General features: G+C 44.7%; 1 protein-coding gene across 7 annotated transcripts; it reads left to right on the top strand.

Annotated features, from left to right (window-relative positions):
• Positions 1-3,449: 3,449 nt before the first annotated feature.
• On the top strand, positions 3,450-41,196 carry LOC311132640 (autotaxin-like). Of its 7 annotated transcripts, none has more exons than XM_084165894.1 (27): positions 3,450-3,740; positions 5,220-5,325; positions 5,741-5,896; positions 6,429-6,554; positions 6,934-6,994; positions 7,054-7,137; positions 7,268-7,365; positions 7,726-7,805; positions 8,008-8,127; positions 8,363-8,418; positions 9,184-9,249; positions 9,481-9,553; positions 9,896-10,004; positions 10,293-10,418; positions 10,556-10,587; positions 10,721-10,848; positions 10,982-11,066; positions 11,169-11,256; positions 11,408-11,577; positions 12,195-12,240; positions 12,545-12,601; positions 13,752-13,891; positions 14,600-14,741; positions 14,986-15,063; positions 16,021-16,153; positions 20,220-20,373; positions 39,238-41,196. In XM_084165894.1, exons 1-27 carry the CDS (start codon positions 3,723-3,725, stop codon positions 39,406-39,408), a joined length of 2,703 nt encoding a protein of 900 aa, XP_084022020.1. In that variant the 5' UTR covers positions 3,450-3,722; the 3' UTR covers positions 39,409-41,196. The 7 variants fall into 7 exon arrangements, with proteins under 7 accessions (XP_084022020.1, XP_084022018.1, XP_084022023.1 ...); XM_084165892.1 differs by lacking the exon at positions 39,238-41,196 and adding an exon at positions 31,554-32,646; XM_084165897.1 differs by lacking the exon at positions 7,054-7,137.
• Positions 41,197-62,181: the final 20,985 nt, after the last annotated feature.

Below are 62,181 nucleotides of genomic sequence, written 5' to 3'. Positions count from 1 at the left end.
ACCTTCAGGCTCTGATCAGTCCCTACACCCAAACGAGGGCATTGCGTTCATCCACCTCTGGCCTGCTGGCTCCCCTACCTCTGCGGAAGCACAGTTCCCACTCAGCCCAGTCAAAACTGTTCGCTGCTCTGGCACCCCAATGGTGGAACAAGCTCCCTCACGATGCCAGGACAGCAGAGTCACTCACCACCTTCCGGAGACACTTGAAACCCCACCTCTTTAAGGAATACCTGGGATAGGATAAAGTAATCCTTCTACCCCCCCTTACCCTACCCCCAAAAAAATAAAAAATAAAATAATATAACTATTGTAAAGTGGTTGTCCCACTGGCTATCATAAGGTGAATGCACCAATTTGTAAGTCGCTCTGGATAAGAGCGTCTGCTAAATGACGAAAATGTAAAATGTAAATGTGTGTGTGTGTGTGTGTGTGTGTGTGTGTGTGTGTGTGTGTGTGTGTGTGTGTGTGTGTGTGTGTGTGTGTGTGTGTGGTGGGGCAAATATTTACAAACTTTGTCCAAAGTGCAGTGGTGTGCTCTTTCACATTGCTCTCAACCAATGTCAGCACAAGCTTATTTGAGTATACTCTTGACCTCACTTCCTATAACCATATTACTGTCCATTTGATTCCTGGGCTATTCTTAATTTGTTCAGTTAATCTAGAGTGGCAACAATGTTTCCCTTTAAGGTCTGTCATTGTGGTTGACACTTTTGACTGTACAAAGACTGAGGCAGGTTGGGACCCGAGCAATGGTTACTGCATGTGGAGTAGTGACAAACTCACAAATTCATGATATTCTTTTTTGTCTAATGTATTTTCTTTAATCATTTAAACTTGTGGTGTGTATCTGGAGTTCGAAAAAAAACTCCAAGGCTCTTACATGCAGGATTCTCTGGTCTAAATTCGCAGGATAACATTGTTAGAAACCATATCCAATAAGTGTCCTTATAGTAAAGTTAGCCAACCAGAGCCTGAGGGGGAACAAGACTGTGTCCAATCCAAGACAGTCTGTCATTTTAGTCCGTGTCAGAAGTTGAATGAAGCCCTTTTTCAGAGAGAGAGAGCGAGTGCGAGAGAGAGAGAAAGAAAATGTTTAATTAATCTGGTCCCCAGGTGACATGGAAGTTGAAACCCTATCCAATCCAACTTGCTGTAGGATCAGGGAGGTAAGCATAGCTCCAGGTAGCAGAGGTTCACGGCCCAATCAATTTGCTCCATGGCCATGCCAGGTAATCCGCTCCAGAGGCCAAATAGCCTAATAAGACAGGGCAAGCTTTTAGTCTTAATGCAGTGTCTTTCAACAGCTACCCATGACTCCCTAAGCCTCCAACGGCTGAATAAAAGACCATTGTTTCATAAATATTTCATAACATCGGAGTACATTTTAGGAAGTGGATGCCCTCAAGCAAAGGTTGTCCTGATTAGTTTCAAACAGTAAAGCAGCGACAGAGAGCCTCCTGTAAAGGGTTTGACTCCCAGAATAAAAAAACAGTATTGGTAACATTGTCATCTTTATAATGCTGTGGATTAGAGCCCCTGTGAAATGAATGGAATATAACATTATGTACTGTACTGTATATCAGCATGCACTGAAAGATGCCCCTGTGGGCTGTTTGAACCCTCTATACTTCTGGGACAGCCTTGAGAGAAGCATTGAGTAAATGTTCCCTTTGCATTGTGACATCCCCTTTGACTCAGTAAACAGAACATAATGATTAGTAAACTATACCGAATGGGGCGTATTTGTTGTAGTGAATGAAATCGAGGACTCATACCTCAAATATGTGTTACCCTGTTCAGTATCAAAATACTGTTTTCTTTGCTTTTTGGACTTGATGAATGAAATGCATAAGTACACAGGCAATTATAAAGGGCAAGAGGAGTGCTTTACCATGCATTTCCAAAATATATTTCAATAAGGTGTCAATTTCAAGTCAAATCCCTAGCACCACAAGTAGAGGTCGACAAGGGGGCACATGCCATATCTGACAAACAGTACAGCCCTATCTGTTATCTCAATGTGTCCTCATCCTCGGGATAAACATGGAATCACCCTGTGCGCTCACCCTCCCATGCAATGTTTTTGGTACATTTTAAAACGCATTTCCTGCAATTCTACACAGTTTGACATGACTTATTATGCCTTTCTTGAGGCTTATTTTGAGGGGTATATTGAGGGGTATTTTGAAAGCACAGTATAAGTGGAAGGATAAGTGAAAGGCCCCCCATCAGGAAAACCGCTTACTTCCTGCATTTCAACACATTTTGCCATTGGGCAGAGAGAAACATTTGCAGTTTTATAATGCTATTCTACACATTTTGTCATGCGTCTGAGAGACAATTTGGCAGTTTTAAAGCTACTTTTCTGCAATTATACACATTTTGCCATGGGGCAGTGAGAAAATCCTATACTCATATTTGTTGCCAAAGCATAAATAGGAGAAAAAAACACTTCAAAAACCCCACCTCAAACTTGTATCTCAAACAGACTGTTTAAAAAATGCTTGCTATTTCCTCATAGAGGAGGGTGAGCTGGCCAATCAGCGTTCTACTCGCAGGAATATTTTGTATGACTGGTATACGCTCACACCATTCTGTTGTTGGGGTGCGCCCACACCATTCCAACACAGAAAAGCTGCTGTTTAACATACTTAATTAACATTTTTTGGAAAGAAAACGATTTCACTCATATTGTAATTAATTATAGGTCATATTTCATAGAAATCTGCAAACACTGGCGAGTTTATAACCGCTTTAAACTGTATAACTGATCAATGCACCATCAAACCAGGTCATTTCATGCTTAAAACCCCCCAAAAAGGAATGAATAAGATATTTGGCTACAGAAGTACCATTTCTTACCGATCTCTACAGCTTCCGTCCAAAAACAAATCCAGTGAAATGACATGAACACATACTGGAGGAGTTACTGGCTAGCTACAAGTGGCTAGCTTAGCTAACAAACTAGCTATGTTGGTCGCGGCGCACATGACCAGAATCACACATCGATGAACCACAAAAGGCACACCCCATTTCTTTTTTTCGTGCCCAAAGTTGACCATTAAAGCTAATTTCCTGCAATTCTATACATTTTGACATTGCTTATGACGTGTTCATATACTATCTGGGTTGCCCCGACCCCCAGGGGGCCCACAAACCCCCCAAATAATATATAAATATATACATTTTAATATATACATATATACATTTTAAATAAATTATTGGGGGGGACAGTCGACCTTTTCAGAATATGGGGGGGGGGCCCATCCCCCGCGGCAATTTCGCATATGCTCCCATGGCCTTTTCCAAACAAGTTCTTGGTGTGGTGTTTTCTCAAATTTGGCAGCTACATGATTTTACAGCTGTCATTTCAACATAAGCTGTAGTAGAGAAAGTTTTTATAAAAACCCACCCCCTCTCTCTGAGCGCCTCTCTCTCCCTCTCCCTCTCCCTCAGTCATTGCGCGGGTCGAGTAAACCCACAGTTTAGTGCTGACTATGGTTTACAGAACATCTGCCAGCAGCACCATTGTACCACAGTGCAGCTGTCACCATTACTTAATCCGCATTGGTTTGCAGCAAAAAGAAAATTGAGCAAGACAACTCAACAGCGCTGAACACATACGCCCTAGTCATCGATTCAGAACGGTCAGAGGTGGACTTTGTCCACCATTTTTTGACTCTTTTGGGGAATACTAAAGAGGAGGATACGCAATTTGGAACATGTTACTGGGAAAATTGGTACGGTAAAATTGTTGCATAATTGTTGTATTCTGAAATGTAGTCTTGAAATTCTTGGACTTCTTTTGGACAACCTGACAAAATGCAAAATGCTTCCTTGCAACAGATTGATTCGTGTAGGGAAGAAATTGTTCTTTGAATCGTATAGACAGGCGTCCAGATTTTGCAAGCGAGCTATAACAAAACGTATGTAATTATTCTTCCTAGGCATTAACATATTGTCTTAAACGAAAATAAACAATTGATGAATAGCCTAATTGTCGGTAGGCTATAGTCTGTAAATAGTGGCACACGCACTTGTTTACCCGGGAAAGTAAACATGTTAATTGGCTAATGATTAATATTTTGTCATGTAAGGCTCCATTATGTTCTGTGACTAATTATTTTTCATACATCTTAATTGATGCCAGCTATTTTTTGAATGTTTCAACTGAAACTGAATAGGCAGGCCTATGTGTCAGATGTATCAGTTTAACTGCAACAGTTCAGATGAACTTGAAACAATATTGATGCAAATGAGTGACAGGAATCGTCTGTTCAGATTGATTAGCCAATAATTAATCACATTCATTTAAGTCTTCTCTTAATTGACTTAATTATCAGCATCTAATTGAGATGTTTATTTATTCCCTCCCCCCCCCCCCCCCCCCCCCCCCCCAGAAAATTTCACATATGAAAAGATTGGTTTCAATAGCCGAGCAAACTTGTACAAAAACAAATAAAAAAATCTAATCAAATACACATGATTCAGGGATCAACTTACAAAGATTATTAAAGACAAAGGGCTTGTTTGGATTGAACTAATTTCAAGGATTGTTTATATTACACTACCTCGTTCAAAATACATCGAACATGGGGATAGTTTTTAAAAAGCGATATTTGTGTATGAAATATTTTGCCATGATAATAAAGTTACTATACATAAATTCAGCTTTTCTGTCCTCCATTAGAAAAACAAACCTCTCTTCAAACTGCGTCAATCCGTGGGCTGTTTGTGGAATAACAAAAGGCAACCAACCACTTGTTGTGATGAATTTTAAGGAGTACATCAAGCAAAAAAAAATATTACGTTCCTCTCTTCAAGGATTGTTTAATCATATTTCAAGCTCAACACATACATACACTAGTAACAGAATATTTGTCAATATGAAGGTACTATGGTCAGACCAGAGGCAAATATAGGCTATAGGTCAAATACTTTAAAATAGCCTATTTGAGGTGCTCTTGATTTTGCTGTAAATGTACAGTGTAGGCTAAATCATGCTCAGCTTGAGTATTTGAATGTAGTTGACATCAACCAGTATACAAATATCTAAGTTGTCACGGTACCTACCTATAACTGGTATTTTCGCACTAGTAGAACATTATTTTGGGATTTGTTTGAATTCATCAGGTGGATTACCTGATGTTCTAGTCTTGACTCCTTGATGCTGATGTTGCGTGAACAGCTTTAGGATGATGTCTATCTCTTATTCTCAGGTAGTTGTTCTCGTCGCACTCCTTACGGGATCCAGTGTTAGTGTGGCATATGTCTTTCAAGCAAGTCGACCTGGAGAAGATGCAGGATCTCCGCCACAAACCAAAAGTGAGACATGAATCAATGTGTTGACATCTGGCCTTTCCTGCCCTGACACTCAATTGGATAATAATGGTTTTATTACAGTAGAATAAAATAGAGGATAATATAACTGTCCCTTCGAGGATGGAAATTGTCCTATGGCATCACCACTGTTCATTTTCTTCCATATTTTTCTGGTACAGTAGGCTAATATACTTACAGTAGTAACCCAATATTTAAGATTGACGTTACATTTTCTGCAGCCTGGTCGCCTTAGCCTTCGTCTTGTCATAACGCCAGAGCTTATTATGTGCAACACACAAACTGTGTTTTCTAGTGAATATGGGATCTGTATTAGGACACATCCATGGAAGTTGTGTCAGAGTCACATGGAGTTGGCATGTCTCTTTAGCATTGTGCTAATGGTGTTCTCTTGTCCCAGCTATTTCAGACTCCCTGTGGGTTAGCTCAGCAGGATCATGTACGGGCAGATGTTTTGAATTGGAGGAAGCTTTACCGCCAGGTTGCAGATGTGACAACTTGTGCAAAACCTACTACAGCTGCTGCTCAGATTTCGATGAGCACTGTTTAAAAACAGGTTTGTGTACCAGCTTGTCTTTTAACTATTTTCTCTTACTGTATCTCTTACTGTGGTGCTATGGTATAATTAAGCAATAAGGCCCGAGGGGGTGTAGTATATGGCCAATATACCACGACTAAGGGCTGTTCTTATGCACGACGCAACACGGAGTGCCTGGATACAGCCCTTAGCCGCTGTATAATTGCTGTATACCACAAACACCCGAGGTGCCTTATTGCTATTATAAACTGGTTACCAACATAATTACAGCAGTAAAAATAAATGTTTTGTCATACTCTTGGTATACGGTCTGATATACCATGGCTTTCAGCCAATCAGCAATCAGGGCTCGAACTGCCCATTTTACAATCCCCAATATGCACAGATTATAACCATCCACTACTGTTGAAAATAATGTACACCAAATTACACAATGGCTGATATTGAATTTGCTTTCTGATTGATTTGTGTGCATGAGTCATGACTATGGTCCTGTTGTAGCTAGTTGTTGGTGCTGAATACAGGCTGTTATGTCCCTTCCCTGGTGCAGCGGGTGGCTTTGAGTGCAGTGAAGATCGCTGTGGGGAGACCAGGAATGATGAGCATGCATGCCACTGCTCAGAAGACTGTCTGGAGAAAGGAGACTGCTGCACCAACTACAAAGCCCTCTGCAACGGTACACACTCAAACTAGGGATGTATGAAGATGTATTCACTGTTGAAGAAAGTGAATTTAGGTCAGTTCATTCCGTATTGGGACCCAAATGGGAAGGCAGTTGGTTAGAAGGTGACGTAGGATGTGGGCTTTGGGTTCTTGTCTTGCATTTTCCTTTGGACAGAAGTGCATTAGCTTCACATATGTTGTTTGCTCTACAATGAACCGCTAAAAAGTGCAAGCTGTGAGTCGCATATACAATGTTACTTTTGCATTCTACATGGTATCGAAAGGAAATTTGAGGAGAATTCTTCTTTTGAATCAAATTCCGATGCACCGGCAACAGACAATTTTACTAGATCATGTGCTAAACTTTTAATTTTCAAATTCTCCTATTGCAGAAGACACTAAATGGGTGGACGATGAGTGTGAGGAGATCACAGGCCCTGAATGCCCTGCAGGGTAAGTTTGAATCAAAAACCCAATAAATGTTTTCTTATTATTTATGATTTTATCCTTAGAAACAGTGACAATGGCTTTATGGTCTGGGGAAAGGGGCAGCAGTTGAGCAGACACCTCCAACTTGGACTGGAACCAGTAGCCCTGTGGGTACCTTTTGACCTAACACTACTAGGCCATATGGTTCCCATAGAATTTGTGTAAAATAAAGAAGTGACATCACGTCAACAGTTAATTTTCCATGACAGCTTTACAGTATTTGATCGTTATTCACAGTTTTATCCGCCCTCCTCTGATCATGCTGTCGGTGGATGGGTTCCGGGCCTCCTACATGAAAAAGGGCAAAGCGGTGATCCCCAACATGGAGAAACTACGTAATTCACTCCCACTCACATCCTGACACTAGATAGGCCATACTGTAGCTAATGGTGTTGAAGGCAGAAAAGGTGAAGTACCCAGGCAATTTGCATGGCAATCACATTTATTTTATAAAGTCGTTTTTTACATTAGCAGTTGTCACAAAGTGCCTTACAGATACCCAGCCTAAAACCCCAAAGTGCAAGCAATGCAGAGGCAGAAGCACAGTGGCTAGGAAAAACTCTCTAGAAGGCATAGGGGTCTACTCTACTCTACTCTACTATTATGTTTAAGATCAGAATGGATGTGTTTAGATTTCAAGCAGTGTGATGAAAGTTTCTAGGCTACTGATCATTGGCTCATTTATTTCCATATAGGAACATGTGGCACTCATGCACCCTACATGCGACCGGTGTACCCCTCCAAAACTTTCCCCAATTTGTATACTCTTGCCACGGTATGTTTACTTATTCTGATGCCATATGAATATACCACTGTTTTATTGAAACTTGAAATAAAATATGTTTTTAATTAGATGGTTTCCAATACATTTCTATATACATTGTAACAACTTTACAATAACATTGTAACAACTTTTAAACAGATCATTGTTTCAATTATGTTTCTCTGGTAACTCTGTGAGTTGTGATGTTTTTAAGGGGCTTTACCCAGAGTCTCATGGAATAGTGGGCAACTCCATGCATGACCCCGTGTTTGACGCCAATTTCAACCTGAGAGGGAGGGAGAAACTGAACCACCGCTGGTGGGGTGGCCAACCTGTGAGTGTATAGATACTGTCAAATTCTTCACAGTTACACAGTTTTTAAACTTAGGGAAATACACCAATATTTGTGCAGAATCACAATTACATTTGTAGTGTAAGATAACAACTTGGAGCAGTATCAAGTGGTTAGGAATGGATAAGATAATAAGTGAATGGATTTTTTGCATACTGTATGCCTCATGTTTTATATCTGAGCTTGGAACATTGCCTGTTTCCCTGTATGTCTGTAGATCTGGATCACTGCGGAGAAGCAAGGGGTGAAGGCAGGCACCTTCTTCTGGCCATGGTGAGTTAACTTGGTCACTTTGTCAATGACTATTTCGACCTTCAACTACAGTGGCCTGTTAGAGCAAAATGAAACCTGTCGATTGAGGAACCCGTGCGTCAATTAATAAACATTAAAAAAAATTCCCCATCAAAATCTGTCTGTTTAGGCTAGAGATATCAGTTTATAACTGTAGCTTATATCTTTGTATGGGCTGCGTCTCAATCCACCGCATCCGCCTATGTCTGCCTTCCGCATCTGCGGTGGAAAGTGCCAGCGCCACAGCACTGTTTGTCAGACCAGGAGACATCCCAAAAATCTAATATTGAAAGGGGAGACTCTCACGAACATGATGGTGTCACAGGACTCATCTGAAGGTAACCCGGTACCAGTTAAAAAAATGACTGGAAGTATGGAAGTTGTTATTTTACTTGTGAAATAATGCAAATCATTTGCATATCTATGACCTAATAAGCACGAGGGAGGTGGTCCTTCCTACACCACATCTTTACAAACAATACCCCCCATACAAGCAGACACATTGTCCATTGAGCTTTCAAAGCATGGTAGCGTAGAGCCCAGCTTGTTTTGCTAGCTAGTTTTGCTAATTAGTATATACACATGAGAGCCACGTGTTAGACTGCCAGACGAACACTTTGGTGGATATTTCTACGTTTTGACACCCTTTTGGGTTTTTGCGAAAATGTTTTACCCCATAACATGTAGTTATTCTAAACCATGAGATACCGGCAAGTATACTTGACTGACATGTCTGTGTTGTTGCAGGGTGATTCCACTGGAGAGGAGAATCCTGACCATCTTACGTTGGCTAAGTCTTCCTGACGATGAGAGGTTAGATATTCATCCCCAATGCTCATTTAATATTAACATCAACTTGTGCCAAACTCACTTCCACCAATTTTCCCAACCAAATTTCCCCAAAACACTCAGAGATGGACTAATTTGGGGGGGGGGGGGGGCATTAATATATATAAGAGCATTAATAGATACTGAATAGAGAAGCAAGCTACTGTACTGTACTGAGGTCAGTGGTTGAGATGTGTGTCTGTGTGCTGTCTTTAGGCCCTATGTATATGCTGTCCACTCAGAGCAGCCCGACACGTTCGGACACAGACTGGGGCCCTTCAGCAACGAGGTGAGCGCCTCTGATTGGGCCAGAGATAACTTCATCCCCAGGCTCGAATTGGTTCGACAGAGAGAGCGAGCGAGAGCCGGCTGGTGGACGAAATTAGGCCAGAGATGGTTCATGGTTGCTATGGGGCGGGGTGGGTGTTGGGGAGGATGTGTCACGTAAGAGCCTCATCTTAATGGGCTAAAGAGCTAAATCATGTTGCGCTCTCTAACTTTAGTGATATTTAAACATTGATACTGTAAATACAGGTAAAATGTTATCATGAACCACAATTGACAAAGTCCAGAGCTTGTTCTTGAAGGCATTACTTACTGTAGTAACCATTGTGTGTTTTGTGTGCTGTAGTTGGACAACCCCCTGAGGGAGATTGATAATGTCATTGGTCAGCTGATGAACGGCCTGAAGCAGATGAACCTACACCGCTGTGTCAACATCATCGTTGTTGGAGACCATGGTATGGAAGAACGGACCACAAGGACCACCATTTTGAATTGTATCTGCACTAGCCTATGTCTACTCTGGTTAACTGACTTAACACCAAAACCTGATGTCTTTCCCTGATGTCTTGATAACATTGTGAAAATATCCATATTTACCTTGTTGTAATCTGATGTCTCTGCAACCAGAAAACCATTTTACAAGCATAAAATGATGTTATTTTGATGTCCCATGTCAACTTTTGTTCCATGGGAAATATTTACTAACCTTGGCTTATGCGTAACTTATCTCTTTCTCCCCCTAGGAATGGAGGAGGCCCACTGTGATAGGACTGAGTTCCTCAGTACCTATCCTGTGAACGTGGATGAGATCAATCTGATCCCTGGATCTCTTGGGAGAATCCGGGCCCGGGATCCCAAATCAACCACCTGTGAGTTACACAGTACTGTAAGAGAATGGACATAGCAGGCTAGATTCATGAACTAGAATGTGTTCACACATATTTATTTCGTTCTAGTTAATTTTTTCCTATGTATCTGTTTGACTTTTTATGTTTACTTTTTTCAGATGACCCAAAAGTAGTTGTGGCAAATCTTACAGTAAGTGCACATGAAAAATGAACAAAACTAAACAATTATTATGTTTTTGTTAGATATTTTGCTGGCTGTGTAGAACTTACAGTAAGTAATCTACGTGTGGTCACAGAGTCCATGTAATGACCTTGTTTTTCAGTGTAAAATGCCAAACCAGCACTTTAAGCCTTACTTGAAACAACATCTCCCGAAACGGCTTCACTACGCCAACAACCGCAGAATTGAGGCTGTCCACTTACTCATGGAGAGAAAGTGGCACATTGCCAAGTACTGTATTTTTCTACACTACTAGTACTATCAACTCAACTAGATTAAGTTAAAAAGCGTTATATGGAATTTGGGGACGAATTGGTATTTGTGTAATGCTTTTTATTTTGTATATTCTTTCTATGTGATGCAGGAAAGTGCCTGAAAACAGGAGGCATCCTGGGAGATGTGGTTTCTTTGGTGACCACGGATTTGACAATAAGATCACCAGTATGCGGGTAAACCCCTTAAATTAACATTCTGTCAGTGCAACATTTTTCACATATTGTATTCTTAGCTGCTTGTGCTTACATTGTTTCCAATGTTTGTTCCCTGTATAGACAATCTTTTTGGGCTATGGACCAAGCTTTATGTTCCAGACAAAAGTGGCAGAATTTGAAAATATCGAGTTGTACAATGTCATGTGTGGTACGATTTCTTTCTGTACTTATTAAGTGCTATTATGAGCTTATTTGTTGGCACCACTGATTACTCTGAAACCAATATTTACAAGAGATATTTAATAACTAGGAAATATAAAGTTTCTGTGGAAATGTCCATCTCATATGCCCTTTCTCAGACCTCCTGGGCTTGACCCCTGCCCCTAACAATGGAACCCATGGCAGTCTGAATGACATGCTGAAAGCCCCTCCTTTCACACCCATCATGCCAAAAGAAGTGACCGCACCCACCACCTCTGACATCACCTCTGCCATAACCTACGACCTGCGATGTAGCTGTGACAATGAGGTCAGTGGTGAGGTCATGAGTGGAAACCTGAGGTCAGTGGTGAGGTCATGAGTGGAAACCAACTCAAAGTGTTTTATAATATAATAATATAATATGCAATTCAGCAGACGCTTTTATCCAAAGCGACTTACAGTCATGTGTGCATACATTTTTACGTATGGTTGGTCCCGGGGATCGAACCCACTACCCTGGCGTTACAAGCGCCATGCTGTACCAATTGAGCTACAGAGGACCAGGGTTGGGATCCATTCCAAATAGCAATTTCTCAAGCAAGAATTTAGCTAGGACTGTCTGGGACTGGTCTGAGTAAGGGAAAACTGAAAACGAGCTGTTATTGGCAGAGAGGTTTGGAACTCTCTTTCTTATTGGTCTAATAACTAATTTATCGCCTGGTGATGCCACCGGGCATGCCAAAACTCCATCCCACTAAAACAGGCTGAAATTTCAGGAAGTCTTTTCAAACAGCTCTTACACTAAAAGGGCATTATCATAATTGTCACAATTTCACAGTATTATTCCATCCTCATAGTGTGGAAATATATATATATATATAAAACAAAGGAAAATCACATTTTTGACTGCACTGGGCATTTAAGGTCTCTGTTCCTCTGTTTCAGAACAAAGTAGAGGAGAACAATCAGAGATTCAGCCCAGCAGCAGATGGTAAGTGTCTATCTTTTAGAGTGTGTTCCGTTATAGTTTACTTAAAGTGATAGTTAACTTTTTTGACGTTTTAGCTTATTTTCCACTTACCTAGGGTGTTGTGGAGACATCCAAACCATTTTTAAGTTTGTTAGCTGGTAATTTATCAACCTCCAGAATCTTCTGGCTAACAGTTTATGTGAAAGATTGTATCAGTTAGCAGTGCATTCAAAAGTATTATAACTGGCCTAGTCTGACATGAAACGCGAAAAATGCTAATATTGGGGATATTGACATGCATTGGTTTTTGGACACAAATGGCCAGGGAAACAAAACCAAAGCATGGATTGCTGTCTTACCTTGTCCATAAACTGCTCACTGGGTAAGGAAACTATGTTATTTTGTAATTTGGGTGAACTATCCCTTTAACTATTCTTAAACTCATACCCTGACTTTCCCGCTTACTGAGTGACTAAGAGCTTAGCAACTGCCTGATGTGTAACCGGTGGCACTGTGTGACTTAACAGCTTTGCTTCCTCGCTCACACGTCCGCTACTGGGATTGATCTTGTGTCTTCTGTTTCCCATACACATGTGACCACCCTCTCGTATCACGTCCATGACGCTGGTGGGGGTATTTCAAGCTGAGTTGTGAGCTTTATCAACTAAACTCGGTTACACTCGCCCCTCTCAGTCCATTGCAACCCCAGCCGTTGAGCTGAGTGCAACTGCAGATCCGGGGGCACGGCACCACTGTAACCGGCGGCATGCTACTTGCTTAACAGCTTTGCTTGTCAGCTTTGCTTCCTCGCTCACAAGCCCACTCTGTCTCGCAAATACACGTGACTGTCCTCTTAAAACACCTTAGCCAGCTTAGCCACCGAAAAGCAATTAAATGGCACAGGTGGTAGTATTTCAAGCTGAAGCTTTATCAACTCAACTCGGTTACAGACGCACCATGACAATGTGAATGTGATTGGTTGAGAACCCGTAGTGCAGAGCGTTTACACTTTGTACACACGTTCATTTTCCACTCCTGAGTGTCTCCAGCCAGCTCCAACACATTTCCCCCATGCTTTTGAATGCACTAACTAATGCAAATGCTAATGCTAATACTAATGCTAGTGTGCTAACTGACACAATCCGTTTCCACTAGCATTGCTACATGCTCCAAAAACACTAGCCAGGGGATTCTGGACGTTAGTATTGAACCAGCTAACGAACTTAGAACTTTGGATGAAACAATAACACTCAGGTAAGTCGAAAGCTAAAACAAAAACAAAAAACTATCCAGTTTGTTAACCAGCACTTGACCAGCATCATATCAGTGTCTACATGTGAAAACATATTTTTTACATTCTGTAATTAAAAAGATGAGAAGAACCAGAAAATTGCAATATGCATGCAACATGCAATATTCAGACAATATAAAATAAAAATAGTACTATACTGTAGAATTAAAATACAAAGTGACTGATTTCGAGCCCAGGTTAACTACTGCCCTCCTTGCTTGATGAATTGGTGTTTTCACAGACGCCACACACCTCCCCTTCGGTCGACCAGCGGTTCTTTTCCAAACGACGTATAGCCTCCTCCTCCACAGTGACTTCATCAGTGGATACAGCCAGGAACTCTCCATGCCCCTATGGACGTCATTCACAGTGCCCAAACAAGTAGGCTATTCATCACATGGAACACAAGAAATGAAACTGACCTCGAGTCATTTAATGACTCGATCCATATGATTTGAGAGCTTATCCTCAGACCTGGGGCATGTTGATTCGTTGATCAGTGGTTGCAGAATGGTTTTTGAATTGTGACCCACATAAGGCTTGTTACCCACAGAATAGACACACAAAAAAATAGCATAGCCACAGCCCAATATTTTTCATAATTTCATCATTAATAACGTTTGGTCAGGGACTGGCTATGACCTACCAGTCTGTCCGGAGCCACCATTTGGGAAACATTGCATTAGGTCATATCTTTTCAAAGCTCTTTTGAAATGTCTCTGTTTACTTGAATGGTTGCAGTGAGTAGCAAGTGTGAAAACAATTAGTATGTGTGAAAACAATTAGTAGTCCTGTTGGGAGATCGTAAATGTTATTTTGGTATTTGACTCAACTGGTTAATTGCATTTTGTATTAGAATGAGCGTGGTTTTGCTTTATTGGGGGGAGAGAGCCTGGATAGGGACTTGCGTAACACTAACCTAACAGAACCCTATACAGATCTAGACACGATCCAGCACACAAATATCAAATAATGACATGGCCCCAATCACATACAGCAACACTGTATTGGGTGTTTGTATACCACTTCTCTCTCATTTTACGATGGGATTTCACAATGTGTTACTAATGACAACGTGTTCCCTTCCAGGATGAAGTCACACCCATCCCTGAGCCTGAGCCAGTGAGTAAGTGTGTGAGAGCAGACATGCGGGTCCCTCCTGAACACAGCCTGGCCTGCACCACCTACAGCCAGGACACCGACATCTCCTATGGCTTCCTCTATCCACCAGGTGGGTCGCACACTAGCCCACCCTGGGTCATGTTCATTAAGGCACACTGAAGCAAAACATTTTGCAATGCAAAACGAAAACAAGCGTATCTTATTGGACAAGTTCAGACAGTATCTCTCGTTTCACTTATTTTCATACCTAATGAAGATGACCCTGGTCTTGGGGAGCTACAGGGTGTGCAGGCTTTTGTTCCAGGCCTAAATGGGAGGTAAATTAAAGTATATGTTTGTATTTTTTATGCTAGAGCTGGCCATGTCTCCTGAATCAAAATATGATGCATCACTGATCACGAACACCGTTCCCATGTACCCTGCATTCAAAAGTGAGTATTCATTTATTTTTATACAACAGGTGGTTTCTCGTGGCTATGACCACTTCACAGCCATGATAAAAATGTCATAACACATGGCCTCTCATGTATTATTGCTTGAATGTATACTTATAATAATTTATTTATCTTTTTTATTTGTATATCCAACCCCTTTGAAAATGCTGGTTCAAATGCTTTATAAATCTGGCACTGCGTTTTGTTAAGCAGTTTGTAGTTATAGGTTCTCTAAGGAGATCCTTGTTGCTCACTTTCTGTTTTTCTCTGGTTGATGCTTCCCTGCAAAGCTATTACAGTTACCAATCACATAGTATATAGTACATGTGGCCCTCTGTGACTCTTGTGCTGCATCTTTGCTTGGACTGGCCATGCTAATGTGTGGAGGGAGAAGTAGGAGGGTGAGTGAGGAGGGAGGCTAGTCTGATGACCTCAGGTCTGGGAGAGAAGGGACAGGCTGACACCCATTGTCCTCTCACTGGAGAGAGATGTCCAGTACCCGCACACACACGCACGCACACACGCACGCACACACGCACACACATACACACAAAGAGAGAGCCTCAGTGAAGCCTGGTGGTGAATGATTATAGAGAAGGATGTGAAGGGGAGTTCCCTTGTCTGGGGAGTTTTAGTGCAGGGCATGACTTGTACTTCTTCTTGAAGGAATGTGCATCAAGATCAGACCAGCCTTTGGCTTTTGAGATGCATACAAGGTGCCCTGCTATAATTCACAAGGTGTAATAGCACATTAATAACATGTATTCACAAAATGCTATACACAGATGCAGTATAGAGAGTATTTTTCAAGGCTGGCTATAAGCATTAATTTCAGTTCATGATTTCTTATAACCTCCTAAATGCATTCATGCAACAGGGGATTTACAGACAATGTTAGCTAACATTTGTTTTGGTTCTTCAACTAACATTTGTCGTTGTCCTTCAACTCTGCAGAAGTATGGAGCTACCTCCAGGGGACTCTTCTCAAGCGCTACGCAGAGGAGAATAACGGCATCAATGTGGTCACCGGTCCCATCTTTGACAACAACTACGATGGCCTCCGGGACACCACCGTGATGATCAAAGAGTAAGGACTCAGACCAATAGCGTTTGCACTTAGCACCTCTGAACGTAATTTGCGAACCGAGTGTGCACCGATTTTACATGGAGAATCCCATGAAAAATGTAGGCAGTCAGATATCCCTAAAACATAGCTCGCTGAACGATCGGTAGACGAATGCTAGATTCACATTACTGCAGTGGGCTAAATCAGGGTCACACAGAGTGATTCTTTGAAACAAAAGTATACACTTCACATACATACTGTAGCTAGGGGCTTAAAAAAAGAAGACACCAGTACCATGTCAGATATAGAGTAGAAATGTATTCAATTTTGATTTTGTATCCCAAAATTACACTTTATATACTGTACATCACAGGAGACTGAAATATAACAAAACTATTTGACATAGAAACACCGGATTTGATTTGTTAAAAAAACGTTATTAATTATGAAATTATGAAAAATATTAATAACATTCCACCCATGAGGCCAAAGAGGGCGCATTTGGTAATTGACTGCAGAAAAAAGGGCTACAGGTGACAGGTAGTGATGGGGGAAAAATACTGTTACATATCACAATTCTATTTTTGGAAGATATTATATCTATATTTGACTCCCAAGTATCCATTTTGCTACTATAGGCAGTGGTAGGTAGCTGTAGGTATTGTTAGCTAGTGCTAGTCGGCTATACCTGCACCAAAACGCCGGTATTTTTCATCCTATAGCTTGTTCTCCGGCTTTAAAAAAAATAGTGAGCCAACATGTTTTCAGCACTTTTATTTCCATGACTGATCAAAACTTGTTTTCTCATGCTCTCTCTTGTCTCTCTGCAGCAGACATATGGTGAGCAATGTTATGTCGTGAGAATTGCAATACAAATTGTATTGGCACCTAAGTATCGTGATAATATCGTGAGGTCCCTGGCAATTCCCAGCCCTAGTGACAGGCCAAGGTGTTGCCCTTTGACCTGTGTTTGTAAGATGTTACAATCAAAGGGGATCATGTTTTGTGTTATTGTATTTTTATGTTCATATGGTTATGGCTGTTCAACTGGAGTGATCTGGATTCATTTGGGGTTTTACATAATTAATCAAGGGTCTCCAACAGGTCGATTGAGAGCTACCAGTAGCTTGCAGACCACCTATGAGTAGCCGCCAAACAATCATGAAACTACATGCAATTTTCACGTGTTCCACCGCAAACTGTCGTAAACAAATCTGACAAGTATCAGACACAGCAAGCTCCCAGCTACTATCTAACCAATGCAACATTGACATTATCCCACCCCTGGTTTGCCACTATCGGCTTAAAAAGCAAACCTAACACAATATCTGCCTATTAATTTACAGCGATATTGCCCCTTTCTGTCTGTGTGGTGCGGGCGTTTGTCTATCACACCGTTTGTAGCCAGGAGTGATGGGTCTTTCGTGAACAAACAGCTCTTTTTAAACGTCTCTTTTAGGTAAGAGAATCGCATATGTGAACGAGCCGTTCATTTGGCTCCCTGATTTGCATACTTTTACTATTGCTTTTTGAGCTCCAGACATCGATTATCTGCAGATAAATTATACAAACATTGTCTGAAGATGGTAATTCCTCAGTGCAGTAACAATATAGTGAAGAGAGAGCCTCATTCTGGTTCACGCACATTTTTTTCAGTGCGTTGTAACTGGCATGCTGTTTTTATACAGTAATACCGTTTTTTTTTTCGCTTTGGTGCAATTTTCACAAGTATGTGGTACATTTTCCCAACTCTTAGTACAAAACTATGAATGATCATCAAAAAGGCAGTTGTTTCAAAACTCTAAACAAACGTTCAATTGACTAAGTACAACACACAAAATCATAGTCACTTTTTCACCAAATGTAATCAGTGTTTCATCTAGAAATACATGTTTCAGATTGCAATGTTCATATAAAGTAATTACCTTTCACAATTCAAAGCTCACTTTACTTTTGATATGATTCTCTTCTCTTTTGTTAAAATACATTTTACTATTACTTAATCCGACTGCTTTTAATTGAAATCCAAGCCCTTTAATTGAAATCCAAGCCATGGTATATTGGCCATATATCACACCTCCTCTGGCCTTATTGCTTAAATGCACTACTATGATGATGACTATTTAGATTTTATTTTAAATCTGATATTGACAAGATCAGAAATGCTTGTGTTTGTACAGTGGGGGAAAAAAGTATTTAGTCAGCCACCAATTGTGCAAGTTCTCCCACTTAAAAAGATGAGAGAGGCCTGTAATTTTCATCATAGGTACACATCAACTATGACAGACAAAATGAGAAAACAAAATCCAGAAAATCACAGGCTCCTCTGTCCTCCACTCGTTACCTGTATTAATGGCACCTGTTTGAACTTGTTATCAGTATAAAAGACACCTGTCCACAACCTCAAACAGTCACACTACAAACTCCACTATGGCCAAGACCAAAGAGCTGTCAAAGGACACCAGAAACAAAATTGTAGACCTGCACCAGGCTGGGAAGACTGAATCTGCAATAGGTAAGCAGCTTGGTTTAAAGTAATCAACTGTGGGAGCAATTATTAGGAAATGGAAGACATAAAAGACCACTGATAATCTTCCTCGATCTGGGGCTCCACGCAAGATCTCACCCTGTGGGGTCAAAATGATCACAAGAACGGTGAGCAAAAATCCCAGAAGTGTACATACACTCAATTAGTATTTGCTAAATGATGTAAATGTAAATGTTAATATTTGGTAGCATTGCCTTTAAATTGTTTAACTTGGGTCAAACGTTTCGGGTAGCCTTCCACAAGCTTCCCACAATAAGTTGGGTGAATTTTGGCCCATTCCTCCTGACAGAGCTGGTGTAACTGAGTCAGGTTTGTAGGCCTCCTTGCTTGCACACGCTTTTTCAGTTCTGCCCACAAATGTTCTATAGGATTGAGGTCAGGGCTTTGTGATGGCCACTCCAAGTTTGATGTCTTCACTATCTACAATGTAGAAAATAGTAAAAATAAAGAAAAACCCTTGAACGAGTAGGTGTGTCCAATCTTTTGACTGGTACTGTATGTCAGACTTGGATTCGCCGGGTTTTTCCACATGTGCATGAACAATGAGGATATTTACTGCGATTTGGATGAGAACCAATGGCCAAATGCTCAAGACAGGCTTGATGCAAACTAGTGCCTGGAAAACCTTTATTTTTTCATTTCTTTACTTTGATTACATTGTGAAAGATGTCTTCAATGATCCCACCTTTGATCACACATGGGATAGAAATTATGGACATTTGATGTTCAGTAAATTTTTATGGGTAGTGCAAGTGTATTGCCTAATGTGAAAACAGTGTAATGTACTGTAATGTACAGTACTGTAGCATACTACATTAAAAGGGCAATTTTGAAACATGTATCTTACATGTTTTGCTATTGGATTAACTGGTTGTTAAAATAACTAAATTGAGAAGATATCATTATGCTGTGTTTTGGTGATTAGACCAATGTACTCATTATATTTCACAGTAAACATTTTGGATCAATGGCTGTGTGGTGAAAGATGTCTACAAACAAAATGAATGCACAATAAAACGTTTTGAATGTAAGACTGGCTCCGTAACAAGTGTTACCAGTTTGGAGTTTTGTACTAAGAGTTTAGAACATTCACCACACAATTGTGAAAATAGTAGCAAAGCGATTAAAAAAACTAACACCAACCAGGTCAGGTTTGTTTTTGTGCCTGCAACAGTGCGTCTTTCTGTGTAAATGGAAAGGGGGATACGTAGTCAGTTGTACAACTCAATGCATTCAACCAAAATGTGTCTTCTGCATTTAACCCAACCCCTCTGAATCAGAGAGGTGCAGGGGGCTACCTTAATTGACACTATCAGCACTCAGGGAGCAGTTCTTGTTGGGGGTTAACTGCTTTGCTCAAGAACGGCAGAATTTTCACCTTGCCTGCTCTGGGAATTGAACCAGCGACCATTTGGTTACTGGCCCAACGCTCTTAACAGCAAGGCTACCTACCGCCCTTCCGGGTGTGGTGTTTGTGTGGGTGTTTGTGTGCTTGCCTGTATCTTCATAAAAGTGACTGCTAATGACTGTGACCCCCAGGTACGCCGCAGTCTCGGCTCCGGTCCCTACCCACTACTATGTAGTGATCACCAGCTGTCAGGATGTCAACCAGACGGTCGAGGTGTGTGACGGCCCCCTCAATGTCTTCTCGTTCCTCCTACCCCACCGCATGGACAACGACGAGAGCTGCAAGGTAATTCTCTCACCACATGGGGGTACTATGTCTATGACTATCTATCTGCTTGAAGAAGCCTATGTAAGAAATTGTCATTAACCACAGATCTAGAATCAGGTTATCCTACCGCAAACCACAGTGCACAACCAATGGAAATATAATCTAAAAAAATGAGGGCAGAGTGTGTGTTTATTTCACAGTACAATACCACACCATTTACAAGGTATTTACTTAGAAATTACATGGCAAAGGTTGGTGTTTATGTGAACTGATTCAACTGATGTTATTCCCTTGACAACTTCTTGGCACCACATGGTACTTTATATTTTGTAATTTTTTTAGGGGATAGTGTTATGTATGAGATGACGTGCTGTACGTCGTACTGTACGTTGTTATGGCTTACAACAGTGTGCTGCTTTACGGATGAATGGGTTGTGAGAATGAGTGGCACATGTCATTAAACGACAGAGTGATGTACAATGTGAAACTGTGCAGATGTGCGTTCTTCTACAGCTAGGCTAGATATAACATTGGCGACGAAGATGGCTGAATTCAGCTTACCACCGCCAGCACCATTCCTCGCCATGCCTGATGAACCTCCAGTCCCGTGGAATAACTGGCTTGAAAGTTTTAACACTTATCTCGAAGCTATGGACGTTTTCTACAATCTCCGACAAGCGGAGGACAGCACTGCTCCGTCACTGCCTCGGTACAGAGGATTTTCAGAGCGCTTGCATCGGCTCCTACATTCACTGCTGCAGTCAGCCTCCTACGGAACCACTTCGCCGGGAAAGAGCGAGTGCTCCTCCGGAAAAGACACCAACGGCCGGGTGAGTCCATTCAAAGCTACGTGGCTAATCGGAGGGATTTGGCTAGCTCTTGTAACTATGGGACACTTCAGGACGAGATCATCAGGGATCAGTTGATAGAGGGGACATTATGTGAACAGACAAGGGAGAAACTGCTTTTGGAATCGGATAATTTACAACTAGATGGAGCTATTAAAATAGCACTCCAGGTTGAAGCGGCGTTGGAATGCTCTACTATGCTAACAGACAGCTCTGCAGCATACACTCGGCCATTCTCACACAGCAACTTCAGCCCGAGCAGGCGCACTACAACGATCACGTGCTGCGCACGTCGATAGCTGCATGAACACAGACACCGGTATGCCCGTGCAGCAGGCACACAGACAAACAAACAGAAGTAGCTGTGGCAACTGTGGGGCTAGCTCTCACAATTCAAGGGCTTCAAACTGCCCAAAAATATGCAAGAACTGTTCAAAATACAATCACTTTGCGAAAGTGTGTTGTTCTGGCCCAGCTACTAGCTCCACCCAGAACAGGCCCTTATTTTCATCTCACTCTCAACATGAACACACGGAAATCTTCAGGTACTCCTCCATGCAGCTGGCAGAGACCTCACAGCCTTTGTTCAGATATACACGCATGCCTTTTGGACTTAGCTCCGCCCCCAGCTGCTTCCAGAAGGTGATGAGGACCATCCTCGCTGGAATACCTGGGGTGGCAGTTTATCTTGATGACATCGTGGTCCACGGCCCTGACCTCCACATCCATGATTATCGACTCCACAGAGTATTCAGTGCTCTACTGCGGAACAACCTGACCCTTAACAGTGGAAAGTGCACCTTTGCAGCTCCAGTCATCAAGTTTGTGGGGTTCCGCCTGTCGGCCAAAGGCATTGCCCCACTCATGTCGAACATTGAAGTCGTCCACCAGATCCCGGTGGCCTCATTCTTGGGCATGACAGCCTACTACCTCCGGTTTCTGCCCCACTACTCTCAGACCACAGCGCCCCTTTGCCAGCTCCTCAAGAAGGACGAGCCATGGTCCTGGACGGCAGCCTGCTCAGATGCGGTCCGCTCACTGAAGAGCCAGCTCACCACAGCCCCAGTCTTGGCTCACTTTGACCCCGTCTGCCCCACCATTGTCAAATGTGACGCCTCTGCTGGAGCACTAGGAGCTGTCCTCTCACAGCTGCAGAATGGCATTGAGAGGCCCGTAGCATTCGCCTCAAGGGCCCTGAGCCCCACAGAACAACGGTACTCTGTGGGCGAACGAGAGGCACTGGCCTGTGTCGGGGCGTGCGAAAGGTGGCACCTCTACCTATATGGCTTGCTGTTCACGCTCCGAACCGACCACCAGTCCCTCACGACGCTACTGTCGGCGTCAGGAACTGGCCACAAGCCACTTCGGCTGCACAGATGGGCCGACCGCCTCAGACAGTATGACTATCAGCTGAAGTTCACTCCGGGGAGGGATAACGTGGTGGCAGACCTCCTCTCACGCTCCTTTGACGCTCCTACTCCGACCGTCTTGCCAGACGACAACGAAACAGAGCTCGTACAAATGCTCTATGCTCCCCTTCAGTCAGTCGTCTCACTGGGGGAGCTGAAGCAAGCATCGGAACAGGATCCCTCACTGTCTACCCTGCGCACCTACATACGCACTGGATGGCCAGCACATGTGCTGGAAGAGCTGGTGACTTTCGCCAGGTTGAAGCACAAACTTTCTTGCTGGGAAGAAGTCTGTGTCTCTCGAGGGTTTTGCACTGTGGTCCCGAGTGGCCTGCGTGCGCGTGTTCTATCCATGGCGCACGAGGTTCACTTGGGCATAGTGAAGGTCAAACAGCGATGTTGAGACCTTGTGTGGTGGCCAGGCATTGACCACGACATTGAAGCCCTGGTCAGGGATTGTGCTGCATGCCTCCTCAGTGGGATAACAGGACAGTCCGCCCCACCCCCCCCCCCCTGCAGCCTCTCGCAAGGCCGTCCCGCCCCTGGGAGCACATCCAACTGGACATCTGTGGCGAGATCCATGGACACGCAGTCCCTCACCATCAGCGCTTCCTGGTGGTGGTGTATGACCTCCACTCTAAATGGCCAGAAGTGGTTCCTGTCGGAACTGTCACAGCACAGGCCATCGTGGACATCTTAGACAGCCTGTTCACAAGGTGGGACCTACCCCTCACCCTTACCACGGACAATGGGCCCCAGCTAACCTCTGCCGAGTTCTCCTCATATCTCAGCAACAAGGGACTCAAACACATCCGCACAGCCTACTACAACCCACAAGGTAACGGAGGGGTGGAACGCTTCAACCAAACGCTGAAGAACGGCATCAGAGCGAACCTGGTCCAGGCGTGCACGTTCCAAACTGCTTTGAATCAAACGCTAATGCAATACAGAGCAAGCAAACACACAACAACACAGGTCTCCCCGGCATCCCTCATGCTAGGTCGTGAGATGGAAATGCCACTGGACAGACTTAGAACACAGAGAGTAGCATAACCGGCGACTAGGCGCACCCAAGAAAAGCAGGCAGTGACCAGGCACCAAAGAGCAATGAAACAGCGTTTCGACAAGGCACACAGGGTGAAGAAGTTGATCATCCAAGTGTCAGACTGGGTCCGAGCCCAAAGGCCTCAGCGGTGCAATAAAATGGCCTCATTCTGGTTGGACCCCTTGCAGGTCAGTCGACAACTGGGGCCCGCCACATTCATGATGGGCAACGGATCACGCTGGCACGCCAGCCGCCTCAGAAAAGTCCAGATGACACAGTGCAGATGACACAGATTTTGACATTTCTTTGGAGTTTCATTAGAATGTATTTAACTTTGCATTGTCAGCAGAAACTGGCCTTTATTGCAGCCTTCTGTATCAGTTCAAATTTCTGTGGATTTCAAAATGGAGTGCTGTGATTAATATAACTTGTTCACTGCGTAAGCATCATACTGGAATGAACAATAATTTCTGCTATGACCCTCTGGTCTCATGATGATAGCGATAATGACCTTCATTGTATACTCTTGAGAGTGTATCTCTTAAAGCTGTATAGGCCTACTGTTTTAACAATTGGTCTTTCATTAGTGCTACTGTTTATGAGCATGACCACTTATCTGTCTGTGACCTTTACTGAACTTAGTGTATTTGCTCGTCTGAGGCTACATGACCATGACCACTTATCCCACGATGTCAGTTTATGACTGTGACATCTGTGTAGAACCATGACCTTGTCTTGTGACTAGGGTTGTGGTGGTCACGAAATTCCGTCAGGCGGTGATTGTCAAGCAAATAACTGTCGGTCTCACGGTAATTGACCATTAATTATCATAAACACGTTTAGCATTGTGGTGGAAATTCAACACCAGTTCAATTATTAAGAATTGTACATCGTTTCAGAGTAACGAGACATCGTCAACAGAATGTAATCTAGCAGTCTCGCAGGCGTCAAATGAGCCGTTTTTGCCTGTGTAATAATTGCGTGCACAGCATGGGGCACATGGATGGCTAGGGTAGACATAATATCAGAACATGCCAAAACAGCTTCAGTAGCAGCCGCTACCGATGTCAAACAAGAAACCATTCCCCTGATCACACTATCTAATCGTTTAGAATAATAACCAACAGGATACTGTGTCAAAACTGCTGACTTAAACCCACTCGTCTCCGAAACAAAGAGATGGAAGGGTTTATTATGGTCTGCCAACCCCAAGCAAGGGGTAGACATTCATGTTTGTTTCAATTTTACCAATGCAACCTCAGCCTCATCAGTCCAGACCACAACTTCACTCGCATCCATCTTTCTCTCATAAATACAATCCTGCAGCGGTTGAATTATCTCTGCATAGTCTTTCAACCACGGACGACAGTAACCAGCCACACCCAACAAAGACATCATGTGCTGCTTGGTGACAGGTTTAGGCAAAGCTTTAATTGCCTCTAATCTGTCTTTGGAGAGGGCGCGACCCTCAGAAGTAATGTCATGAGCCAAATATTTAACGGAGCTCCGGCATAATTGCATTTTACTCAGGGAAACTTTATGGCCATTTTCTGCCAAAAAATCCACAATGCCCTAGTGTCCTCGTGACATATCTCCTCTGATTGTGAGCAAACCAACAAACCGTCAACATACTGTCACGACCCGGTGCGAGAAACAGTCACTAATAATTGTCAGAACCCAGAAGATGAGGCAGACACAGCAGTACTAGAGATGGTGGTTTAATAAAGAACAAAATCTTCAGGCAAAGAAACTAAATCCACAATGTCCAAAAATAAAGCCAAGAGGCACAAAGAGGAAAACCTCCAAAAAACAAAGAAACTCCACAAAGTGGTAAAAAACAGCAGGGAAAAACAAACCTCAAAAGACTACTCAAACAAAACACAAGAACTAAACCAGAGAACCTCTGGAAAAATCCCACCAGAGAAATATCAATATAACACAAGGCTTGGGCTGGGGCTGGGTGCTAACTTACAAACACTGAGCAAGGAACTGAGGAACACACAGGGTTTAAATACTAACAAGGGAATGACCTACAGGTGCAAACAATAATTAGATCAAGAAAAAACAAAAAGGTACAAAAAAGGTGCAATGGGGACATCTAGTGACCAAAACCCGAACAGTCATGGCCAAAACCTGACAGAATCCCCCTCCTAGGAACGGCTCCTGACGTTCCTACCAGCCTTCTCAGGGTGGAGGGCCCTGAACTGACGAATGAGGTCAGGGTCCAGTATGTCCTTGGCAGGAACCCAGGAGCGCTCCTCGGGACCGTAGCCTTCCCAGTCCACCAGATACTGCCAGGACCGCTGCACCCGGCGGGAATCCAGTATCCGGTGGACGGTATAAGCCGACTGGCCACCGATGACACGGGGCGGAGGGGGAGGTCTGCCTGCCGGAATAAGGGGAGAAAAAACAACAGGTTTTAATAAAGAAATGTGAAATGTTGGATTGATCTTAAGGGATCTGGGTAAGTGCAGGCGAAAAGTAACGGGATTGACTCTCCTGGCAATCTTAAAGGGACCGATGAACCTCTGGGACAGCTTGCGAGACTCCACCCGTAGCGGTAGGTTCTTAGTTGAGAGCCATACTCTCTGGCCGGGGTACAGGGTAGGACCGGGACGGCGACCTCTGTTGGCTTGTCGTTGGTACTGCTGAGAGGAACGCAGAAGATTAAGACGTGCCTTCTTCCACGTAAGCCGACAGCGTCTGATGAACCTCGAGGCTGAAGGCACTCTGACTTCTGCCTCCTGGTCCGGGAACAATAGAGGCGCATAGCCAAACTGACACTCATGCGGGGACATACCAGTGGAGGAGGAGCACAAGGTGTTGTGCGCGTACTCGGCCCAAACAATGAAGGATGACCAAGTGGACGGGTTGTTGGAAACCATGCATCTGAGGGTGGTTTCCAGCTCCTGATTCATCCTCTCAGTTTGGCCATTGGACTCCGGATGGTACCCGGAAGATAAACTGGCCGTGGCCCCTATGAGTTGGCAGAAGGCCTTCCAAAACCTTGAGGCGAACTGGGGACCTCTGTCGGAAACCATATCTTGCGGGATCCCAAAGACTCGGAACACATGGTTAAATCACCAACTCAGCTGTTTCCTTGGCAGAAGGTAATTTGGTCAAAGGAACAAACCTGGCCGCCTTAGAAAACCTGTCGATGATGACTAGGATCATAGTATTACCATGGGATGGAGGAAGGCCAGTAATAAAGTCCAATGAGATATGGGACCAGGGTCGGTGGGGAATAGATAGAGGGTGAAGGAGTCCTTGAGGGCGAAGGTGAGAAGATTTGCCCTGGCAGCACACGGAACAGGCCTTGATGAAAGTGGCAACGTCTTCCTTCATGGTGGGCCACCAGAACTTACGCTGGATGAACTCCAAGGTGCGGCCTACGCCCGGGTGACAGGTGAGGCGAGAGGAGTGCCCCCACCGAAGGACTTGGGACCTTGCTGCCTTGGGAACAAACAACCGATTAGCAGGACCTCCACCAGGGCCCGGTTCGATGGCTTGAGCTTGTTTCACGGTATCCTCCACTTGCCACGAGATCGGAGCCACGATCTTAGCGGCCGGAAGGACAGTCATGTCAGTATCTTCTCGAATGGCAGGAGAGTAGATTCGTGACAAGGCGTCCGGTTTGAGATTCTTCGACCCGGGTCTATAGGTGAGGATAAACTGAAATCGGCTGAAGAAAAGAGACCATCGAGCTTGTCTGGCGTTCAACCGCTTTGCCTGCTGGATATACTCCAGATTCTTGTGGTCCGTAAGCACTTGAAACGGTTGAGAAGCCCCCTCGAGCCAGTGTCTCCATTCCTTCAATGCCATCATAACCGCTAGGAGTTCACGATCCCCCACATCGTAATTCCTCTCGGCCGGGGTAAGCCGGTGAGAGAAGAAGGCGCAAGGATGAAGCTTCTTGTCTTCACCCCTCTGAGACAGGACAGCTCCAACCCCAACCTCTGATGCGTCTACCTCCACCACAAAAGGTTCCTCCGCCGTTGGTAGTGTCAGGATGGGAGCAGAGAGGATGCGCTGCTTGAGTCCTTGGAAGGCCGTCTCAGCTTCTCTTCCCCACAGAAACCTTGTGTTGCCACCCTTGGTTACCGCCGAGAGAGGGGCTGCCACCGAGCTGAAGTTCTTGATGAACTTGCGGTAAAAGTTGGTGAAGCCCAGGAAACGTTGAACTTCCTTAACGGACTTGGGGGTGGGCCAATCCGCTACCGCCTCTACCTTCTTGGGGTCCATCTGGACTCGTCCGGGTTCCACTATAAATCCCAGGAATTGTACTCGAGAGGAATGGAATTGACACTTCTCCGGCTTAACGTACAAATGGCTGTCTAGGAGGTGTTTGAGCACTTGTCTGACATGCTTAGTGTGTTCTTGAAGGGAGCTCGAAAAGATGAGGATGTCATCCAAGTACACAAACACGAAGATGTTAAGCATATCCCTAAGCACATCGTTTATGAGCGCTTGGAACACAGCCGGAGCGTTGGTCAGGCCGAAGGGCATCACCGAGTATTCGTAGTGACCAGTAGGCGTGTTGAAAGCGGTCTTCCACTCGTCCCCGGGTTTGATCCGCACAAGATGGTATGCGTTCCGCAGGTCAAGCTTAGTGAAGACAACTGCTTCCTGGAGCAGCTCAAAGGCTGTGGCCATAAGAGGTAGCGGGTAGCGGTTACGGACGGTTATGGCATTGAGTCCCCGGTAGTCGATGCAAGATCGTAATCCACCGTCTTTCTTGGCCACAAAGAAAAACCCTGCTCCCGCCGGCGAGGTAGATGGACGCATGAGGCCTGCTGTCAGAGCGTCCTTGATGTAGGTATCCATAGCAGCTCGTTCGGGAGGAGAAAGGGAAAAGATCCGACCCCTGGGAGGGCAGGTCCCCGGCAACAGGTCGATGGTGCAATCGTAAGGTCTATGGGGTGGTAGTTTGGTGGCCCTCTGTTTGCTAAATACCAGTTTGAGGTCATGGTAACACTCGGGAACTCGGGACAAGTCGATGGATTCTAGAGACTCGGAAGGAGAACTCTGGGAACTCGGGAAGATACAAGTGGCTTGGCACGTGGGACCCCACTGCTTGATAGTGCCCACAGACCAGTCGATGTGAGGGTTATGGCTGTGAAGCCAGGGATAGCCAAGGACGAGAGGAAACTCGGAACAGGCGATCAGATGAAAGTTCATCACTTCCTTGTGTTGGGAAACTGAAATTTGTAAGGGGGTAGTGGCACGAGTGACAAGTCCAGATCCCAAAGGACTTCTATCCAACGTAGTAACCCTTATGGGGTCACTTAGAGGTTCAGAAGGAACGCCATTCTCCTTCGCCCAGATCCCATCCATGAAGTTACCTGCGGCTCCAGAGTCTACCAAGGCTTGAAGAGAAACCTCGTGGTCGTCCCAGGAAAGGGTAACAGGAATGAGCAGGCGGGAGTTGGATGGATGGGAGGAGGTTATGTTTCCCGTTACAGTCCTCCCAGGCCTGCACGGGAGAGTGCGTTTCCCTGGAGCCCGGGACACGTGGAGCGGAAATGGCCCGGTTTGCCGCAATATAGACAGCATCGCTCCCTCATCCGGCGGTCTCTCTCAGCCTGGGAGATGCGTCCAACCTGCATGGGTTCTGGTGGAGCCAGCGAGGATAAAGGTGGAGACTCGGAGTTGGAACCGATAGGAACTAGGGTGAGCGGTCTATGGTTTTGTTCTCTCTCTCTCAGACGCTGGTCTATGCGTGAAGCCAACTTGATAAGGGACTCGAGGTTGTCCGGGGGTTCCCGAGTGGCCAGTTCATCTTGGATGGTGTCAGAAAGACCCTTCAAAAAACACACTGTGAGCGCCTCGTCGTTCCAGCCACTTGCTGCTGCCACAGTGCGGAACTGGATGGCATAGTCCGTCACGCTGCGCCGACCTTGGCGGAGAGTCAGGAGCTGTTTGGCTGAGTCAGGGCCGTTGGTAGGACCTTGAAACACTCGCTTGAATTCTTCAGCAAAGGTAGAGTAGCTGGCACAGCAGGGACTTTGGGCATCCCACACAGCAGTAGCCCAGGCTAGAGCCTTTTCCGACAGCAGGGTGATGATATATGCTATCTTGGACCGGTCGGTGGGAAACGACGATGGTTGCAGCTCAAAGGAGAGAGAACATTGGGTGAAAAACCCCTTACAAACACTCGGGTCCCCTGAGAACCGTTGGGGAGGCGGCAGACGAGGTTCCGCCAGGGGATTAACTGCCAGGGGCCCTTGAATCGGATGAACTGGAGCAGAAGCGGTTGCCGGGGAAAGTCGATCCGAAATCTGCTTTATGGAAGTCAGCATCTCTGACAGAAGTTGAGAATGTCTAGCCATTAAGGCCTCTTGCTGAACCAGAGCAGCTTCGTGGCGTTGGACAGTCCCCTCATGGTGGGACAGCATGGAAAAAAATTCCTGGGTACTGGCTGCCTCTGGGTTCATAATAATGGCTCAGTGTTTCTGTCACGACCCGGTGCGAGAAACAGTCACTAATAATTGTCAGAACCCAGAAGATGAGGCAGACACAGCAGTACTAGAGATGGTGGTTTAATAAAGAACAAAATCTTCAGGCAAAGAAACTAAATCCACAATGTCCAAAAATAAAGCCAAGAGGCACAAAGAGGAAAACCTCCAAAAAACAAAGAAACTCCACAAAGTGGTAAAAAACAGCAGGGAAAAACAAACCTCAAAAGACTACTCAAACAAAACACAAGAACTAAACCAGAGCACCTCTGGAAAAATCCCACCAGAGAAATATCAATATAACACAAGGCTTGGGCTGGGGCTGGGTGCTAACTAACAAACACTGAGCAAGGAACTGAGGAACACACAGGGTTTAAATACTAACAAGGGAATGACCTACAGGTGCAAACAATAATTAGATCAAGAAAAAACAAAAGGTACAAAAAAGGTGCAATGGGGACATCTAGTGACCAAAACCCGAACAGTCATGGCCAAAACCTGACACATACTGAACCAAAGTACTCCACCCGGAGCAAAAATAACCTCTAGGTTTCGAGACATTTCTTGGGCAAAGATCGCCGGTGATTCCACGTAGCCTTGTGGCATCACCGTCCATTTCCATTTAGCCCCAAAAAACGTAGACGATAACCAATCCTGTAACTCTTCAGCTACAGGGATGCTAAAGAAAGCATTAGCTAAATCAAATATTGAAAGACAACAACTACCTGGAGGCACCTGGGATAAAAGGGTAACAGTGTTAGGCACCAGGGGCATTGTTTACTATTCTAAGGTCTCGCACAAAACGATAATCACCAGATGATTTCCTAACAGGTAAAATTGGTGTGTTACAAGGCAAATTCGGGGAGGGAACCAGAGCGCCTCTTTCAACTAACGCACTATGAATGGGAATTATACTCTTTTTGGCTTCTTTGCTAAGAGGGTACTGAGCTTTGTAAGGTCTGTGGGTGCTTTTTGGAATTACTACAACTGGTGCAGCTCCTTTCATGTGTCCAATGTCATTCTTTGATTTAGCCCACAACTCTTCAGGGATATCTTTTAGCCAATCAATGTGTGAATTATCTTGTAATACCTCAGGCATGGTTTCAACGGGAATTTGTTATTTTCTTGGTGTTGTCATTGCAGTAGCCCAGTATGGGGAATAGAACGTTGCTGTAGAAGCTGACCACTGTTCTTCTCCTTCCCAGGCCACCCCAATCAGTTGCTTCCATCCCTTTCTTCATCCAAATACCCACATCTTTCCATTGTTTTCCAGGAGCTTTTGATAAGCTACAATGGGGAACAGAGCCAGGGACTTCATACAAACTCATCTTAGTATCCGTCAACAACACTCCAGCTGCTACGAAGTCTTCTCCTCTGTAAATCCCATTCATGGTTATCTCAACTTTCTCTTTTTGTTTTGACCATCTCTGTTGGTATTCAGGGTCCTCTTCGCATGAGGGAACAGCAGCAGTACAATGTAGGTGTTCAGACACTTCCCAGTTACCATGCAACGAGAGAGATTGCTCTCTCAGCTCCCCCTCAACATGTTGATCATTCAGGTGCCAAGCATTGTAACAGTTCATCAGGCATGAGAAGATTCAATTTTCTCTCGATCCCAATGACAATCTTTCTTCAGTACAGGCAACAGATTAATTCATTTTACACATAAAATCTCTTCCTAATAAATGTACTGGGCAGGCAGAGGAGTACAGGAATCGGTGTCTCCATTTGCCCTCTCCCCACTCCACGTCCAGGGGAAAGGTCAAACATTCTTCAGAGGGAATTCCAGACGCTCCAACTGTGTGCATTGTTTTCATTGAGGGGGAGAGAGACAGGGCAGACATTTTCAACACTGAGACCACGGCCCCAGTGTCCACCAAAAATTGAATTTTATGTTTATTAACTAAAATATCAATAAGCGGGTTTTGGGTTGACAAGGTGGTCAATTCTAGCATTTGACAGGTCTCTTCTGGTTCTTCATCATTGTTTTCTTCATTAGTTTCATCTTCTGTTTCCACCGCATCCTTTGTTTGGTAGCCCCTTGTCCACCTCCTCTTCCAAATGGGTTGTCCACCTGCACGCCAACAGGTGGGGACGGCCACTCTCCTTGGCTTTCTCCTGCTGGGCAGTGTGTTGAAAGATGCCCTACCTTCCCACAGTTGTAGCAGCTCCAGTCTCTCCCTCCTTCAGCTCCAGGGCCCACTCCAGGACAATGTCTTGAAAAATGCCCTAACTTCCCACAGTTGTAGCAAGTCCAGTCTCGCCCTCCGTCAGCTCCAGCAGGGGCCCCTCGGCCTCTACCTCTTCCTCCTCCAGAGTAGTACATCAGCTGTGCCTTCTTCAGTGTCTTTCCGTCCTTAGTTTCATTTTCCTTCAACTGTCTTTCCGCATAGGTGATATATGGCTTTACGTCAAACAGTGGTTTTGTTTCCCATGCAATACAAGTTGTACAGTGAGGGAAAAAAGTATTTGATCCACTGCTGATTTTGTACGTTTGCCCACTGACAAAGAAATGATCCGTCTATAATTTTAATGGTAGGTTTATTTGAACAGTGAGAGACAGAATAACAACGAAAAAATTCAGAAAAACGCATGTCAAAAATGTTATAAATTGATTTACATTTTAATTAATGAAATAAGTATTTTACCCCCTCTCAATCAGAAAGATTTCTGGCTCCCACCCAGGTGTCTTTTATACAGGTAACGAGCTGAGATTAATCTCAGCTTGATACCTGTATAAAAGACACCTTTCCACAGAAGCAATCAATCAATCAGATTCCAAACTCTCCACCATGGCCAAGACCAAAGAGCTCTCCAAGGATGTCAGGGACAAGATTGTAGACCTACACAAGGCTGGAATGGGCTACAAGACCATCGCCAAGCAGCTTGGTGAGAAGGTGACAACAGTTGGTGCGATTATTCGCAAATGGAAGAAACACAAAAGAACTGTCAATCTCCCTCGGCCTGGGGCTCCATGCAAGATCTCACCTTGTGGAGTTGCAATGATCATGAGAACGGTGAGGAATCAGCCCAGAACTACACGGGAGGATCTTGTCAATCATCTCAAGGCAGCTGGGACCATAGTCACCAAGAAAACAATTGGTAACACATTACGCCGTGAAGGACTGAAATCCTGCAGCGCCCGCAAGGTCCCCCTGCTCAAGAAAGCACATATACATGCCCGTCTGAAGTTTGCCAGTGAACATCTGAATGATTCAGAGGAGAACTGGGTGAAAGTGTTGTGGTCAGATGAGACCAAAATGGAGCTCATTGAATGAATGCTGCCTATGACCCCAAGAACACCATCCCCATCGTCAAACATGGAGGTGGAAACATTATGCTTTGGGGGTATTTTTCTGCTAAGGGGACAGGACAACTTCACTGCATCAAAGGGACGATGGACGGGGCCATGTACCGTCAAATCTTGGGTGAGAACCTCCTTCCCTCAGCCAGAGCATTGAAATGGGTCGTGGATGGGTATTCCAGCATGACAATGACCCAAAACACACGGCCAAGGCAACAAAGGAGTGGCTCAAGAAGAAGCACATGAAGGTCCTGGAGTGGCCTAGCCAGTCTCCAGACCTTAATCCCATAGGAAATCTGTGGAGGGAGCTGAAGGATTGAGTTGCCAAACGTCAGCCTAGAAACCTTAATGACTTGGAGAAGATCTGCAAAGAGGAGTGGGACAAAATCCCTCCTGAGATGTGTGCAAATCTGGTGGCCAACTACAAGAAATGTCTGACCTCTGTGATTGCCAACAAGGGTTTTGCCACGAAGTACTAAGTCATGTTTTGCAGAGGGGTAAAATACTTATTTCCCTCATTAAAATGCAAATCAATTTATAACATTTTTGATGTGCGTTTTTCTGGATTTTTTTGCTGTTATTCTGTCTCTCACTGTAGTTACAGCTGTCTTCAGCTCTTGTCTCAGTTCTGTCACCACAGCATTGCACAATAGGCTGCTGTATGAGTCTTGGTCAGGCGTCAGGCCTGAGTGTTGGAAGAAGACTGTCTCCATTCTTTCCGTGTAGTCACTCAATTTTTCATCAGTTCTCTGTTTGGTGGAATGGATTTTCTGCCAGTCTGTGCATTTGGGGAAAACAGCCTTTATTGCGGTAAAAACTGCATCCAGCTGGTCACCACGATCATCAACTGGTACATTGCGGTCCCACATGTGTTTATAGTCCTTCCATTTACATTTCAAGCAGTGGCGGAGTATTTCTTCCATTTCTCTGGTGGTGGGGTTGTTCATGGAGATGATTGCTTTTACCCCTTCATCAAACCTCACAGCATCCTTTGCTGGGTCAATGGCATCGCCCATTATTGCTTTTGTTTCGTCAACATCCCATGGTTTCTCCATTTCGAACATCCCACCTCCATTGGGGATGGGGTAGAGTATTATTGGAAACATTCCCTCAAGCTTCTTTTTGGAGGTTTTCTTTCTATCCTTCTGCTGTTTTTTTCTGCTTTGTCCTTCGTTGCTGCTCCTTTTATCTTTGTCTTGGCTACTTTCATCTTCATTCCTCCTGCTTGCGCTCCTTCTTGTTTCTCTGCTTTCTTCTTTTCTCTTAAGTTTATCCAGTTCTTTTCTGAGCTCTTCTAGCTCATCTTCTTCACTCTCCCTCTCCTCTGTTCCTCTCTGCTCGTTCGCTCTGGTCCTTGTTTTTGCTGTTAGCCTTCTGTCTTCAGCTCCAGCACCTGCAGCTCCTCCAACAGCTCCTAATCCCACGGCTCCTCCACCTGGCACAGGCCCAACCCCAACTGGGTTAGGAGGGGGTGGGAGGCCACCATCTCCGTCTGCTGGTGGAGGATTTGGCAGTGGCGGGTACAAGTGGGGCCCCATGCAAGGGTTCCCCTCAGAGAAAGGCCAGCCAGCCAGGCTTCTTTTTTTTTTTTTTATCTTCCTCTTTCTTCTCCGGTTCCACTTGCTTTACTATCAGTCCTCTTACAGCTTTATCTTTTGCATTTTCTGCTTCTCTCTCCCACTTTCTGAAATCGTCCCACTTCACTTAAACTTTCTTGTGTTTTCTTTCTTTACTTTCAAGTTGGCCTCTCACTGACTCCATTCTTTCTGTACTCGGTGTCCCATCAACAGGGAAATATCCATCTGTCCATTTTGTCCAGTCTTCTGTTTGGTTCAGTACCCCCCTACCATTTTTTTTTGCCATTACACTACACAGCCCTTTTGGTTCCCAGCACGGATCCTCCATCCTACTCTTACTAGTTCCCTTTCCCATACTCAAACCCTTTGTTGAACTCTTTAGAAAAAAATTCCAGCTTAACACGTCATCCCACACCAGGGCCAAACCCCTGTTCAGTTAATTAGTCAAGCACACAATACTCTCATCCACATTCACTTAGTACTATTCCTAAACACACTCAGTAATCTCCCTTATTACTCGTCGTTACCTCCTATGCATACATATGTATCTTCTGCAGTTCCTCTATAGTCCCCATAGTTGCCATAGTCTCTACAGCAGGGCACACCAACCCTGTTTCTGGAGAGCTACCGTCCTGTACGTTTTCACTCCAACCGAACCAGGGGGTCTGTAGTGACGCCTCAAACACTGAGATGCAGTGTCTTAGACCGCTGCGCCACTAGGGAGCCCATAGTCCCTGAGCATCTATAGTCCTAATAGCATCCATAGTCGCTATAGGCGTAGCATCTATAGTCCCTCAGCATCTACAGTCCCTCAGCATCCATAGTATCAATAGTTTATATAGTCATAAATGCTATGGTCTCTATAGACTCTATAGTCTTGCCACTTCCCATACATGTAGAATAGCACATTGTGTACCTAATTCTCAGTGGTTCCCCGACCACATAGACACTTCTCATCAATGCCTAAAATAATACCTTGTGCTATTATCAGTGGTTCTCAGACCATGTAGACACTTCTCATATAAATGCCTACAAACAATTGTCAGTGGGGCCTCTCCTGCCCTCACTCTTGCCTTCTCTTTAAGACTATGGACAATTGTCAGTGGGGCCTCTCCTGCCCTCACTGTAGAATTATCCTAAGACTAGTTCTAGCCTTATTCTAAGACTAGTGGTACCCTTCTTCTACATCTTTATGTTCAATTTTATTGGTTTTATAATTTGTATTTTATTTTTATACAAATTCATTTAAATTGACTTACTGAAATTCAGTAGACGTGTCCTTCAGAGGTTCGCGGATCAGGTATCTTCCCTCGGGCAGCTCACAGTAAAAGTCTGGTCTGGTCGGGTCCACGTCATCTTTGGTCAGATGGGAATTTCTCTTGCACGCCTTGACACGGAACGCGCCACTGGTGTTCCCTCACAGACCTTCACTGGGATCGGTTTGTGACGCCAGATTGTGGTGGAAATTCAACACCAGGGGCACCTGAAGTCAATCGTAAATGAATCACTCTTTATTATCAGCAAGCTGGAGAGGTTACAACAAACTCTGCACACTGTACAGGTCTATCAGAAACTCAGCTGAAGCGGTCCCAGCAGTTGTCTTATATACGGCTATACACAGACAAGTTAGATTTGCATGATTTAGCATAATTCATTCATCATTACCAGTGGCTCGCACATGTGACTGACCAATACCTCACGAGGCTCTCTCTTTCTCCAAGTTGAGACCTTGAAACTGAGATACCTTGGTTGTTCCCGTAGCAATATTCTGGGCGTACTGCCAAGTCGAGGATCAGTGATAGCGAGGATTCCTCCATATAGGATCAGTCAGTTACCTGCATGAACCCATCTAATTGGTTACAAGAAGTAGCATTGATTTTGATACACAAACATACAATTTCCCTTACAGCATCTCCTGGCTTCCACACATAGCCTACAAGCCATTTAAAAAAGTATAATAAATCCATGCAATAGCCTACACCTTCGCAATAAATCCATTATTTAATTTAGACAGGTCTAAAGAAGCATGATATGAAGAAAATGTAGTCTATTTCAGAAGAAAATAATAGCATACTCTAAGTTGTCGTTATGTTAGGTCCTGATGTGGCTATGCCAAATGGCTGTGGGCTAAACTAGTTCATTAAGCAGACAAGATTTGCTTATAATTCCGTGGCATTATTTTATAGTATGACGAATACAATTGAACAAAGCTGAATAAAATATTAATATTTTCTCCAACTGATTTGAGGGAGTGTGCATATGCGGCTATTCTGTGTTGAGCGGTTAACAAAGAAATAGGGACTCCTATATGCTTAATTTAGAGTTATTAATGTAACTTCAGTTGTTCTACAAACGTTGGGCTATATGTTTTGATTTGTAATACATTGTAAGGCTGCATGATGATACTCTAATGATGATTTGAAAAAGTTGCTTGAAAGGCATGAGCTCTGCTTTGTTTTTTGCGCAGGCTGTACACACTCCAATAGTCTCTCATTCACAATTTGACAAGCACTGGATAATGCCTCAACTTTCACAGCGGCATCCCCTTTGTGGCCGTCATGCACCCTAAACAAATCCATGCCTTTTGCGGCCCGGAGTGCTGCGTTGTGCTCTTCTCCCTGAGTGTGCTGCGCAATCCGAAGCGTCTCTCACTCCCATTGCTCTCCGTCACATGATCGGGTCTTTCTCACAGGCTACAAGTGAAGACAGACACATCGGGGACGCAACTGTGCGCGTCCTTATCCAATTCCGAGGTGCATATTGAAGATATTGGAAGAACTGTCCATTTACTTTTCGTCAGCCAACAAGATGAGTAGGCCCTGCGAACAGCAAAACCACTAGCCTATGTCAATCTACTATCCCCCAAAGTACAAAAGTCGACCTATTCTATTCTGTTCGAGAATACGATAGATCCCAAATTAATACAACCACTAGCAAAAATCATTTTTTATGCAATGTGGCTAACGCAACAGATCAGAACGTTTAGCTTAAATTGATGATAAACCAAACGCACATGTAAGCTATAAGCGCAAATGTTCCATTAGCGGAAAACACCATTATCAAAAGTGACCGCAAATGGAATTTTGCATGTAATGCTTTTATTAAAAAGGTGCATTTTTGTGGTGAAAATGATCTTCCCTAAACTTGAAACTCACGCGCTGCTTTTATATGCCAGTTAGGCTCTACACCCCTTGTAAACCCGATTAATGTGCTTAATTTTAAAAAGTTATTTGGCCACTTTAGTTGTGATACAAACCTTATCAAAACATATAGGCCTATGGGCTAGACTACAAGAGGTGTGCCACTATGATTAGAAAAAGTTGCAAAAAAAAGGCATTGTTTCTTATGCTGGGCATCATTCACAAGTGATAGGCTAATATTGTCACCTATCAGACTATTCTTGATTTAATCTTTCCATATACTAAATAATATATGTGTAACATTTGTTTTGATTTAGAATGGACCATTATCATGCACCTGCATTGAAACAGGGGCAGGTGGAAAAAATACATGTAATCTATCCACTTAAGACACTTTTCCCCGTGGTTTATTTTCATGCCAGCCAGGAAAGCTATAGTCATTTTGTAAATATAAGCAATGTGCTTAATATTAGGAAAGTTGAGAAATAAATATAGTAGGCCTAGCCTATAGAAAGCTGATGGGATCCTCCTCTTTTTAATAGCAGCCATCACTCTGTTTTCTCCCGCAATTCAATAGCCTATAGAAATGTTGCACAACATGAGCTCATGGGCTCTCATTAAGTGTTTGATTAGATTTCCGAACACGTTTGCATTGATGTCAGAGTGATTAGAGGGACAATAGGAGTGCTGAGTACCAGGCAGTTAGCAAGTTTGGTAGGCTACTAATGACCAGCAGCAGCATCAGAGCTTGGAGAAGACTAATTACCGTTAGTAAACGGTCATGTGGAATTTGACTGCCTTCATGACTAGTGACCGCCGGTGTGGCGGTAATACAGTCACCGCAACAGCCCTACTTGTGACGGTCATATAGTGGGTTTCCTATGAATGCAGCTATGGTTGTTTCTGGTAATGTCATTGTAATTTCCGCGCTATCAAAATTGATGACCTTGTAACTCTGTGTGTAGTCTTTTGAAATGCTTTCTATAAATAATAAAAAGAGATTGAATGAGCCAGCTGATGATCATAACAATGTCAGAATTACATATGATTTATATTTAACACACATACAAAAATGTTTCATCTTGTCTTGTGGTGGTCCTGCAGAGCTCAGAGGATGAGTCGCAGTGGGTGGAGGAGCTGCTGAAGCTGCACACAGCGCGGGTCAGAGACGTGGAGATCCTCACAGGCCTGGACTTGTACCGCTCCACCACCCTGAACTACACCCAGACCCTCTCCCTCAAGACCTACCTGCACACCTTCGAGAGTGACACCTAAAACAGACACAAACAAACTCACTCTCACTGTATCAATTTCCCTCTCTTCTCAATCTTCATACTGTGTTTCACTTCCCCTCTTTGTCTCCCCCCTCTCTGTCCCACTGGGCACAGATATCAATTCAACGTCTGTTACACGTTGGTTCAAAGTAATTTCATTGAAATGACGTGAAAAACAACGTTGATTCAACCAGTGTGTGCCCAGTGGGGGAGGGGGGGGGGGACTCTCCCCCCCAGTACATCTCTGATCCTTAGGTGTATATTTTTATAGATTTTGTCATATTTATTATGTAGAGGATAATAATGCAGCCACTTCGTCACACTAATCCAGAGAGCTCTGGTGTTCGAAATAGGAGTGGAATTAGACTTTTGTTGTGTGTTGTTTGAGAGAAAGTGTTATGTCGTGAATGGAGTGTTGGTTTGGGGAAGTGGAGGAATGGGTTGGATTAGGTTAATGGATGCTTTTGGTTGCAGGAAGATGTCGTATCCAGTGGTGGAAAAAGTACCCAAATTTCATACTTGAGTAAAAGTAAAGATACCTTAATAGAAAATGACTCAAGTAAAAGTGAAAGTCACCCAGTAAAATACTACTTTAGTAAAAGTCTAAAAGTATTTGGTTTTAAATATACTTAAGTATCAAAAGTAAAAGTATAAATCATTTCAAATTCTTTATATTAAGCAAACCAGGCGGCACCATTTTCTTGTTTTGAAAATGTACGGACACCAACATTCAGACATAATTTACAAATGAAGCATGTGTGATTATTGAGTACGCCAGATCAGAGGCAGTAGGGATGACCAGGGATGTTCTCTTGATAAGTGCGTGAATTGGACAATTTTCCTGTCCTGCTAAGTATTCAAAATGTAACCAGTACTTTTGGGTGTCAGGGAAAATGTATGGAGTAAAAAATGACATTATTTTCTTTAGGAATGTAAAAGTAAAAGTTGTCAAAAATATAAATAGTGAGGTAAAGTACAGATACCCCAAAAAACTACTTAAGTAGTACTTTAAAGTATTTTTACTTAAGTACTTTACACCACTGGTCATATCTATTAATACTGCACAGTGATGATTTGCTATAGCCTGAAGTGTCTTTGTAATTGGTGTGAAGACTTTATTTCCACCTCCTACACTTACATAAGGTTTACATAAAGATGATATAACAAATGTTATAATCAGTCAAGATACCAATGACAACTTTCTGTAATACTTTATTGGTGTCACAAAGTGTTGTTCAGGTTAGCTAACAGGCTAGTGGTGTGCATTGGTGTTATGGGTGTTATAAGGGCTAAGTCAGTTGTTATAAGCTCTTATAACTGTGTTATAACATAACTTTAACAACTGGTATATGATGTTTATGACAGTGGAGTCAAGTGCAGTGTTTGGCTTTGCGCGTACTGTACTAAATCTACTACTGATGGTGGCCCTGCCTGCAGCACAAAGTCCTACAGATGCAGCACAATTAACAAACATTTTCATGTCACTTAATACAACCTCCATTGATGGCCTCAGATGGTTGACATACTGTATGTTGATGGTATCTGGTTATGTTTTTCCCTTCTAAATTGTGTATTATTAACATGTGGTCCCATGTAGCTCAGTTGGTAGAGCATGGCGTTTGCAACGCCAGGGTTGTGGGTTCGTTTCCCACAGGGGACCAGTATATAAAAAAAAGAAGAAATGTATGCACTCACTAACTGTAAGTCGCTCTGGATAAGAGCGTCTGCTAAATGACTAAAATGTAAAGATGTGGCAAGGTTCTGATCAGAATAAATTCTTATAATGTTGCAGATGAGCATTTGAGTAATTTTTGCTTCAATAACTATTAAATCAAAATAACTGGTTATACAGAAGGAAGCCTGGCGTGCCAAAAATAGTTCCAAATTGATGTTTTGTATAGAGAAATTGGAGAGCACCATCTTGTCAATAATTGAACCTTGGCTGTAGTATTTGGAGTTAGACAAATGTTTAAGAAGTGTGTTTTCTTATCCTATACTTAAGCAATAAGGCACGAGGGGGGGGGGGGGGGGGGGGGGGGGGTATATGGCTAACATACCATTGCTAAGGGCTGTTCTTAGGCACGACGCATCCCCAGCTCAATGTAACATCGATAGCTTTAGGCTACTACATAAGACTCAAATTCTCCCTGTACCCATCATGACGTTTCTACAACCTAGCCTATGAATGAAAGTTTACAACGTAGGTGCACAGGTCGAGAGAATTTTGAGTAATCAAGGTGACAGACAGTGACACATTGAATACTTCCTTGCACATTCTTGCCTACGTCTAGCGTATCTAGGGTGTAATCATTAGATCAACAGTTGCAAACAAGAGTTTCTATTGGACAAATTCAGGTATGTTTATCCCAGTTTCGTTCATTTGCTTCCGTTTAAGAAATGTTTTTCAACAGAATCGGCGCGTTGGATACGCCCCTGATCACACGCAAACACAGTTCACTTTCATAGCAGCCACATACAAACAGGTCGTTGTATACAGTGAGGGAAAAAGGTATTTGATCCCCTGCTGATTTTGTGCGTTTGCCCACTGACAAAGAAATGATCAGTCTATAATTTTAATGGTAGGTTTATTTGAACAGTGAGAGACAGAATAACAACAAAAAAATCCAGAAAAACGCATGTCAAAAATGTTATATATTGATTTGCATTTTAATGAGGGAAATAAGTATTTCACCCCTCTGCAAAACATGACTTAGTACTTGGTGGCAAAACCCTTGTTGGCAATCACAGAGGTCAGACGTTTCTTGTAGTTGGCCACCAGGTTTGCACACATCTCAGGAGGGATTTTGTCCCACTCCTCTTTGCAGATCTTCTCCAAGTCATTAAGGTTTTGAGGCTGACGTTTGGCAACTCGAACCTTCAGCTCCCTCCACAGATTTTCTATGGGATTAAGGTCTGGAGACTGGCTAGGCCACTCCAGGACTTGATTACTCAAAATTATCTCGACCTGTGCACCTACGTTGTAAACTTTCATTCAAATACTTTCTTTCAAATACTTTTTTTTCACCATCATTCAAAAGTTTGGGTCACTTAGACATTTCCTTGTTTTCAAAATAAAATAAAAAAAAGTCCATTAAAATAACATCAAATTGATCAGAAATACAATGTAGACATAGTTAATGTTGTAAATGGCTATTGTAGCTGGAAACGGCTGATTTTTTATGGAAAATCTACATAGTCGTACAGAGGACCATTATCAGCAACCATCAGGCCTGTGTTCCAATGGCATGTTGTGTTTGCTAATCCAAGTTTATCATTTAAAAAAGCTAATTGATCATTAGAAAACCCTTTTGCAATTATGTTAGCACAGCTGAAAACTGTTGTGCTGATTAAAAAATCAATAAAACTGGCCTTCTTGAGACTAGTTGAGTATCTGGAGCATCAGCAATTGTGGGTTCGATTACAGGCTCAAAATGGCCAGAAACAAATAACTTTCTTCTGAAACTCGTCAGTCTATTCTTGTTCTGAGAAATGAAGGCTATTCTATGTTAGAAATTGCCAAGAAACTGAAGATCTCGTACAACGCTGTGTACTACTCCCTTCACAGAACAGCGCAAACTGTCTCTAACCAGAATAGAAAGAGGAGAGGGAGGCCCCGGTGCACAACTGAGCAAGAGGACAAATACATTTGAGTGTCTAGTTTGAGAAACAGGTGCCTCACAGGTCCTCAACTGGCAGCTTCATTAAATAGTACCCGCAAAACACCAGTCTCAACATCAACAGTGAAGAGGTGACTCCGGGATGCTGACCTTCTAGGCAGAGTTGCAAAGAAAAATACATATCTCAGACATCTTTTCTTTTTATTGGCCAGTCTGAGATATGGCTTTTTCTTTGCAACTCTGCCTAGAAGGTCAGCATATTTTTCTCCCCAATTTCGTGGTATCCAATTGGTAGTTACAGTCTTGTCCCATTGCTGAAACTCCCGTATGGACACGGGAGAGGCGAAGGTCGAGAGTCGTGCGTCCTCCGAAACACAACCCAACCGAGCCGCACTGCTTCTTGACACAGTGCCCGCTTAACCCGGAAGCCAGCCACACCAATGTGTCAGAGGAAACACTGTACACCTGGCGACCGAGTCAGCGTGCATTGCACCCGGCCCACAACAGGAGTTGCTAGTGCGAGATGGGACAAGAACATCCCTGCCGGCCAAACCCTCCCCTACCCTGGACGACGCTGGGCCAATTGTGCCAAGTGCCTTAGACCACCGCACCACTCGGGAGGCAAAAGGGTTTTCTAATGATCAATTAGCCTTTAAAATGATAAACTTGGATTAGCAAACACAACGTGCCATTGGAACACAGGACTGATGGTTGCTGATAATGGGCCTCTGTACGCCTATGTTGTCACGCTCGTCATAAGAACCGGACCAAGGCGCAGCGTGATAGGCGTACATCTTTTAATGAGTACTTAACAATGCAACAAAACAACAAAACGATACGTGAAGTCAAAAGGTTCACCAACACAAACCTATACAGAACAAGATCTCACAATCAACTGTGCAAAACAGGCTGCCTAAGTATGGTTCCCAATCAGAGACAACGAGCTACAGCTGCCTCTGATTGGGAACCACCCTGGCCAACATAGATCTAAACGATCTAGAATAAACACATAGAACAACTAAACATAGGAACTAACACCCTGGCTCAACATTAAAGAGTCCCCAGAGCCAGGGCGTGACAGTACCCCCCCCCAAAGGCGCGGACTGCGACCGCGCCAACCAAACACCACAGGGGAGGGGCCGGGTGGGCATTCCGCCTCGGAGGCGGATCCGGCTCCGGGCGTGACCACCACTCTCTCTCTCGCCCTCGTGGTCTGGCCCTGCTGACCGGAGCTGGACTGAACACCGGTGGAGCGGATTGCTCTGGCTCTGGCGTGGAGCAGCTGACCGGTGCCGGACCAGGCACCGGTGGAACAGGCACGGACCGTGCCGGACTGACGACGCGCACCACTGGCTTGGTGCGGGGAACGGGCCGGACCGGGCTGACGCGCACCACTGGCTTGGTGCGGGGAGCAGGGACGGGCCGGACTGGGCTGACGACACGCACCACTGGCTTGGTGCGGGAAGCAGGAACAGTCCGAACCGGGCTGGCGACGCGCACCACTGGCTTGGTGCGGGGAGCAGGAACAGGCCGGACCGGGCTGGCAACGCGCACCACAGGCTTGGTGCGGGGAGCAGGAACGGGCCGGACCGGGCTGACGACGCGCACCACTGGCTTGGTGCGGGGAGCAGGAACGGGCCGGGCTGGCGACGCGCACCACAGGCTTGGTGCGGGGAGCAGGAACAGGCCAGACCGGGCTGGCGACGCGCACCACAGGCTTGGTGCGGGGAGCAGGAACGGGCCGGACCGGGCTGACGACGCGCACCACTGGCTTGGTGCGGGGAGCAGGAATGGGCCGGGCCGGGCTGGCGACGCGCACCACAGGCTTGGTGCGGGGAGCAGGAACAGGCCGGATCGGGCTGGCGACGCGCACCACAGGCTTGGTGCGGGGAGCAGGAACAGGCCGGACCGGGCTGGCGACGCGCACCACAGTCTTGGTGCGGGGAGCAGGAACAGGCCGGACCGGGCTGGCGACGCGCACCACTGGCCTGGTGCGGGGAGCAGGAACAGGCCGGACCGGGCTGACGACGCGCACCAATGGCTTGGTGCGGGGAGCAGGAACGGGCCGGGCCGGGCTGGCGACGCGCACCACAGGCTTGGTGCGGGGAGCAGGAACAGGCCAGACCGGGCTGGCGACGCGCACCACTGGCTTGGTGCGGGGAGCAGGAACGGGCCGGATCGGGCTGACGACACGCACCACTGGCTTGGTGCGGGGAGCAGGAACGGGCCGGGCCGGGCTGGCGACGCGCACCACAGGCTTGGTGCGGGGAGCAGGCACAGGCCGGACCGGGCTGGCGACGCGCACCACAGGCTTGGTGCGGGGAGCAGGAACTGGCCGGACCGGGCTGGCGACGCGCACCACAGTCTTGGTGCGGGGAGGAGGAACGGGCCGGACCGGGCTGGCGACGCGCACCTCTGGCCTGGTGCTGGGAGCAGGAACAGGCTGGACCGGGCTGACGACGCGCACCACAGGCTTGGTGCGGGGAGCAGGAACAGGCTGGACCGGGCTGGCGACGCGCACCACTGGCTTGGTGCGGGGAGCAGGAACAGGCCGGGCCGGGCTGGCGACGCAGGAACAGGCCGGGCCGGGCTGGCGACGCGCACCACAGTCTTGGTGCGAGGGGCAGGAACAGGCCGGGCCGGGCTGGCGACGCGCACCACTGGCTTGGTGCGAGGGGCAGGAACAGGCCGGGCCGGGCTGGCGACGCGCACCACTGGCTTGGTGCGAGGGGCAGGAACAGGCCGGGCCGGGCTGGCGACACGCACCACAGGCTTGGTGCGAGGGGCAGGAACAGGCCGGGCCGGACTGGGAACACGCACCACTAACTTAGTGTGGGGAGCATGAACAGGTTGGGCCGTACTGGGAACACGCACCACTAACTTAGTGCGGGGTTGGAACGGGTTGGGCCGTACTGGGAACACGCACCACTAACTTAGTGCGGGGAGCAGGAACGGGTTGGGCCGGACTGGGAACACGCACCACTAACTTAGTGCGGGGAGCAGGAACGGGTTGGGCCGTACTGGGAACACGCACCACTAACTTAGTCCGGGGAGCAGGAACGGGTTGGGCAATTTGATGTTATTTTAATGGACAAAGAAAGTGCTTTTCTTTCGAAAACAAGGACATTTCTAAGTGACCCCAAACTTTTCAATGGTAGTGTAATTCCTTCTCGCATCTATCTACGCGCTCTCCTCCTCACCATTTCCCTTCATTTGTGGACTTCAGCGCACAACACATCAGCTGTCTGTGACCAGGCGAAAAATCCTTTCCAAGCCAAACCTTCATATCATGACCGCTAAACGCTACACACAGCCTACATCATTGTCACGTCATAGTCAACATAGCTACTAGAAATAACACATTAGTAAACCCGCTACAATCATGCAGTACAGTGTACAGTAAACAGTTTTACAGTTTCACCGGTGGGCCCTGGTGGCAATATATTAATAAATCCTAAAGCTTACCTTGACTTGGAAGAGTTGCAGTGTTGGATAGCCATAGCCAGCTAGCTAACATATCAACCTTTTCTGGGTGTTTGAGTAGGCTAAACTAGCTAGCTGCATTCTACACTAGCTAAATAAGTGAAAGTAAAAAAAGCTCGCTCTCTCTCTCTATACCATGGTGCTACCCTACAGAGTGCTGCTGAGGCTACTGTAGACATTCATTGCAAAACAGTGTGTTTTAATCAATTATTTGGTGATGTGAATATATTTAGTATAGTTTTATCTAAAAAGGATAACTTTTTTTATGTTTCACTATTTGAATATTTATGAAATTCACTGAGGAGTATGGTCCTCCCCTTCCTCCTCTGAGGCACCTCCACTGATACATACACAAACATATACAGGTTTTTGGAGAGGCGTGGGGAGCTGCCACACTGGGCGCCTGAGGAGCTGTTGTTGTGAGGGGTTAAGTGTCTTGCTCAAGGGCATAACGGCAGGCAATGGCATCTAGGATTTGATTATAGCAACCCTCCGGTTGCCAGCTCAGTTCCCGGCAGATTCTTCCCGTCGGACCCGAGATTCGAACTGGCAACCCACGGTTATTGGCTTGCCTCTCTAACCGCTAGCCCTCTGCAATCAGATCTGAACAATGTAAAATCAGAGTTGTAAAATGTTTGTCCAGTCTTCCCTGTTAATCGTTAGCTTTTCCTGTAAAGCTTCATATCAGGTGAGTTCTGGACAGGTTCCCAAAGCTGTCAATTGATCTCTTGCATTTTACCGGGGCAGAAAGAGGTCCCCTCTTCTGACAATAAGTTACTTCCCCACACTCATGGCGTTCCAGAGTTCACCGTTGTGGTGATTCCTCCGGTTCTCTCTGTGTGTGTAGTAGAACCCTGTGTTGACTGTGTTTAGAACTGGACAGCTCTCAAGTATGGGGATAAGCAAGGAGTTGGAGAGAAGGAAGACTATTGTCATAAGTGCATCCAACATCCAGCTTCTTTTGAATGTTTCACTAATGGAAATGTTGTATAATGAGACATGGGTAACACTAAACCTAAAGCCTGCAGGAGATATGTATCATGATGCAGTCATAATGTATTGTAAGACTTATGTCTTATGATCATCTCATAGTAATCTTAACTATACTGAACTCAAATATAAATGCAACATGTAAAGTGTTGGTCCCATGTTTCATGAGCTGAAATAAAAGATCCCATAAATGTCCCATACGTACAAAAAGTGTATTTCTTTCAAATGCACAAATTTGTTTACATCCCTGTTAGTGAGCATTTCTCCTTTGCTAAGATAATCCATCCACCTGACTGGTGTGGCATATCAAGAAGCTGATAAAAAGCAGGATCATTACACAGGTGCACCTTGTGCTGAGGACAATGAAAGGCCACTCTAAAATGTGCAGTTTTGTCACACAACACAATGCTACAGATGTCTCAAGTTTTGAGGGAGCATGCAATTGGCATGTCCACCAGAGCTGTTGCCAGAGAATTTAATGTTCATTTCTCTGCCGTAAGTCGCCTCCAACGTTGTTTCAGAGAATTTGGCAGTACGTCCAACAGCCGCAGTCCACATGTAACCATGCCACCCCAGGACCTCCACATCCGGGTTCTTCACCTGCGGGATCGTCTGAGGGGGGAGGGGGTGCTGAGGAATATTTATGTCTGTAATAAAGTCATTTTGTGAGGAAAAACTCATTCTGATTGGCCTGGCTTGGCACCCCAGTGTGTGGGCCTGGCTCCCAAGCGGGTAGGCCTATGCCCTTCCATGGCTGCACCCCTGCTCAGTCATGTGAAATCCATAGATTAGGGCCTAATGAATTTATTTATATTGACTGATTTCCTTATATGAACTGTAACTCAGTAAAATCTTTGAAATTGTTGCATGTTGCGTTTATATTTTTGTTCAGTGTAAATATTTTTTTATTGTGTCTAGTGCATTTACATGTGTTACTGTAGTTCACAAAAGAACACAACTCTCTGCTCAACAGAATGCTTCTATCAGGTTTGAGTAGAACAGTAATTAGAGAATATTCTCACCCAGAACCTTGTCATTGTAGATTTCGCTCACTGCCAGTTACCAGGGCCTGAGAGCAGGAACCTACAGTATTTCTGGCCTGGCTCAAATGTCAAAATCAATGTCCGTTTTCTGGACATCAATGGGTAATATAGTCACAAATGAATGATCATGTTTCTCATATAAGCTTTATTTCCCTTGGATGATAAGAACTGTCCTTATATATCTGCATGTCCTTCACTTAATTTCAACAAAATACCTTTTGATGAGAGGGTCTTCACGCTCCTGAAGTGGCTTCAGTTGCCAGATAATGAGAGGGAACTGCCCCATTTAACTTGCACTTTAAAGATAGAGGCATCCCAGCTACTAGCATGCATTTATCAGCTTGCTTATCAGAGATTTCTCTGTAACCTTCAAGCCTAAAGTGCATCGTGTATAATGTCATGGTGTATAACAATTGTTGTCCCTGCAGGCCCGATTTCTTCACGTTGTACCTCAAGGAGCCGGTCAAGTCGGGGCACAGCTTTGGTCCCGTCAGTGGAGGGGTAACGTCAATAGGAAAACAACTAGGATGCATCTCAATAGTCTGAAATTACTTCATCTGGAATAAACTGAAATAACTTGACAAGAGAAGGCAAACTACCGGTTGCCATCCACCATATTGCTTTCCCATGCCCTGTGTTCTCAGATCAGTGCATATGAAGGGAAGGAGAAGAGGTGAGGAAGCGACATCAGACCATTGAGATAGCTCTGGTGCAACAACCTTACAACAACCTGCAGGTCAAAGCAGGTTCAGGATTGTTACGCTTATTATCTGAAACAATAGTTTTATCTACCATTCGAGAGTTTGGTACAATAAGGTTCTATCTGCATTTAGTTATTGACATAGCCTTGTTCTGTTCAATGTTCTCTACCTAAATAGTACTCTAAATGCCCCAATTCATGTTGTTAAGTTCAAAAGAATACAATATAAAAATCGCTGACACCATTCAAACCAATGAGGGTTCGGAATTTTAAAGCCAATTATCTCAGAATCATATTTTTTCAGATATAATCTTATAGTTCCAAGCTCTCACATTGATAAGATACAATTCAGATGCTCTAACGTACTTTGATGGAATGGTCCATAAATCTTTATTAATAAAATAACCAGTGCTTGACTTGGGCAGGAGTTCACCGTAGCTTGAGCTCCTGCACCTCTTACAGAATATAAGCTTAAAACTATTGCTGAGTTCCTGCACCTAAATATAAACAGTACCGATACACAAAATGAGTACTGGCACCTAAGACTGCCGCCTCAAAGGTGTTGTTTGATTCCCTTCAAGAACTAAACAGCAAGAGGTCATGATATACTGCTTTGTTGTAATGTAATCCAAAAAGGTTCACTTCTTGTGTTTAGGTCAGGCATGTTTCGAAACGACCATCTGTTTGTTCTCGTAACTGCTTTTAACGTGCTTTTATAGCACCCCCATCAACCTCTGACACAACTCTCATTTACACAACATATAACGTGCTGTATACAACACACAGCTTAGATTTCATGGTGTATGCCGTATTATATACACATCTTTGTATTTTTAGTTTTGAGATGCCTGAAAACATACTGCATGCTCACTGAATGTCATCCTGTGCAAAATATACTGGGCGTACAAAACATTGGAACATATCTTTTTGTGCTGTCATGACAACTCCTATGGTCTTTGTTTGGCAAGACAATGACCAAAGGAGTTGTCATGACAACACAGACAGGTCTGGTGCAAGGCTACCTACTAGCTGAATCTGTTCCTCTGATACAACTCCAGTACATTTAATCACCAGTCACATCAACCCAGCATGTCCCTTCACCAACCTCCACTCCAGACAACACCAGAACCTTGTCGTCCTCATATCGTGATTGGCAGTTGTGTATGTGTTCTAGAAAATGGTCCCCGGTGGTCAGAACAGCCTCCTACTGCAGCCACTGCTGTCTGACACAGAGTTTAAGGTGACGGTCACCCCGGTCTATGCCGACGGACGCACCTGTAAGTCTGTCTGCATGACCTTCTCTCCATGGTGACACGGACTCTGAGATATATGTCCTGTTCTGTTTGGGACAATGAAAGCTCTGTGCTTCTGTATTCTTCTTTCAGGTGGAATATGAACTTTAAATATATACACTGAGTGTACAAAACATTAAGAACACCTGCTCTTTCCATGACATAGACTGAATAGGTGAATCCAGGTGAAAGCTATGATCCCTTATTGATGTCACTTGTTAATCCACTTCAATCAGTGTAGTTGAAGGGGAGGAGACAGGTTAAAGAAGGATTGTTAAGCCTTGAGACAATTGAGACATGGATTGTGTATGTGTGTCATTCACAGGGTGAATGGACAAGGCAAAATAATTATTTAAGTGCCATTGAATGGGGTATGAAGGAAAAATTAAGCTTAAGGACAATTTTGTTAGACAACTGTACTGTGTGCTTTAAAGCTTGAGGAAGGAGAGTATGGGGGAGGATCACTTGGATGCTAATATATACAGTATGTCTTATATAATAGAGAAGCTTGCCAAGAAAACTCAGTAGAGAGGAGCATGCTGATCTGAACCAGATGCTCCTATATAAGCTAAAATGTATTTATGTCTTAGAGAGTCCAATGCTGGCTATGTCCAGAAAAGGTCTCCCCTGTGCAGGTCACTATTGAATAAACCCTGGGTGAATGCTTAACAGTTTTCTCGAATACAAGAGCTGATTTTTCCGCAACAGTACTAGGTGCCAGGCACACTGGTTTTAGGGTGTCAAGAACTGCAATGCTGCTGGGTTTTTCACACTCACTAGTTTCCCATGCGTATCAAGAATGGTCCACCACCCAAAGGACATACAGCTAACTTGACTCAACTGTGGAAGGCATTGGAGTCAACATGGCAAACAACGCTTTCGACACCTTGTAGAGTTCTGTTTTACACCTGTTATATCCTGTACATGCGACAAATCAACTTTAATTCGATTTTATCTCAAACATATATAGTATGTGGTGTGCATAGTAACATTGTCCATGTGAAACCCTTACAGACGTGTTGGAGATCTCCCCATCTCAGAACAATGGAAGTCATGGCAGTATGAACCATCTCCTGAGGACTCCCTGGCACACTCCCATATACCCCGTGGAGCAGACAACCCCCGGGCAGTGCCCTCTGGTGATCCTTGATCCTATAGATACCCTGGGCTGCACATTGTTTATTAATTTGTGAACATTTCTAAATACATAATTCCACTTTGACATCATGGGATATTGTGTGTAGGCCAGTGACAAAAAAAATCTTTATTTAACTCATTTTAAATTCAGGCAGTAACATCACAAAAATCTGAAGGTCAAGGGGTGTGAATACTTTCTGAAGGCACTGTAGTATAATTAATCCTAGCAGTCTTGTGCAATATCGAAAACAAACTTTTAACTGTCAACTCACTTTCAGTGGCCACTGTTGAGCAGAAGCACACGTTGTTTGGGAGACTAAAAATGCTGCAACCCAATGATGACTACTATATCATCCAGACTTTGTCAATGCCTCTAGCAAGAGATCCCTCATGCCAGTCTGGAACTCATTCACTGTGGACAAACCTGTAAGAGTTCCATGTCATTTCATCTAAAGTCCATCATTTTTACAAATCAAGTGTAACTGATCAAGTGTAATTTGTTAGCCACATTCATTTGAACTCTCAGTTAGGTCTAACTGTGATATGTGAATGTCATGACAGTGTGTTCACATGATCTATTCTTTAGTCAAACATGAGCTATGATGAGTAAACAAACTTCTCAGAGATCATCCCCAGAAGCTAACTTTACTTGAAGTCTCTCAAGGGGAACTGCACCCGCTGATTTGGCCTCGTTTTTTGGCTTGCTCCTCAAGAAATTGTGGTGGCCATGACAGAAGCCAAACGTGAGTTGGCTTGGGGGTGCGGTTTAATGTGGGTGTTTCTTGGGTGTCCCCTCTAGCTCAGTTGGTAGAGCATGGTGTTTGCACCGCCAGGGTTGTGGGTTCGTTTCCCACGGGGGGCCAGTATGAAAATGAATTCACTCACTAACTGTAAGTCGCTCTGGATAAGAGCGTCTGCTAAAATGTAAATGTGTTTCCTTGCCACTACCAAGACACACCCATCTGTCAGAATGTTGCCTGCAGCGGTTTCCCCCCATTCAATTACAACATTTACATTTACATTACATTTTAGTCATTTAGCAGACGCTCTTATCCAGAGCGACTTACAGTTAGCGCATACATTATTTTATCGAACCCACAACCCTGGCGTTGCAAACGCCATGCTCTACCAACTGAGCTACATCCCCTGCCGGTCATTCCCTCCCCTACCCTGGACGACGCTGGGCCAATTGTGCGCCGCCCCATGGGTCTCCCGGTCGCGGCCGGCTACGACAGAGCCTGGATTCGAACCAGGATCTCTAGTGGCACAGCTAGCACTGCGATGCAGTGCCTTAGACCACTGCGCCACTCGGGAGACACAAAGAAACCTCCCACAGGTTGCTGAATTTATGTAGATATTCTAAACTAAGTGTTTTGTTAACTTTCACATGTAGTAACCGGCCCATGTAGAATAAACAACCCTTTACATAATACCATTGAAGCAGTGTTCTGCTAATATAACAATGTGCACCTTTCACCTTTCATTGTCATTCTCAGCCGATACAGATACTGTGCCTATCGACATGTGGTCTGGTGGTAATGGAGCAACCTTGGCAAACACGTCAGAGTGGTCATACCTTCCTGTGTGGTGTCTCGTATACAACAGTTCCCTGATCCTGGTGCAGAATGTACCGGGTTTCTCCCTCCCAATATTGACTGATACCATTCAATAACATAAAATAAATACATTACAAGTAAAAGTTGTGTCTAGTAACATCTTAATGCCGAGTGGCACGTCTCTCTCCATTTAGAGACATTAGTATCAAGCCTCTGTTGTTCAGGTCTCCATCACATCATCTTGCAAGTCTCCAAGTGCTGGCTCCATAGATGCATCTGTGAACACATACACAGTCACTGTTCCACTGTTCTATTACTTTTCTATTGCCAATGGCAGTTAGAATAGGTTTTACAGTATCTGACAAAGAAACATATACTATGTTGAAGTTTGAACAGGTCAGACTAAACCTACTTAATTCTGGTCTCCCCATCAACGACTGTTGGTGGGCAGGCAAGAGGTGAGGCTGGAGGTGAGGTTTTGATGGACAAGGTCAAATGTCACCAAACTGATTCAAGTGTCCTCCCTCTTCCATTTATAGAAATGCTCACAGCGAGGGCATGTCTGCGTGATGCTGAGGGTCCCCTTGCTGGTCTATGTTGCATGTTTAGCTTCAAACTGGAATCTCTCGAACAACTGCAGCAGGCAATCCTCATAAATAATGTACTTCCTCATCTTATGAGGTGGTGTTGACTGGAAGGGCCTGTGACAGGGTGATAAAATGGACAGCCAAATGGTAAATTGCATTTTGTTATAAAGGACAAAGCTTTTTAATAATGCACTTCACAACCAAAATGACCCTACTACTTGTATCTGCTTGGCTGGGTAATTAACCTACTAGTTTATCAAAGCAGGTATTTTTTTATACAACTTTTCACATACCACACATTACAGTAGTCGATGAAGCCGTCTGTGTCATTAGGGCAGTAACTAGGGTCAAGCTAATTCTAGGTCGTCACTAGTTTCCACAGCCACAAAGTCATAAAGGCCGCCTAGTTGTACAATTACTCTTCTTAAAATGTGATTTCAAACATAACCCGAACCTTAACCACACTGATAACCCTAACCTTAAATTAAGACCAAAAAGCTAATTTTAGTTATTTACCAATTTGTGGCTGTGGTAACTAGTGGAAACGCTAATTCTATGTTTTACAGAAGTAGACAGACCGTGGCTCCGGATTGGATTAGATTTAGGCCGATAATGTTACATTTGGTTGCTTCTAGTTCACTGTATTAATCAGACTCAGACATAATAACAATAATATGCCATTTAGCAGACGCTTTTATCCAAAGCGACTTACAGTCATGCGTGCATACATTTTTATGTATGGGTGGTCCCGGGGATCGAACACACTACCCTGGCGTTACAAGCGCCATGCTCTACCAATTGAGCTACAGAGGACCACATGAGTTAGCTACCACCATAGCTGCATCCATTATTTAGTTTTGCCATAGACAATACAGAATACACTTGTATGATCTACGAACTAACTTGCAAAAGACTTGTAAGCTAAAGTTAGCTAGCCTGTAGCTAAAGCATTATAAAATGATAGCTAATTTTCCCCAAACATCAGACACCCCCTGACCTCGGACACTCTCTAGCGGTTGGAGGACTGAATCACCTCGAGCTCAACATTTAAATGGACTGAAAAATAACGGTAAGTTTTGTGACTAACGACACCCTTTTAGCTAGCTGACCACCTGAGGTGAGCAACGGGAGGAGACGTGACAGGTACACATCCGGAGGATAGGGAGACTTTTATTATGTTCAACATAGGAGGGCCAAGCGCAGGAAGTAGCTCTTTCAGTAGTTTAGTTGGAATAGGGTCCAGTATGCAGCTGGAAGGTTTAGAGGCCATGGCCCATGACTATTTTCGTGAATGTGTCAAGAGATATAGGATTTAAAAACTCCATTGATCCTAGGTCCTGTAAGTTATGTGCAGACTCAGGACAACTGACCTTTGGAGAAATACACAGATTCAAAGAGGAGTCTGTAATTTGTTCTCTAATGATTATGATCTTTCATCGAATAAATTAATGAAATCATCACTGCTGAAGTGAAAGCATCCTCTCTTGGGGAATGCTGCTTTTTAGTTAGCTTTCCGACACTATCAAAAATCAATGTTGTATTGTTATTTTTCTCCTCAATTAGGTTGGAAAATAGGCTGATCGAGCTGCAGTGAGGGCTCTTTGATATTGCACGGTACTGTCTTTCCAAGTTAGTCGGAAGACTTCCAGTTTGGTGGAATGCCATTTCCGTTCCAATTTTTTGAAAGCTTGCTTCAGGGCTCTGGTATTTTCTGTATACCAGTGTGTCACGCCCTGACTCAGAGGACGTTTATTTGTTGAGTCAGGGTGTGTATATTCCGTGTTGTGTTTGTTCATTGTTGTAGAATCTAGTATGTCTAGATCTATGTTGGCCGGTGTGGTTCTCAATCAGAGGCAGCTGTCGCTCGTTGTCTCTGATTGGGGACCATACTTAGGCAGCCTATTGGCACTAGTGGGTTGTGGGATCTTGTTCCATGTAAGGTATGTTGTTTGTGTGCTACCTTGGACTTCACGTTTCGTTTGTTTATTGTTTTGTCAGTTGTTTATTCATTAAAAATAAACATGTACGCATATCACGCTGCGCCTTGGTCCGTCCCGTCTATAAACGAACGTGACAGAAGATCCCACCAAACGAGGACGGGAATTCAACGGGAGGTTACATTAGTAGATGTCCTCCTCGGTTGGGGGAGAATTACGGAGGAGGAGGCCGTCCGTTACCGGAGGGCGATGAAGGAGGATGCCCAGGTAGGAGAGGAGAAACGGTGCCAACAGTGCCGACGATGGAGACCCGAGAGGCAACCCCAAGAAGAAAAAAATAATTTGGGGGGGGGGGGGGGGGGGGGGGGGGGGCACACGGTGTGGACGATGAGGCAGCAGGAGGCAGCGACAGGGCGGATCTGCAGGTTAGGAGAGGAGGCCACCATGTTATGGGGGCTATTGGTTCAGAGGGAGCAGGAGTTATTCGGTCAGAGGGAGGAGCTACAGGAGGCAAAAAGGGAGAAGGAAGGTGTAGAGGCACGGCGAGAAGAGCTGGTTAGGCAGCAGAAGGACCGGGGGTTTATAAAGGAACCCAGTCCCGCTCCTCGCACCAAGCAAGTGGTGCGTGTCGCCAGTCCGGTCCGGCCCGTTCCTGCTCCCCGCACTAAGTCAGTGGTGCGTGTTCCCAGTACGACCCGACCCGTTCCTGCTCCCCGCACTAAGCCAGTGGTGTGTGTTCCCAGTACGGTCCGGCCCGTTCCTGATCCTCGCATCAAGCCAGTGGTGCGCATCGCCAGCCCGGTCCGGCCTGTTCCTGTCCCTCGCACCAAGCCAGTGGTGCGCGTCGCCAGCCCGGTCCGGCCTGTTCCTGCCCCTCGCACCAAGCCAGTGGTGCGCGTCACCAGCCTGATCCGGCCTGTTCCTGTCCCTCGCACCAAGCCAGTGGTGCGCATCGCCAGCCCGGTCCGGCCTGTTCCTGTCCCTCGCACCAAGCCAGTGGTGCGCGTCGCCAGCCCGGTCCGGCCTGTTCCTGCTCCTCGCACCAAGCCAGTGGTGCGTGTGTCCGGCACAGCCCGTGCCTGTCCCACCGGTGCCTGGTCCGGCACCGGTCAGCTGCTCCACTCCGGAGCCAGAGCAGTCCGCTCCACCGGTGCCCAGTTCAGCTCCGGTCAGCTGCTCCACTCCGGAGCCAGAGCAGTCCGATCCACCGTCGTCGGGTCCAGCTCCAGTCAGCGGTTCCAGTCCAGACCCAGACGTCAGCCCCTCTCCAGGTTCGGGGTCTCCCACACCAGGGTCCAGACAGGGCTTGGTACTTCGTGGGAGGAAGGAGAGGAGAAGCAGCGCGCCGAGGTCCAGACCAGACCAGGGGCGCAACAGGGAGGTGGAGAGTAAGTGGTGGTCACGCCCGGAGCCGGATCCGCCTCCGAGGCGGAATGCCCACCCGGCCCCTACCCTGTTATGTGTATGTGGCGCGGTCGGAGTCCGCACCTTTGGGGGGGGGGAGGGTACTGTCACGCCCTGACTCAGGGGACGTTTATTTGTTGAGTCAGGGTGTGTATATTCCGTGTTGTGTTTGTTCATTGCTGTAGAATCTAGTATGTCTAGATCTATGTTGGCCAGTGTGGTTCTCAATCAGAGGCAGCTGTCGCTCGTTGTCTCTGATTGGGGACCATACTTAGGCAGCCTATTGGCACTAGTGGGTTGTGGGATCTTGTTCCATGTAAGGTATGTTGTTTGTGTGCTACCTTGGACTTCACGTTTCGTTTGTTTATTGTTTTGTCAGTTGTTTATTCATTAAAAATAAACATGTACGCATATCACGCTGCGCCTTGGTCCGTCCCGTCTTTAAGCGAACGTGACACAGTGTTATGATGAGTTTCTAAGATATCAAGTAATCAAGGATGTAAGAATATACTTAGACACTTAGCTGGGAAGTTCATCAAAGTATTTAATATGGTACCATGGTTCGACATACCAAATACAGACAGAGCTTTGCCTCTTACTATGTCGAACTCCAGAACAAAGATCCACTCTCTCTATATATACACTCTGTTACAAGTCTCTCCACGAACATCTGGTAATCATCATGGGCACTCCCATTCTTTGATGTTATTACTCTTTACCCCAAGTCAGTATATCCTGTCTATTAATCATGCTATCATAAACATCAGTAATCTCCTTTGACATAACGGAATATAGACTCCATGGCACCAAGCCACTTATCTAGTAACTATAACCTGGTCCCCACGATACTATGACATGACATCATTACAACCAAGGAGATAATTTCTTGTGACAAATGTTTTTTGTTTTTAGGGGTGCGACTGCATCTAGGGTATTACGCAAGGTTACATTTAGTTTTTTGTACTCCGATGTCCTAGGGTAGGTGGAGGGAGTCTGGAAGGGCATCTAGGAATCTTTGGGTTGTCCGAGAATTTATAGCGCGGCAATCGATAATCCTTGGTTGGGGTCTGGGCAGATTATTTGTTGCGATTGCAAACGTAATAAAAGGGTGGTCCGATAGTCCAGGATTATGATGAAAAACATTTAGATCCACAATATTTATTCCACGGGACAAAACTAGATCCAGGGTATGACTGTGGCAATGCGTAGGTCCGGAGAAATGTTGGACAAAACCCACTGAGTCGATGATGGCTCCGAAAGCCTTTTGGAGTGGGTCTGTGGACTTTTCCATGTGAATATTGAATAAGGCTTGAAATTATGCGTTCTAAATATAGTATAATCAAATTATAAAACAACTAACTATAAGATTATACCTTCCTTATAAATGTAAAATCCATATTTGTATGACCCTTTGAACGCATTGGGGGCGATGAAGCCTCATTCAATAAAGGGAAGCAAAGTGGGCGGAGCTTGGCAAAAGGGAGCATGCTTTGTAGACATAATTGTCATCCAAACCCAACCTTCATTTACTCGTTGTGACACACTGAAGTTCTGAACAGTCAGAAACCGGTACCAGAACCACGCAGGTCCCCTAAACAGGGGTCTTTACATATTTTTGTAAGCCCATAACCATATGTGTGAGGTGTATACTTTTGTTTCAAAGCAGATCTGTTTAAGACTACCAAGAAACACACTGTGTAACCCTGATTTAGCCCATTGCATGTAGAGTGGATCACAGGATTGGATTTCTATCAAGGTAGCACCAGACCTATCCCGGAACTTCTACGAACAAAGACTTGCGCAACTGCTGCCATTCAAAATATACTACGTTGTCTGTGGGAACCAGGGCTATCTGTTTAAGACTACCAAGAAACACACTGTGTAACCCTGATTTAGCTTATTAATAACCAGGCACTTATTTCCAGAAGGATTTACTCTATGGGATGTAACAATAGAATGTAGGTGAAAAAGAAACTGTTGCTCATCTACACGCCCCCTCACTGAAATAACAATCTACTTCTCCCCACAGGCATCCAACTGTCAAAATAATGAGGAATATAGTCTTACTGAAGAACCTCGTTGTTTGTGCTATTTCTTATTTGACGTCCAGATCTCATCAACACAGCAGAGGAGGAGTTAGATGGCCTGTTGATGAGCAATGTTTTAACCATGTATCCTGAGTTTAAGAGTGCATACATACTTCACAGTCTGAGACAGCTCTCTGTAGCTTCCTTTTAACCAATTTGGAGCTTGGCAAAAGGGAGCATGATTTGTTGACATAATTGTCATCCAAACCTAACCTTCATTTACTCGTTGTGACGCAATGGAGTTCTGAACTCTATTTTAGACGAGACTGACTTCATGCCCAAAATTATCCTATTTTTCTCTTTATCCTACCACTAACAAACACGTAGGGAACTGCAAAAAAAAAGTGGTATAACGTTGAGAAAACACGTATACTTTCATGTGTTTTGAAGACAGAGTCACCTTTTGCATGACCCTTTCCCATTACCTGTCAACTATCATGATGTTTTGGTGGAAAACCCCTGGTTCGTAACTTGATGTGGATTGTTTTTGTCTGAACCGGTCTTGTTGTGTCAACACCTCTATAGTCATAATTAGGTCTGTGTCACTGATCTGCTTGTTCTTATACTTCCACAGAATGGTGACACGGCATCTCTATGGGTTGAAGACCACCTGTGGTTCCACCAATCACATGTCAGAGATGTAGAGTGGATCACAGGATTGGATTTCTATCAAGGTAGCACCAAACCTATCCCGGAACTTCTACGAATAAAGACTCGCTCAACTGCTGCCATTCAAAATATACTACGGTGTCTGTGGGAACCAGGGCTATCGCTCAATGCAAGCTATTAAGCGGAAATGTCAGTCGGAAAAACCGGTACCAAAACCACGCAAGTCCCCTAAACAGGGGTCTTTACATCTAGAAAACTTAACCATGGATTACAGTTTCTCCTGGCCCATAGATTACTTTCAGGGTAAGGAACCATCTAACATCAAGTTATGAAATAGTGAACTACTCCTTTAACTTTGCATTTGCTTTTCTACACTTCAGTCATATAGCCCTTTCCTGCAGTCAAATGACCTAGTGGCCTCATGGGTTGAATATTCATAATATTTTTCATTATTCATAATTAATAAACAGCTGCCGAAAATCCGTCTTTCTATGTCAAACTGTTTTGTTATATCTCAGTCTTCTATGATGTATATAAAGTGTAATACTGGGATGCAAATTCAAAATGTAATACATTTCAACTCTTTATCTGACATGGTACAGGTGTCTTCTTTTTTTAAGCCCATAACCATGTGTGTGAGGTATATACTTTTGTTTCAAAGTTGATCTGTTTAAGACTACCAAGAAACACACTGTGTAACCCTGATTTAGCCCATTGCAGTAATTATTAATAACCAGGCACTTATTTCCAGAAGGATTTACTCTATGTGATGTAACAATAGAATGTAGGTGAAAAAGAAACTGTTGCTCATCTACACGCCCCCTCACTGAAATAACAATCTATTTCTCCCCACAGGCATCCAACTGTCAAAATAATGAGGAATATAGTCTTACTGAAGAACCTCGTTGTTTGTGTTATTTCTTATTTGACGTCCAGATCTCATCAACACAGCAGAGGAGGAGTTAGATGGCCTGTTGATGAGCAATGTTTTAACCATGTATCCTGAGTTTAAGAGTGCATACATACTTCACAGTCTGAGACAGCTCTCTGTAGCTTCCTTTTAACCAATCTTTTACTCTCTTGTTCACTCACTGTACTCTAATTCAGCTAGTCTCTTTACTTCTCTCCCTTACTCACTCCCTTACGACTCCTACATGTTATATTATAAAATCTTTGTTTATGTTTAATATACTTAATATACTTTAATATACTTACTATAATTATTTACATATACTTTTTTTATTTTGTGATTCAAAACATTTTAAAAAAACGTCAACAAACAAAACAGACAATACACAATACATTTGTATGAACTATGATGTCCTAACTAAGTTGTAATGAGGTAACGTTAGTAAAAAACAATTATAGCGTTGAGAAAACACCTATACTTTCATGTGTTTTGAAGACAGAGTCCCCTTTTGCAACACCTTTTCCCCTTTCCCAACACCTGTCAACTATCATGATGTTTTGGTGGAAAACCCCTTGTTCGTAACTTGATGTGGGTTATTCTTAGTCTGTATTCACATTGCTTTTGTCTGTACCTCAGTCTTGTTGTGTCAACACCTCTATAGTCATAATTAGGTCTGTGTCACTGATCTGCTTGTTCTTATACTTCCACAGAATGGTGACACAGCATCTCTATGGGTTGAGGACCACCTGTGGTTCCAAAATCACGTGTCAGAGATGTAGAGTGGATCACAGGATTGGATTTCTAAGAATAAAGACTCGCCCAACTGCTGCCAGTCGCCGTCCTAATGAGCACACCAGGAAATGTTCCACCCCCAAAAGCTATTTTCAGAGCTCAATGCCGCTGTTCCTCCATGGAGGCTGTGGACTCCTACGACCTTGGTATCGTGTGTTTGGGTGCGCAGCACGCCTAGGACGGAATCAGCGATCCCCCTATTTGCGCCAGCTGCGCCCTCCTTCCTTTGAAGGAGAGGAAGCAGCGCTGGGCGTTTTTCAGGGAGGATATCCTCTTAGAGGATGTGCTCTCAGTGTTAGCCTCAGCCTCCGAGGCATCATCTGAGGGCGCCGACTCTGAAGATGACAGGGAGGATGGGGAAGAGATGGATATTCCGATGGAACAATCCGCCCCTCTGACCCAGACCTTCAAGACCCCCTTTCCAGTTGAGAGTGAGAGGTCTTGTAACTCCCTGGGCGAGAGATCAGTAGCCCTGTCCTTCGCAGTGGCCTCTCTGCGCTCAGACTTTCCTGGGCTCATTGAGAGGGCTGCCAGACGACTGGAGATAGCGCTGCCCCCCATTCCCCCCGCTGCGGAGGTGGATATGATGGAGGGCGGACCCTATTCTCGGCCGAGAAGGGCGGCAGAGCC

Source organism: Coregonus lavaretus (genome assembly GCF_964263955.1).
Source record: "Coregonus lavaretus genome assembly, chromosome: 7".
In the NCBI taxonomy this organism is placed as follows: domain Eukaryota; kingdom Metazoa; phylum Chordata; class Actinopteri; order Salmoniformes; family Salmonidae; genus Coregonus; species Coregonus lavaretus.
The sequence above is the reverse complement of the archived record's forward strand: the minus strand, read 5'-3'. Positions and strand labels throughout refer to the sequence as shown.

Excerpts from the sequence above, each read along its gene's own strand:
- LOC311132640 (XM_084165892.1), top strand. Across the intron at positions 11,067-11,168 it reads ATAAGATCACCAGTATGCGG|ACAATCTTTTTGGGCTATGG; the intron begins GTAAACCCCTTA and ends TTCCCTGTATAG. Across the intron at positions 11,578-12,194 it reads GATGTAGCTGTGACAATGAG|AACAAAGTAGAGGAGAACAA; the intron begins GTCAGTGGTGAG and ends CCTCTGTTTCAG.